The sequence below is a fragment of the Astatotilapia calliptera genome, chromosome 8, assembly GCF_964374335.1.
Source record: "Astatotilapia calliptera chromosome 8, fAstCal68.1, whole genome shotgun sequence".
NCBI classification, from domain to species: domain Eukaryota; kingdom Metazoa; phylum Chordata; class Actinopteri; order Cichliformes; family Cichlidae; genus Astatotilapia; species Astatotilapia calliptera.
Window position 1 is genome coordinate 10,025,546 of NC_137429.1, and position 58,699 is coordinate 10,084,244.

The following is a 58,699-nucleotide window of genomic DNA, read 5'->3' on the forward strand; positions in this document are numbered from 1 at the left end:
AAATCCTTTTCCTTTAAGCCCATGTAATTCTCTGACCACTATGCTTAGAGTGGGGCGGCAATTGCAGGTCATTGTCTGGCTTGCCTGGCACTGAAGTTTCTGCTCACAGCAAGGACTTAGACTATAATGCAGAAGCCCTTTCAGTTCTCTGGTCTAGTTACTGTTGGAGAAATGGGGCAATTGCTGCAACACCACCTCGCTTTTGTTAAGCTGCCTGATTGCATAAAGTGCCCTGTTTCTCATCCTGCCTCAATCTTATTAAAGGTCTTCTTGTTGCTTTCAGTACTACCTTCTGGCGATAGCCCCTGTAGCCTTCAATCAGTTTTTTTGAGACCATAGTGGATGCCCTCTTTAAAACTATTTTCTCCCCATAAACACAGTGTAAGACTAACAGAGTCAGGACTTTGAGACAGATCCCAGAACAGAGTGTGCCTTCCGCACAGCATATCACTCCAAGCGTGTCACGCTAGACTCTGCCAAGTAATCTCACCCAACTCTACCTTTTTCTATCCCCTCAGATCTTATTACTTTTGGGCTTTTTCTGACTCCCAGAGCAGTGACAGCACCTGCTTTCACTGTCTCCGTCACTGAACCACTTCCAGGAAGAAACATGGTCTCTGTTCTTATTTGTTCTCCGCTGTGATGTTTCTAGGTATCTGGAAATAGAAAATTTGTTGGGATTTTGTGAGAGTGTGTTTGTATGGGCACAGGCGCATGCATGTGTGCACACACATCTGTGAGATTCATTAGTCCACAAGTGGAGTGTACAGATGGAAAATGTGATTCGGGATGATGATGCCTTTTTGACTCAGCAGGGAGAAGACCAAACAGAGAGAGATCCCAGCCGAAGTAGATGTTTTTGTATTCCATCAGTTTTCTCGTAGCTCACAATCTTCTGCACACAGCACTTCCAAAAGCACACACATGCAAACACACACGCATCGAGCCTCTAATTTTTGCAAAGGATTTATGGTAATGCCAGTTTTCTCGCTGCTAAAATATTGGAAAATTTGTGCAGCCAGTAACAGTGTGTGTTTGTGCCTGTGTGCCTGTTTCGGTGTGTGAGTGTGTGCATTCGTGCATGCAAGTCTCATTTTGGAGAGTGAAGAGTGTAAATGATGTGTCTGGGAAACCTGCATCGAGACGTCAACACACACACAGACACAGTTCCTTCCATCCAGCTGGGTTCCTCGCTGGGAGATATGCAGCCTAGTTCATCGCCAGACACACGGGTAAAATATGGCCCCTGCTCCTGCCACACATACACACACATACACAGACACACACACTCTCAAACAAATAACACTGTTTGAGATTTCTCCCGAACTAACAAAGCTGTCTGCATGTTTCTTACTCAGATTACTCTCTTACCAAACCCATCCCTTTTTTCTTTTCTTTGGATGATTCAGTGACAAATTACTGAGTGAACTGTGCTGGTGATCTTCACTCTGGATACCAAGGTGAGAAGATAATAAAGGAGGGAAGCAATCAAGGAAGAGGAAAAGGAGACATTCCACTACAGCCCCTGCGGAGCTGCAGCAGGGACGAGCCTACTGGCTGTGATTTCTAGTCAGGAAAGGCAGAGGAGCAAGGAGAACGCAGGTATGCATGGTTATTTCTCTCTTTTTGTCCTTCTTTTTCTTTTATTTCCTATGCCTGAGATCTGCTTGGATTCTTTAAAGGAGGTTACTTTCTATATTTCAAGGTGACTGCATGTGTTATTTATGTGTAAGCAGGAATGGGTTATCTGAGGGGTCTCCTTCAGCTTTTGATATTCCTCTATGCAGCAGGAGAGTGTGCAGGTACCACACATATGCATCAGTACAGTTGCTCCGCCTGTTTCTTTATCATTAAAGCAGAATCATATCTAAATCTTGAAAAGCCCACACATACTCGTGCCTCCTCCACAGGTGTGGATGGCGCAAAGGTCAGCAACTTGTCATCGCAAATCTGTCTTCATCCGTGTGAGGACCTGTTTGGCTTGCTCACTGAGATCCATGGCCTACGTGTTGTGACCAACAACCTGCTCGAAGACTTGGATAGAGTAGTAAGATGCATAAAAGCATGCACATTTATCATGGTATTTGTTAAAATTGTGTTTCTTATTGCCTGATGGTACATTATTTTATAGCAGCATGAGCAAGAATTTAAATATTTTTTAGCAAACAGGTTAAAATGTTGTGTCATTTTTAAGGTAAAAGTAACTTTAAACATGAACATTTTTAAATCTTTTTTTTTTAGATTATTTTTAGATTATTTAAACCAGTAATAGTCCATTTTCAATAACTATGTGTTTACCAAGGTTGTAATACACTTTTTATTCTGTGTCATCACAGAAAAGTTGACTGAATTTAAATTCTGAGAGTAATTCTTTTTCCAGTGCAAATGGCACAAATAAAGGATTTTCTGTCAGGAAGTACTGTGGTCTGTGGCAAATGCCTCTGGGGGAAAAAAAAAAAAAAAACCAAGAGGAAATCTCCCCACAGATATGGCCCACAGTAGTTTGGCTGGTCTCATTCAATATAAATACACAATAATACTTTCTTATTTGAAAAATGTATTTAGCTAATTTTAGTATTTTCAGTCCAAAGAAAATGAAGAGATACGGATATCTTTGGATGAACTCAGTAACAGACATGGCAGTGGTACCAGCAGTGGCAAAGGGAAAGGCCATGGGAGAGGCAATGGGAACGGCAACAGCAGCAGCAGCAGCAGCCATGGCCATGGCCACAGCAACGGCAATGGCAGGGGCAATGACAATGGGAACGGCAACGGCAGCAGCAGCAGCAGCCACGGCCGTGGCCACAGCAACGGCAGTGGCAGAGGATATGGCAACAGCAACGGGAACGGCAACAGCAGCAGCAACAGCCACGGCCGTGACCGCAGCAATGGCAGTGGCAACAGCAGCGGCAGTGGCAATGGTAATGGCAACGGCAGTGGCATCAGCAGCAGCATCAGAAGCAGCCGCAGAGGTGGTGATGGTGACAGCAGTGACAATGATCTTGACAGAGACAGTGAGGCGTGGTGCGTGCAGGATGGACGAGTGTACGAGCAGGGGGAGGACTGGGAGGTTGACAGCTGCACCTCCTGTACTTGCCAGGTTTGTGCTGAACAAATCTATTAACTACAATAACACACTGGCAGAATTTCCTGGGGAAATACCATGCAAGCATTTAACTGAATTAAGGATATATAAGAGATAGAGAGCAGATATTAATATCATCATCTACACCAGCAAAGTAAAATGGAAAATTATAAGTGACAACCATTAGCATTAAATTAATCTTCAAGGTAGCTTACCAATGTTTTTATACACAAGGACTTTGGATGACGACTTGACTGCTGCAACTTATTATTGCTTCGCTTCACTCTAATACTTAATAAAAAGCAAATATGCAGCATTTTAAAAATGTCCAACTGTTCCTTTAAACGATGTTTACCAATTGGGGAAGTTTCACTTGTATGCAATGTGGTTTCATTTATTACCAGAAGTTCTATATTTTATGCATGCTTCATCCTCATCCCTACGTCTGTTTCTTTTTATAAGAACCATTATTTTTGTTGAGGATGGGATGAAGGATTAGCCTGACTTGTTATGACTCATGAAAACATACCATTCCTTGCAAGAACTGGCATTCAGCAAAACATCTGGATTCAATAATGTGATATTGTTAGAAAATCTAAATGTATCAACACTGGACTGTCTTGCCAGGATGGAAAGGTGGTTTGTCAACAGGTGTCATGTGCTCCTGTGTCCTGCATCAATCCGTCTTTTGTCGATGGAAGTTGCTGTCCTGTCTGTCTTAGTGAGTATCATTTTTCTGCAGCTGGGATTTTGTCTTTACATGGATGCCAAGATTAATAAATATAATAAAAACACAACAACAACAACAACAACACGTCTGTTGTCTGTATGTAATAAAGATGATGAAGACGGCTGGTCCCCATGGTCTGAGTGGACCCACTGCTCCGCCACCTGTGGACGTGGAGGGCAGCAAAGGGGTCGATCCTGCAATGGCATCATGCCGTCCTGCTCTGGCCCGTCAGTCCAAACCCGCAGCTGCATGATGATGAAGTGTGACCGCAAGGGTAAGGCATCACTCTGCACATCGGATCTGTCACCTGTTTCAGCTTAATGCTCTTTTAGTGACTGACTGACTGAGCCAAGTCCTATTCAAAACAGTGAACTGGCAATTCCCAGACGGCGAAAATATGAAACCTCAGACAAATGGAGATCGTAGAGATTCTAATCGTAATTGGAAACATGTTTTGTTCTCTGTACGCTGCTGAGCTGTAGCGGTGGTCTGACTTTCTTTTGTTTTTATTTGTCTAGTGCGTGCTGACGGGAACTGGGGCCTTTGGTCTCCTTGGTCTGCGTGCACAACCACATGTGGAGAAGGAAACATTACACGGGTCCGTCTGTGCAACAATCCTCCACCACAGAAGGGGGGCAAGGGGTGCACAGGTAGCGCCATGGAGACACAACCTTGCAACAACACGCTCTGCCCGAGTAAGTAGGAGCGCACAGCTGCACATTTGAAAGCACTCATACGCATTAAAAGTGGCTCAAAGGTAAATGATGCATTTCGGTGTAGTTGCTGGAGGCTGGACGGCCTGGACTGAATGGTCAGTCTGTTCAGAGACATGTAACGGGGGCCTCATGAGTCGCCAGCGAGAGTGTGTGAACCCCGCCCCTCAGAACGGCGGGAAGCCTTGTGCTGGAGATGCTGTGGACTATGAAGGATGTAACAAACAACCATGTCCTTTAGGTAAACCTTAACCTTGTGCAGCTGTACCAACTAATGTTATTCTACATGCAGGCTAAGCCTCACATACATAGAGAACCTTAATCCCATTTTATTGGAGAGAACATGTTTTCAAACAATTGAGGATTAAGAAATAATATCCTTCACTGTTTGCTCTGCTTTATTCAATTACAGAGGCTTAGGATAGAAAAGAGAAATGATTCGAATATGAATTCCTTCAGAATCATTATGGTGCAATTGACCCACACTTGAACAATTTGCTTTGTGACTAAGTGTAAAAGACTTTTATGTGTAAATTTTTATGCATTTCAGATATGTGCTTGCTTTCTAATCCTTGTTTTCCTGGGGTTAAATGCACAACGCATCGCGATGGATCATGGGAATGTGGACGCTGCCCGTTGGGTTTCAGTGGTAACGGCACTCATTGTGAAGATGAGAATGAGGTAATGAGATTAGACACAGGATCACACTACACAATATGAGCGCAACAATGGCCTAACATCGCTGATGCATGGCGTAGGAAAGGTCCTCCTCAAAATTCCTTAGCATAATGCTGCATTTCATTGATTTTCAGGGAGTTATCTTTATTTCCTTGCAGTGAATTGTGGCCCAACTTGACAAGGTCAGCAGGGCCGTTTCCAGTGATGATAATGCCTGCCTGTCAGTTGGTTGCATATGTTAAAGTGTCTCTATAACTATGGAATGAATTATTGGGAATTTTTTAGACCTTATGGCTCCCAGATGATGCATCCGAATAACATTGGTGACCCAGATTTTTCCTCTAATACCACATTTATGGTTTTGATTTAAGTGACAAGACAGCTAGATGAACTACCAAGAATTTTGGTACAGATATTCATATTCCTCCAGAGATTAAGAACTTTCATCAGTCATTAACTTTTTGCCTGATGGAATCGTTTTGTCAAAACTTTAATTTTTCCGATACTTATCTGAAGCGCTAATGACATTTCCAGAAGTCAGTGGACTCATTTTTAACTTCTCTGACTTAGTAACCATTGAAATATTCTGTAGTCTGATCCTGACAAAGAGATTTTCTTTCAACACGCGTAACACCTTTGTACAGTTCATGTTTGATATGCTGAACATGGATAATCTCTCAACCTCCATCTCTTCAGTGTGAAGTGGAGGGAGTGTGTGTTACACTGTGCATAAACACAGACCCTGGATTCTACTGCCTGCCCTGTCCGCCGCGCCATAAAGGCACTCAACCGTATGGCCTCGGTCTGGATGAAGCCCTGAAAACCAGGCAGGCAGGTGTTTTTCTCTTTGCTTTGACCTGCAGTCATTAACCGTAGAGACTTTTGGATTCTCAAAGAGCTGCTCTGTTTGTAGGTGTGTGAACCGTATAACCCTTGCAAAGACAACACACACACTTGCCACAAGTATGCTGAGTGTATATACCTTGGCCTGTCGTCTGAGGTCTTGTACAAGTGTGTGTGTGCGGTGGGGTTTGCTGGCGATGGCTCCCTGTGTGGTGAGGACTCTGATCTGGATGGCTGGCCCAATAATAGATTACCCTGCAAGCAGAATGCCACCTATCACTGTGAAAAGGTAAGATATCTACTTCAGCGTGAGCTAAAATCATTCAGACTTGTTGAGAGATACCCGAGCTGCATTCTGGTTGGATACCATTAATCTTTGTTGTGACTGGCTGCAGGATAATTGCCCCATGCTGCCAAACTCTGGACAGGAAGACCTGGATGCGGACGGACAGGGCGATGCCTGTGACCCTGATGATGACAATGATGGCATCACAGATGAAAGGGTGAGACAAAACCACTTTAAAGTCGCCATGATTGAAAACAGGCGTGTCTTGCCGTATGCAAACATCCATGTGAATGTGTGTTTTTTTGACACAGGACAATTGCCCGCTGATGTACAACCCTCGGCAGTTTGATTCTGACAGGGACGGGGTTGGGGACAGCTGCGACAACTGTCCATTTGAAAGCAACCCTATGCAGACAGACACTGATAACAATGGAGAGGGAGACGCCTGCAGCATCGACATAGATGGAGACGGTAAGAACAACTCATTGTACCAGGCCTTGAATGTGCAGCTAGTCTACTTGGAATCAGGATCAATTGGTGGTAATAAAGTGACAGTGCTGGCAATATAATAACTCAAAAAAAGTAGATATGAACTTGAAAATATAGATGAAATTGAATTTACCGAAACATAGCCTTGATGTATATTATTTGTCTGGTTATGTTCACAAAAAATTTTTTTTTTTTTAAATCAGTCTAAAGGCTGTGTATGTGTGTGTGTTTCTATCTATTCTTTCAGAGGTTCTGAATGACCGGGACAACTGTCCTCTAGTCTACAACACCGACCAGAGGGACACAGACCTGGATGGTGTCGGAGACCAGTGTGACAACTGCCCACTTCTACATAACCCAGACCAGGTTCTTGAAAAAATCAAGTTTTCAAACATTTTTTTCTTCTGACTTACCCCCAAAACCCTGTCAGATGAATCTACTAATCTGTTTATGAACATACCTTTTATATTTAAATAAGTGCATTTGAGCTCATTTTAAAGTTAGATTCGGACTGCCTCCAGTTTATTTTAAACTCTTTGTGATTATATGTTGCTTACAATTCATTAGTTACAGTAAGAAAACTCCGTCACCCATTAATCAACTACTTTTAGTCACTATTATATTTAAAAACTCTTCATTAAATGCTGCTGCCACAGGTTAGCTAATGTTTAGAAAGCTATTTTGTTTATTGATGCTTTGAGCTAGCAGTTCCAACTGTGAGACATGTTTTAGTTAATTATTTCCAACTTTTGATTTCAGAGAAATATTTACTTATTATGTTTAATTAATAATTTTAACTGATAATTCATACAATTAGCTAACGCTTGTAACTGGTCGCCATATTTTTAGCTTATCATTTCCAGCTTTTGGTTGGATGGATGATGATGATTTGGGCTTGTTTTGCCCAAATCATAGGGTCTGGTCACTTTATTGAGTCAACCATGAACAAATATGCATAACATAACAAAGTATTCTATCAAATGTAAGCCTATCTCTCCAACAGTTAAAGCCTGGCTGGAACTGGGCCATGCAACAGTATAATGATCCCAAGCACAGCAGTAAATCTACAACAGAAAAAGAAAGTATCTAGGTAGTGCTATAGTCCCAAAACTCAACTTGATTGAAATGCTGAGGTAGGACCTTAAGAGAAACCGTAAGATTTAATTTCATTTAATTGTGACCTCTTTTTTATTTATTTATATATTTTAGCTAATTTCTCATCTAATCCGAGCCCCCAGGCTAATACAGAAGTATTCCCTGCACTAAATAAATAATGCTGTTTGTAGTGACCCAAAACATATTATACACTACATCCACATGTGTTGGCAGCTTGACTCTGACAGTGACCTGGTGGGAGACATGTGCGACGACAATGAGGACATCGATGAGGACGGCCACCAAAACACTCTAGACAACTGCCCCTATATTGCCAACAGCAATCAGGCTGACCACGACAAAGATGGAAAGGGAGATGCTTGTGACCATGACGACGACAATGACGGTATCCCTGATGACCGTGACAACTGCAGACTGGTACCCAACAGGGACCAGGTAGACTCTGATGGTCAGTGTTGTTACAGCTGAGCTATCCTATCCTAGTCTACCCAAGGAGGCAAAATAGAAAGTAAACAGGGATGTTTCAAATCAATAAAAAAAAGTGAGCAATTTGATTTCATTTAAAAATAAAATAAGACCTGATTCCCATTCTAGCCAGTCATAGGTGTGTCAGGCTTTACATAGCTAATATCAAAATACAGACATGAACAAATAGTTTGCTGTCACACAGGGAAAATAACTTGTACAATTTATGATTAATGGATTTTGCAGTCATGAAATAAAAGTTTGTGACTATCAGTCCAGTTTCCATTGCTTTAGGTCATATTGATCTTGGACATCAACATAAACACTTAATGGCTCTCTGTAGTGTAATTAATAATACTTAAAAGGTTGATCTATCCACCATCATACATGGTTTTCTTAGTACATTTTCATGTTATCTTGTCCAGTTCTTTTCCCCCATCTTGGCAAAAAATAATAAGGAAAAGTCAAGTTACACTTGTTCTCTTTTTTCTTTATTCTTTCAGGTGATGGCAGTGGAGACGCATGCTTTGATGACTTTGACAATGACAGTATTCCAGATGCGTTGGATCCCTGTCCCCTGAACCAGGATATTGGGTCTACAGATTTCCGGAAGTTTCAGGTTGTTTTGTTGGACCCTAAAGGCACCACGCAGTCTGACCCCCTCTGGGTCATCCGCAGCCAGGGTACAGAGCTGCTGCAGATTGCCAACTCTGACCCCGGGATCGCTTTAGGTGAGATTAACCATAAAAAACACTAAACATATAAGACATATAATGAAAGTGATTAGTCAACATGAATAATATTCCTGTGTCTGAACAGGATACGACAAGTTCAGCGCCGTGGACTTCAGTGTCACATTTTATGTAAATACTAACCGAGATGACGACTACGCAGGGATTGTGTTTGCCTATCAGTCCAGTCAACGCTTCTACGTTGTCATGTGGAAACAGGTGCGAGCTGAACGCTGACTCTTAATTCTCACAAGCAATAAACTTAAAATACATAATAGAGAACATGTAACCATTTCTCTCCACCACATTGATTTTTTTTCTGTAAGCGCAGGTGTCTCAGGCCTACTGGGAGAAAAAGCCAACCAAAGCTTTCGGCACTGCTGGAGTCTCAATCAAACTGGTCAACTCAAACACAGGACCAGGGGAGTATCTGCGCAATGCTCTGTGGCACACAGGAAACACTAGACACCAGGTTAGAATGAGTAAACTCATAAATCTGCCACCTTTTTATTGTGCTTTCAGTATCATAAAAAATACAAAGAAAATCTTATCTTAAAAGATAACACTTTCTGAATATTAAATTGTTTGGCGCAGTAAACATTAGATACTCTGGTAAATATGATTGTCCTCCGTGGCGCCTGAATATGTTTCAGGTCAGAACTTTGTGGCACGACCCCAATAAAATTGCCTGGAAGGACTACACACCCTACCGCATGCACCTTATCCACCGACCCAAGACTGGGTTTATCAGGTACAAACCATAATGTAAAGTGTCACCACAACTGTGGTTTGATTTATTATGGATTATTGATTCTTGAAAGAAGCAGTGACCCCAGAATATGCAGCATATATTCATTTCTGACAGAAGATATTGCTCTGTGAAGTAGTTATACTTCTGGGTTTTTCCATGAAAGATCAGTGAATCCTCCCACCTGACCCACTCAGAATCAACTTAAAATATGATTAAATACAGCTAGAAGATTAGCCTCGTATCAAAATGTAGGAAAAAGAGACTTTTCATATGCTATCCCGTAACTTGTTTTGACCAGCAACCTATCCCACATGATGATTTAAGTATTAAAAGTTTATCCCAAATGCACTTTTTGAAGTTTTCTCTGACACATGTTTCTCTTACTCTACATCATCAACATTTAATTGGGCCAATGTTGCTTTGAAACTATGATATATCCCATGAGATTGATGCTCAAAGTTGGTTACAGAGAAAATCATGCTGACAAAAAATGAGATTTGGGCTTTAGCTTGTGACACATGGAGTGGGTGTAAAATGAATTTTGCTGTTGCTTTTAACAGAGCTTAGATGTCAGGCCTGAAAATTTCTTGTGGCTAGCCCCTGTAGTCAGGAAGTCATGAGGGTTTAGATATGCTAGAGCAAAATAATATGATTAAAAAGTGCGTCCTTATCTCCGACAGTCATGTGAAAAAGAACGTTTTTCACAGGACTCTTTGCATTCCTTCTTTAGCAACAATAACTTGATGTTATCATTTTCTGTTTGACGTGATCAGTCTCTCACGTCCTTGTGGAGGATTATGGCCCGATCTTCTTTACAGTGGTGAATCGGCTCATTGAGGTCTCCGAGCATTTGTTTATGCACAGCTCTCTTAAGGTCTCGCCACAGCATATCAATCAGGTTGACGTCTGGACTTTTATTGGGCCATTGCATCACCTTGATTCTTTTCTTTTTCAGCCATTCTCCTATAGATTTGCTAGCCAAGCTGTAGGTGTCATATAGATGGTGTCAAGTTTGACTCTAGAATACTTTGGTATACAGGGAAGCTCATGGCTAACTCAGTGGCTGTGCGGTGCCCAGGTCTTGTGGCCGCAAAACATATACAAATCATCACACCTCCACTACTGTGCTTGACAGCTAGGTTGAGGTAAAGTCTTTTGCATTACTTAAGTCCTATGGAAGCATTAAGGGTGTACTTAGTTTGTCACAGGACTCATGGCAAAGTTTTCAAGTTTTATCATGACTGCATGACTTTTGATTGCCTGTAATGGGTTTTTTCATAGTATTAAGGCAAATTTTTTACATGCTTTCATTAGATACACTTACACAATAACCTAAGTTTAAAAAAAACCCCAGATATACTGAGATGAAACATTTGTCGCTCGGCTGGTTTTTTGTATTTGGAACCTGGATTTAATTTATATTTTTGGGGTTGAGCTGTCATAAACAGCTGTCACAGCTGGATTATGATCTTGGAATCCACCAAACTTTTAGAATTAGATTGGCAGGTTTCCTCAGGAGAACTCGAGCTCTTTTCTAGTGGAAACAACTGAACATTTACAGCTGAACATTCAGGTATTATTGGCTTGGCTTTTATAGGACCATACCAGTATTTTTTAACCCAATTACTACCCACGGAATACATTATTGCCTATTATTTCCAAAGAAACTTCTTAATTTTAAGTCAAAATCCAACTTGCAGGCAGGAATTTTAGACATTTGTGATAGCGCTGAACATGCCTGTGTATATTTGCATGTATGGCAAACTATTAAAATTAATGTTTGTAACGGTGGACCCAAGAAATACCAGCCGGAGCGACTTTTGACAGTGCAGAACTTTTTATTAAGCTCGGGTTGTAGTGGACACATATACTCCGCGCTCTCTTTCTCTGCTGTCACGTTCCTTCTCCGTCTGTCACTGCCAACACATAAAGAGACACAATCACTGTCAGATCCCAGCACACCTGTTCACCCCGCCCCTGCGCCGCCCCGGGAGCTCACTGCGTCACGCCTCCTCTGCAGCTGGCCAAGGACCACACCCACGCCACAATGTTATTATAGGTAAAAAATAGAAAAATCTGGGCATGTTCTTTGAAATAAAATTTTTGTGGCCCAGTTCAGTTCATGTAGGTTTTAGTGCAACAACAATCTGCAGAATGACTTCTTCAATCTGTGGAAATCACATTTGTGTCAGCCTGAAATGTTCTTACACTCGAGGACATCATCAATCTCTAAGAGTTATTTTATGATAACAGTGTAATTCACTTTCCAAGTCCAACCCACTTCTCCTCAACCTGCCACATCTACTTCTGTTTAGTTGTATTTCTCACTAATAGCCTGGATAAAAAAAAAAAAACAACAACAAAATAAAAACAACCCCAGGCTACGAGTTCTCTGTGCTCTGTGCTGTTTATGTGCAGATGGGGAAAACAACAGCATTGCCATAGTGAGATTTCCAATCTGGAAAAAACAGAAGTCAGAGAAAAAAGCTGTTATGTGACAGATTTGAAAAAATACTCTTTTTTGATACATGCTGTGGCAGTGCTGCATTCCTGTTACTGAATGACTGTACTGGAGAATGAATGTACAACTGTACACTAAGTGAATGTGAGGCTGAAAAGAAGCTCCTGCTCTTTGACTGTGAAGGACGGACATGTATTGATATTTTGGATACTTGCTCCAAAGCTCCATTGTAACTGCTATGAATATATCTCCAACTGACATCACGTCCTCTGTGATGTCCGTGAAAAAAAAGTTAAGTATGCAACGTCAAGAAAAACGTAAAGTGTGAATTTATAGTAACTTTGCGAAGGACAAGCAGAAAAAGAAGAAGAATAGAAAAGATACCTCAAAAATGTCCTTGATGATACTATTTGAAATTGAAATGCCTTTAGTTACTTTCTGCCGGTTATCTTGCATTTTACTTATGATTTTAACTTAAATTTAATGTGAACATAGTAGTGTTGTACTACGGCTGATTTGCACTGGGTTGGCTATACTGTGCTTCCTTTGCAGGGTGGTGGTGTACGAGGGCAGGGACATTTTGTCCGACTCGGGGGCCGTGTATGACCACACCCTGGCTGGAGGCAGACTGGGACTGTTTGTGTTCTCTCAGGAACATGTTATCTTCTCAGACCTCAGATATGAGTGTAGAGGTAAGACATCCTGCTAACACTTTATATTAAGTGAAACAAAAATGTGCCTTTTTAGTAAAGTGCAAGTGAGGAATGGATCAGCAATGGCCTGATAGTAAACGCTCATTGTTAGTTCCCTAATAAATCCAGCTCTTGGCATTCCATGTGAAAAATATTATTTACTAAAGAATCAACTGGGAGATCCTGTGTTAGTGAATCATTAGGTACCGGTGAGTTCATAATTATCCTTGCCTTAACAACTTGCCACTGTCCTCATAACTCAATACAGTAATTACTTACACTGATTACTTGTTGCTCTTTTTATGTGGCATCAAGGACCAAAGCATACTTCAGTGGTTTCTCATTATTTCAGGTTTACCTTACCATTAATTACCCCCTGCCTCCTGTGATTATGCACAGATTATTAACATGTTATTATATGACTGGCATGGTGAAGGCAAATTTTAGTGTAAGAAACGTAAATAAGTTGTTCCTCTAGTAGTTTCTACATTACATTTTTATGGTGTTTGCCTTTATTATGTTACAAAGAATTAAGTTATTCATATAAGTGCGTTTGAATGTTGAATACTGAGATACTTTTTGAGGACCCTGCTCTTTTTAAAATTTATTAAGTAATTATGGACTACAGGCAATGGAGGAGTCATGCTGAAAAAATCTGTAACTACTAAGTAACTACTTTGTATGAGGTTTTGCAGCAGTACGTATACAGATAACTGCACTAACTGGTCAGTTCATTAGGTACAATTTGCTTGTACTGGTTTGGACCATCTTTTCTCTTCAGAATTGCCCTAATTCTTCATGCCACAGATTCAACAATGCGCTGGAAACATTCCTAAGAGATTTTGACATGAACATGAGACGCAGTTGCTGCAGTTTTATTCACTGTACATCTACAACGTGAATCTCCCGTTCCATCACTTCACAAACATGGTCTATTGGATAGAGACCCTGTGTCTGTGGAGGTCATTTAAGTACAGTGAACTCGTGTTCGGGAAACACTGTGGTCATAAAGGAATGGACATGGTCAGCAACAATACTCAGGTCAGATGTGATGATTAAATGATACTCAGTTGGTACTAAGAGGCCCGAAGTTTGCCAAGAAAATATCGCCTACGCCATCACACCAACAACAACGTGAACTGTAATTGTAAGGCATGATGGATTCATGTTCTCATGTTGTTCACACCAAATTCTTATTATACCATCCAAGTGTCAGAGCAGAAATTGGGACACATTTCATCTTACGTTGTTTAATTGCGGTGAGCCCATGCAAACTGTAGCCTCAGTTACCACAGGAGGGACACCAAGTGTGGTCTTCTGCTGCCGTAGCCCATCTGCTTCAAGGTTCAATGTGTTGCTCCTCTAGATACCTCGGTTTTAACGAGTGGTTATTTGATTTACTGTTGCCTTTTTATCAGCTCAGAGCAGTCTGCCATTCTCCTGTGACCTCTGGCATCGACAAGCCATTTTTCTCCAAGAGAACTGCTGCTAACTGGATATTTTCTCCTTTTTTGGACCATTCTCTGTAAACCCTACAGATGGTTGTGTGGAAAATCCCAGTAGATCAGTCGTTTCTGAAATACTCAGACTAGCCCATCTGGCACTAACAGCCATGCCACATTCAAATGCGCTTAAATCACCTTTCTTCTCCATTCTGATGCTCGGTTTGAACTTCAGCGTGTCCTCGTGACCATATCTACATGCCTGAATCCATTCAGTTGCTGCCATGAAATTGGCTGATTAGCTATTTGCATTAGCAAGCAATTGACCAGGTGTGTCTAACAAAGCAGTGAGTGTATGAAGTAATTATTACTTAATAAATTATTAATATAATACATCCTAGCTTGTTCTTTATTTACTATAAAGTCCTAGACCAGGAGTTATTAGGTAGGTACTGATGAATTTTTCATTAGCTATAAGGTCATTCCTGAAGCATTCCTCACTCATTCTTTAGTAACTAAGCAAGCTTTTGAGTCAGTTAATTTTGCCCTCTGCTGCTGTGGGTGATGTATAAAACTTGTAAGGTGTATTGTACACCTTAAAGGTGGTACAATACACCACCTTTAAGGTAAAACCTAGAGTAGTTTCCTATCTGACGATCAGGCACCTCTTAAAGATCACAAGATTAGTATAGGAGAGAAAAGGGGGGTGGAGTCCAGCAGCACAAATCTGTGGCCATTTTTTTTTACACTTTTCGAAATAATTGTACCTTTTGTGCTTTAAACACTTTATTAAATTAATTTATCTACTTTTTTTTATAGTGGAACCATCTGAAATGTATTGTCATATCAGCAACTGTACAACTGTCAAAAAGTGCAATGTTTTCTGTGTTGAACTTACCTTACCTACTATCACTGCTTCAGATCATGTCTCCACACAGCAGTTCCTAAAAGTGGCTATTTTTCTTTTTGATTCTTAGATAACTGAATTATTGTCTCGGGATAATTTGGGAATTCCACAAATATCCACCAGAGAGAGAGAGAGGATACACCAGACTCAGGCGTTAATCCAGCCAAGACTATCAATTAATGACCATCCTCTATCTGTCAGCTTTGTATGCAGCAGTATTGATTTCAGGCTGTCTCATTCACTGTATATTACTGCTCTGACAGCATCTCTAATGACTGTAACTTCTTGTTGCTTTTCATTTTGTGCTTCCCTAATGGCTGTAAATAATTATTTATTGCTAGATGCCAGACATGAGAGGGAAAGATGCAAAGATAAATTGATGATGGAGTAAGTGGAGCACATGTCTGGCGGTTACTTATCAATAAAATGTTTTTTTTTAATCAACTGTTCCTTTTTTCTTTTCTGATGACGCCAGTAGCTCACAGTATGCACACACACACACTCGCACACACACGACTGTAGAAACATGGTCTCTAGCGTCTTCTAGTGGTAAAGGTGTTAATTACAAACAACGAGGATTTTCAACGCTCTGATAAAACTGTCCACGGGGATATGGAGGAGTAAAAGTGTAAGAAAATGGAAGCACACAAAGTTTAGATAACACATAAGTTTATTCAAAAACAGTGTTTGAATTTTTTTTTTTTAGAATAATAAAGAAGAAAATGGGCTTGGAAAGTATAGGGTGTATCCTAACCCCTATAAAAGATGGTCTTTTGGTTTAAAATGATGTTCTGCTGTTTTAATAATGCAAAATGTATGTTTGGTCGCAGTAAATCTGGGTCACCGAAGAAAGCTGACCTTGCTCATGATTTATTAATTAATTTCCATTGACTCAAAACAGAAAACCCGTTCGACCGGCTTGAGAGGGAAGTGCAGTTAAAGACGCACTCCACCTGGTAAGGTGAATAAGTGACGTCACCACTGCCCTACCACTGAGGAATGAAGAATGAGGAAGACGAGTCCATTCACCGAGTACAGCATAGAAGTCTCTACCAAAATATTCCAGGATTTCTATTTATTTAAATTAAACTGAGTACTTTTTTTTTTTTTAATAAACAAACTTTAAGCAAGTGGGATGGTACGCGGGTGCACAAGAGGCGCGTGCCGTCGGTTTATAGACAGACACCAGTCAGCGTTGAATTTCGGCCTGCTGGTTGTCGCTTACATCCTTTACCTCATCGTCGGCGCCGGGATCTTCTCCGCCATCGAGCTGCCGTACGAAGACGCGCTCCGGCAGAAGCTCAAAGCGGATCTACGGGACTTCCTGAGGAACAACTCCTGTGTGTCTGACGCTCGCCTAGAGGAGCTCCTGGCCCGCGCTCTCGAGGCCAGTAACTATGGAGTGTCCATCCTGGGTAACGACACCCAGCGTAGCTGGGACTTTGTGTCCTCCCTGTTCTTCACCAGCACCGTGCTGACCACAACAGGTGAGTCCAACGGATACAGGTGTTCAGACTTTAAAAGCCTTTGCTTCGAGAGTCGAAAATGTGAGTGGCCCATTTAGCTGAATAAATGTAAATTTGTGGCACGCTTTATAAACAGGTTTCCTCGCTGTAACCAGGGCCGTGCAGAGAGGTTTAAAGGGGCGGGTGCTCAAAGTTAAAAAGGGGCACATTGAACCATGCTGAATAACAACAACACACATTCATCAAGAATCTAATATGGGAAGGGCAGGGCTGTGTTGATCTGAGACTGTAGACATTAAAAAGTCCACAGGAGAGATGGTAGCTGATTAAACAAGTATCATGAGATAATAACAAAATGCAAAGATTGGTGACAGCACTTGGAACCATAAGGCAACAAAAAACTGTGACATAAACTCGGCTCTGCCTGTGAATCACTCTTTGCTTCTCTTCTTCCTTCCATCGCATCATTTCATATATCACTCTCCACTTGCTGTCTATCTGAGAACAAGGCACAACTTGCTATTGCAATAAACTATAATCTAATTATCCACACCTAACAACTCTTGCACTTAATCTATAATAAAATGATGACAGCAAAATGTTATAGCCCTGCCTTTAGTAGCCTCACACAGCTCCTACTGTTTCCTCCTCATGTCCTTACCAGCCATGTCTGCACAATGTTATATCATGAGTAATAATTTAAAATAATCCATCTAAATAAAACACACACATGCACACACAGTGACATTTTAGACCTTCTTCAGAATACTGTATATACTATGGGCATCTCGGTGCTGATCCAGAATCCTTACATTATTATTTATTACTAGAGCTACAATAATAAAGCAATGAGGAGGGGGAAGTAATAAATATGAAATAATGTATTTATGATGATTCCATTTGTTTCACTATCCACTCTGTGCAGGGGCAAAGCTTATTACACTTTTAAACTGTAGAGATACAATCATTTTACTGCTGTAAAATCCAAATTTTGTCTTATTTAAAATATAAATCTATTATAATCTGCTTCTTAATGTATGTTCTTTAAAATACAGCGTGTGTTTTTTAATATATTATAATTATAATAATGCACAATTATGTGGACATGCATATTAGATCGTTTTTAGTGAAATATAATCCCTCCAGAAAGGCAGGAAATGCCCAGAAACTTACTTTAAAACTAAATATGTTCCCTAAAACGGTGACAGAGCTACAGACCCATGACAGCCTTACACAGGTAGCCAGCAGCTGTGACCAGCACTACTTGTGCAGTTAATAAAAGGACAAGTAATGTTTGTCACGCTGTTGCACACACAGCACGCTCGTTTGTTTCAGTTCGTCAAATTGCCACAAGACAGCTTACCAACGTGTACGTAATAAGCTAATACTCCTGGGTGCTACACACTACAGTGTGCGCTGTACACCTACTTACTGGGTTTGTCGCATCAGTCTGTGTCTCTGAGTTAACTTGTGTTTCTCCTACAGCTCCGGAACGCTAAAAATGCGCGTGCTCTTTGTGAGCTCGTTCCCGGCTCGTAACCAGCGCGTTCTGCCGTCGAGGGCGATCATTGGTTAAATGTGATCATGTGACTGATGCAAGCCAGATCCTTTTATTTAGCAAAACTGTGATTAATAGTTAAATATTATTGTTGAGGGGCACAGACAGGACTCCGCACGCACACACACATAAAAAATAAATAAATAAATAAAAAAAATTTAAAAGTTGCCTCAACAAAAGGGCACTTTGGGCACTCATCAGGAAAGGGGCGGGTGCTCAAGCCCCTCTAGCCCCCCCTCTGCACGTCCCTGGCTGTAACTAATAAGTCTATGGTTAAAGATCCCCTGTAGCCACTTTTAACACATTGGAAAATAATGTGGTTTGAATAATAAATGTTTAGGATGTTCATTTTTTTCTTTCCAAAGGAGAAAAAATATAGTAGTTAAGGGAATGAATTATTAACTGCATTGGACTTTAAATAACCTTCAAGTTCAGACAAGTATGTAGAATTACAATAGACTAGCTTTAAATTTCAGTTTATCCAGTTTATCGCATGTCACTGAGCAGTCCTTACCTTTAAATATAACCTGTCTCCTTCCTCTCCTGTCCTGTGTTTCTTACATCATTCTCCATCTCTCAGTGAAGTTATCTCAAACTCTTTTCTCTCCCTGGGAAATACAGCAGCCGTACCTTTTGCTAGTAGACACTGTGTGACAAACTGCACACAAGCAGTTTGTGTTTTTACTGATCTTTGTTGAACTTACAGAAACATTGCATTTGAAATGACCTGCCACTTACAAAGGATACTTCCTTTCTGTTCGCTCTAGTGATGGATACACAAATAGGAATATCTTTTCTGTTTTACCGTTCCCTCCATTTATCCTCAAATCGATTTGATGTTTTAAGGCACGCAGTGAAGTGAAACAAAAACTTCCCTCAAACGTGTTAAGCCTAAAGTAACAAACCTGTTTTAAAACTGCAACGAGAAGAAAGTACTCATAAAAGTAAAAATGAATAATCAAATAAAGCACAGATGCTGGAAATGTTTACTAAAGACAGTAATGAATTTGTTACTTTGTTACTGATATACTTTTCTGTTACCTCAGTTTAATGTGAGCAAAGAGAAATGACATAAAAATAGCTCCCTTGGTCATTTGGACATGTACGGTAAGTGAACTAACAGTAAGCAAGCCGTGTTAAATGGTGGAGAAATTCAATATATCATGTAATAATGTTTTGTGTATTTAAGTCAAGATTAACCAAGATGAGAAAAATCCCTCTGCCTAATTTTATTGATCAAGGTCTAGCTTAAATGTCCTTTTATAAATAGTGTGTGTTTCAAGGTGTCTCTATTACATGTATTGTTATTGTATTGTATGAATTTTGGTCCAGATTCTATAAATAATCCATGAAAGCAGTATTTGTCCTGCCTTTCAGGGCCTTTGTATAAGTAATACACTCAGGAAAGTAGTATTTTTATCAGACATATCAGTAAATGCGTCTCTAGAAGAATAAATCCTTATCTCAACTCATTTGTTTTTTTAAGATAAATAAAAAAAACGATAAGTTTTTGTGCAAACCTTCAGCATTTGTCGCCAACACTTCTTGAGGGTGAGACTTTTATGTTTATATGAATGCATGAATTTATTTATTTTTCAGTTTTCTGGAGGTCTAGGAGGGCCTTTGAGATATAAGTTTATAATGGCTATATTAGCATTTTAACAGAGTAGTTGTTGCATCACATACGACATGGCACAAGTGGTAGCTTATATTAACCAAAAGGAAACTAATAGGCAGCATGAAATCATGCAAAGTTTACAGAGGATATCCTAAAAAATGTTAAAAATAAATAAATAATTTCTTTATTTCTATAGCCTGCTTCATTTTAAGACTTGACGAGTCTTGTTTGACGCTAACTACAGTTAGTTTTCACAAATCCCGGGTGAATCCTGGAGGAGAATTCCTCCTTTTATTACTGTAACTCTGTAATTTACATAGTGCTGCATGTTTTGTTGTGTCTTCAGGTTATGGCCACACTGTTCCTCTCTCTGATGGGGGGAAGGCTTTCTGTATCTTCTACTCCCTCCTTGGCATCCCTGTTACCCTCTTCTTCCTCTCTGCTGCGGTTCAATGGATCATGTCCGTGGTCACACGTCGTCCACTGTCCTACTTCCATCGACGATGGGCTATGTCTAAGGCACACCTGGGAGTCATCCATGCTGCCTTCCTTGCCTTCATCACGACCCTTATCTTTGTAATTATCCCTGCATGGATCTTTGTCGCTCTCGAGGAAGACTGGAACTTCCTAGAGGCTCTGTATTTCTGCTTCATCTCTCTGACAACTATTGGCCTTGGAGATTATGTACCAGGAGAAACTCCCAGTAAAGACGTAAATCCACACCCACACCTCTACCGGCTGGCCATTACAGGTGAGTAGAATTTAAAAAGGCAGTCACATTTTTTAAATCTAATATATCATGAAATAGATCATTTATGTTGTAAAAAGAAACAATTAAATATCAAAATCTGGAATATTTTTTGGGCTTTCTCTTGCCTATAAGATAGTTTTTAGTGAAAACAGAGAAGACGCACAGTAAAGGCCTTCATGTCTCCTGCTCAACCTCTGAGCTAAACCGACACCTAGAAATTCCTGACTTTTAATAAAATATCTATATAAATACACCCTTTGTTCCAAAGACACAATGTGTAAAATGCCATCTATCATGCTACAAGGTTATTGGATCATTAGAAAATAAAAAGAAGCAATTCAAATATAATTATGTTTTCACAACTAAAAGCTGTTCTATTGATTTAAAAAGTCAATAAACACATGGAGAATCAGGCTCAGTGACTCTGAAAATAAGGTAAACGTCTTCTGATATTCATCAGAGTTTTTCTAAGAATTGAGCCACCCATTCATGATCTTCCCCTTTGCTAAAGTCAGTCAGCAGGCTAGGCAGGATATTCTAGACATCCTTCTCCCCAGTTCCTCCTGCCAGATTACGAGGATTTCCCATGCCAGATGAGATATATAGTGTGTTTTGAGTCTATCCCAGGGTCTTCTCCCAATGGGACCTGCCCAGAAAATCTCCAAACACCTAGTAGGCATTGTAAGAAAATGCCTGAACCATCTCATCCGGGTCTTTTTAGCATGGGGTAGCAGTGCTTTCACTCCCAATTCCCACCAGCCATTACTCTCTGTTTGGACATTATAGAGAACCTGAACAACTTATACACAGGTGTGCACTACTTTCTTCATACAACAGTGCAAAGTGGCTTTAACAGGAGTACAAAGGGGGGTGGAGTGCGCAACTAAGCAAGTAAACAAGAACATCACAGTTTCTGTTTCTAGAGTTAGGAAGCTCCCTAAATGATAACTGTAAGAGCCAGATGCTTTAGTTAGTAATACGTAGTGTTTTAATAAACCTTTAGCTTTTTGGCAATTTTCTTTAAAGAACAGCCTTCATTTCTTATAACAAAAATACTCTGATGAGTTTTAAAAGAGAATGACTTAATCAAATCCATAAAGGTGAATGCTTCATATTTTCTTCATCATGTGCATTGGATTTTAAAGATTTTCATGAGGTTTAATGCTAATGTCAGCATGCTAACATAATCACACTGACAATACTAACATGCCAGTGTTCACCAGGTGTGATATTTACTTTGCTTGCCAGTGTGGGATAGTATGTTTGCATCCCTCCATAACTTATATGGAGGGATGGGCAGTTGTATTTTTGGGCATCTGGCAAATGTAGATCCAGCATCAGCTCGTTAGTTCTGTTATCAACTCTGAAGGCAATAAGTGCATAATGACTTTGCTGTGGGTGTTCATTTTGGGGATGTGTTTTAAAGCTTGTAGGCTGAAAATGATTGCCTGCTGCGTCCAAGAATGAACAAAGGGAACTGTTTGCGTTGAGGGCCTGACAGATAATTACTGAGGCGAAACATGCTATTAATCTCGTTAAGCCAAGGGGTTCTTCAGAGTCAGGTTATAATTTTCCGTCGGCTCCATGTTGCAGCGGCTCCTTTCACCGTGACACCTTTTTTTTCAGTTTTGTTTGTTGGTATAAAAAATTCTAGGTGTTCCTGTAACAGTAGTAATGTTACAAATTCATCAAACAAAGCAGTCCCTGTTATTTTATCTGCACCTTTTATTTACTGACCAATAAAATTGCTCTTCCAGTCTACTTGCTGCTGGGCTTGGTGTGTGTCCTGGTTGTGCTGGAGACATGTTGGGAGCTTCCCCAAATGAAACGCCTTAGACATCGATTTTATGAAGAAAACCTTCGGGAACTGGACTCAGAGACCACCAACATCATCGACCGTGATCAATTGAGCGACCAGCTGGCCGATACTGCAGATCATGTGATAGATCACCCAGCAACCATCTCTTCTGTGTCAGAACAGGCTGCATCCATACGACAGAACGGGAAGTCAGCGCCTTACACCCTGGCATCAGGAAGTGCTCTTAACGGAAAACCGAGATGACAGATTGTGTTGGCTTCCAGGGTATTTTAGTACAAACTGTTCTTAAGGGGCTGTGTAATATTCTCCATGCATGGCTGCACAGGACGTACCGGCTTTGACCTCTTTCTATGTCTAGAGTTTATAAGGAGTCTGAACAAATTTATATATATATCACCATCTAAGCAAAGTTATTTAAAAAAGCGATTGCTCTTTTCCATTGCCAAGAATGAAGTGTTTATCAGCATGGCATTGTTTCCACCCTTACTGTGCAATTCCCTGCCGATAGAGATCTTGGCACAGAGGAAGGGCTGGGCCCCCCAAACAGAGGGAAACCCCCACAAGTTTCCATTTCCTGCCAAGTTTTGATGTTGAAATTCCAAAGCAGCTAAGTCTGCTCCAGAGGATTTAACATCCACTCTTGGCACGTTTCATAATCTATGGTGGTATTTGCATAGGAAATTTGCCTTCTTGAAAACAGTAAAGCAGTACCAGAAGAATCAGGCGTGTCGTCAGTGAGCCCTGTGTACATTATATACAGGAATTACAAGAAGATCAGGTGATAGCAAAGAATACAAATGTTTTTGTTCATGGTTCCTTACAAGTTATGATTAGCCTTCAGTTCTTGGTGGAATGTAGAAAATCAAGTGGTAAAAACCCTGCAATGTGTCGCTTCTTGACACTAGAGGGCAGCACTTTCATATTACAGTTGGATTTCCATGAAGCTTTTACTTGAAATTGCTATCTCATGCTGTTTAGGGATGTATTTCTTTAAAAGTGTAACCAAGGTGCAAAAATATGTCATTTTTAACACTGTGGGAGATGAAGGAATATGCCGAAAGACGTTTTAGTAGCAATAAAACAAATATACAATTAATGCTGGATGTTTTATGCCTGCAGTTATTTCTGTTTTTACTCACAAAGCAGCTTTAAAACAGACTCAAATCTTGACAATCAGAAATAATTGTTTTTTGGAGGGTTTTTGTTAAGGGATTCAATGAAAAGCAGAACTTTGAAATTGTTGGTTTGTTGTTGTTTTTAATCAAAAATCATTTGTTTTTTGGGATAAAATGTAAATGCATCATGAAACATTAAAGAGAATGAGTGATTATGTTTTTAACAAGTGTAAAAGTGCCAATCTGATTTTTTTTTATAAACTTTAGTTATTTTATTTATACAGTAGTATCTTCACATTCACATGTTCATTATTTAAGACACTTACATGCAGACTGACGTGGGTACAAGCACACTTTCAGGTGTCACACATTCAAACTCAGACATGCACACACACACACACACACACACACACACACACACACACACACACACACACACACACACACACACACACACACACACACACACACACACACTCTTATACAGGAAATGTCCTTCAAGCAGGGATGCACAACTTACTCCTTTGTGGGAGACACTGTTATCCTTCAATCCGTATGACCTTTAACCTCCCCACTACCTAGTAAAACAGTCAACACAAACACAAACATTTGCAAATGTCCTCTATCTCATTTGCCACTCACACATACTCACAGTGCAGTGCAAAAGTCTTAAGCCACCCTTCATGTCTTTATTTCTTGCTTGGAAAATGGGGGATGGGGTAGTGATTTAATAAAACATACAAATATACATGGAAACACAATAAAACACAAGCAAAAAAACGGTTTTTACAAATGCAACAAATCAGAAGGTTGAACTACTTTTATTCTTTAACCCAGCCTTTTCTCTCTTGGGCAAGATTTCTTGTAATTTTTGAGTAGAAAGTAGTTGTCAAAACTTCTTGAAGGACATTCAAAGCTCTTCTTTGGCTGTTGGCTGCCTTTTGTCCTGTTCTCTTACAAGATGATCTCACACTGCTTCAGTAATGTTGAAATCTGGGCTCTGGGGAGGTGAATCCATGACTGATAGTGTTCCATTGTGTATTTTTCCATCTAGGTATGCTTTTACTGTAAGCAGTATGTTTTGGATCATTATCACGCTAAAAGTTTGTTCCAGACGATGTTGCATGGTGGATAAAATTCTGACAGAATCAGAGCCAGATGCATTTCTCCAATTATCTGTCAAGTCTTTGCTGGATTCTTTCCTATTGCTTAAGGAAATCACTTAAAGATACCTTTCATCTCCTGTAGATAGTTTTTCAGGCCTGCCAGTTCTTCCTTGTCCAGTTTCCTCAATTTATTTAAGGACACATTGCACATGATGCTGAGATATTAAGTTTAAAAAATAATAGCTCTTTGTTGGTGAAAAATACATTTTGTGTCTGTTAAACTGTGTTATCGTTGGCATTTTTCACGAATTCAATGAAAGAAATGTGAACACATGATACATTTTTGCAACAGCTGTTAATAACAGAGTGCTTAAAGATACTATTTAAAATGAGTTCATTGCTAAGTTGTCTGTTTTGTGCTGACAGAACACTAGTTCATCCCTTGAGCTAGGTGTCTTCTTTTATACTTGAATGACTCATAGGTCAGCGTTAAGTGGCTTAAGAAAAAAAAATCCTCTTAAATGGCGAGGTACAAAGACTGAACTGAAAATAAGCGAAAAAGCAGCCAATGTCTAAAGAAGAATTGTGAAAGACCTTCAGGAAGTCTAGAGAACTATTGCTCAAGAGAGGTTAAAAATAATAGTTTGTGTAGGTTCTCAGTCATCAAGGTTATGGTTGTCTATGGAACTTGGAAAGACAAGAGCCTGGACTCCTTTAAGTTTCTTGAAGACGGTTCACCTCTCGCTGCTTAGACTACAAGTACATGTGGCTCCTTGAAAGGAAAATATAAATAGATGAGGAGTGACTCGAGATTTTTGCACATAACTGTACATGCATACATACGCTTCAGAGTGTTTATACAATTTGTGTTTTCTTGGAGCAACGGGGCCAGAATATGCGGAGGGCGAGAAGTAAGAGGAGGCCAATGAGTAGTATTGTCATGATGGTTACTATGGAGACGTAGCCAGCGTGGGGGAGAGGGGGTGAGTCAGGAGCCTCAGCTGGGATCATGTTGGTGAGATTCAACATGTAACCCAGAGTCCAGCCTGCATCACTGCCTTTTATCTGGAAACAAAGAAGAAGGGAAGCGATCGCCATAAACATAAACTGTTGACAAATTCAAATAAAAAGCGTTTAAATTCAGTTGTCTTAAAAAGCCTTGCTACTACTAGAAGATCTTCAGTATGCCAAAGCACTGATTAATGTGCCAGTCCAAACTCTCCTTTAAGTGTTCAACCCACACAAGTAGGGATCAAGAGTTCAGGTTTTTCCTTTAATTTGTCACCAGTCAGTATAGTGAGGTTAACCTGATGTAGCGGCTTATAGTGAAATGCCTTCCTTAGGGTATTATGGGTAATTTCACTCGCACAGCATATGCTTGCTAATTGTAAAAAAAGAAATTCAAAAAGTAAACATTGAAATTCTTACACGAGATGTTAATTAGAACTGTGACTGCACAGTCTGAAACAGCTGCTGGTCTACCCTTCGCTAACTGGGTCCCCCATCTAGCTACAGTATCATCCAGTACCTGTAATAGGCCCCACATTGAGGGGTTCAAAGAACACCAGCAGTTCCAATCAGCATTATTGTGAATCAACGTTTGATGTTAATCCTTTGTTTTTCAAGTACTCAGCTGTGTTATTTATTCATTTTTTAAATAAATGATTATGATATTTGATTACACAGAATCCAATTTGTGTGCATGTCTGTGTATAATTATAGCAGAGTAATAATTGTCAGAGTTTACAACAAGGAAGCAGACTGGCTGCTTTCTTGTTTTTTTGTTTTTTGCCACCTAGTCTTTCTGGAGTAATACGAAGTAACACCCAAACTAATCCTGTTGTATTGCATGTAGGTTGAACTGGTTTGAGTTTTTCTTGTTATGGTGTGATTTATGTCCCTTTTATCACTGCATTTTAAGTCACTAGAACAGAGCAATGAATTCCTTATCTGCTCACTGCTTTTTTCTAATCAAGGCTTCTTGGAAAGAGTTAAACATTCTTGTGTGTAATATAATTTAACTTTTAAAGGGGCAATTGTGGTTTAAGAGTTGGGAGTTAGTCTTGTAATCGGAAGGTTGCTGGTTCGAGCCCTGGCTCGGACAGTCTCGGTCGTTGTGTCCTTGGGCAAGACATTTCACCCGTTGCCTACTGGTGGTGGTCAGAGGGCCCGGTGGCGCCAGTGTCCGGCAGCCTTGCCTCTGTCAGTGCGCCCCACCCATTCACATACACAATGGTGTGTGTGAATGGGTGGATGACTGAATGTGTAAAGCGCCTTAGGGACTAGTAAAGCACTATACAAATACAGGCCATTTACCATTTTACTCAGAGGATGTAACCACTGATAATGTTAAAATCTTACCAACTTGGCTGTGAGAGAAGGAGGGTGAGTGGCTTACATCTAGATCTACACCCATTAGCAACATACCTGACTAAATAAATCATGATTTCATTTATTTATGGAAAAAAAGCCATCTAAACCTATCCTTGCAAACCCCCCAAAAAAGTAATTGCCCCTTAAACCTGCTGTAAGAACTGGTTTTGCTGCCCTTTGCAGCAAAAACTGTAATCAAGCATTTCCTAACTGTGACAAATATGCAAAAAAACAAAAACAAGAAGTTGTTGTTTACTGCCTGCTTTTTCACAGCACTGCGCGGTAGAAGAAGTAGGTGTGAATTAATGCAAAGTTTAGTCCTCTAGATTGTATACTATATTACAGCATCTTTTAACATGGCGTGAAATCCTGATCCCTGATCCTGATCATTGTTTGTATGGCTTTCTTGATGACAGCATGTGTGTGTGTGCAGCTGGCTGAGGAGGTGGTTGCTGAATATTCCTCTGAAGTGTAAAATCTTTGCCGTGTTTCATATGAAAAAGGAATTGCAATCTATTTTCTGGCTGCTTGATTAGGTTACGTGCAATATTCTGCGTAGTCTATTTCCCTTGTGTGTTCTGTGAGGAGATAACCGAGAGTCTCGTTTTAATCTGAAACCTAAACTGAAGGCTGACTTTGCACTTTACCTCAGATGAGAAGAGCTTTGCTGCTGTATAATTCACGGGCTGTTGCTACCTACTTTTTGAATCACTTTTAAGGTGGTGGTAGAGAGTGGTTCTGTTGTTTTGAGGGGTTTTATGTCCTCTGTGCTTTGCTTTTTACTTTCTTGTTTGAACAGCAGAGCTTTTTGTTTCTGCAAACTGCAAGCATATTAGATGTAGCTGGAATAGATTAGTGTTGTCTGATAAGGGTGCTATGAAATTCTTAAATAACTCAGAGCTTAGTTAGCTCTTTGCATAAAACTTGTGCCCGGTATTTATACCAATGCTTGTTAAAGCTGGCCTCCTAAAGGACAGCTGAATGCCCAAACTGGCAGAGAGGATTACAGTTAGTCCAAGTTAAATGTAATCCTAAATTTTTAAACCACCTTTTACACAGTTGAGGTTTTTCCACACCTGTCACTTTCCAACAGAGACTTAAATGTGTCCAGAAAGATGGATGTTACAGTAGGTATTTGTTTATATATGCACTCACACACACAAGTACAAGGTCAGGTCAGTATGACCTATCAGGTGTGGATGTCTCTCTTTAAGAGACAGGAAAAAGCTGGACAGTGATCTACTGACCTTCTTGATGAATTTTATGTTTGAGTAAGTCACTGCAGTGAAATCATATCCTTCTGTCAACAGGGTGAGGATGTAGGTGCCCGAGAAGCAGTATTCAGCCAGATACTTTACGTTTACTGTAGGATGCTGAATCTTTATCTGTGCAGGAAGTTCAAACGCAAGGATGCAATCAGTGTACATTACAGGCAGGCTGAAGGACATAGATAAGACACAGAAGGGGGTGACTATGACAGAACATTTTTTATGTATATAACCAATGTATACATTTTCTCTGACCTTATCCCAAGAGGTAGCACAGTACTGGCTTAGCTTTTCCTTCACAGTTTCAAGGGGCATGGATGTATCCGTCAAATTGAGGAAGTTCATCACAAAGTAGTAAGCAGAGAACGCCTAAAATGAAAGATGAAAAGAGAAAGCGATGAGACAGGAGGAAATCAGGATATCTCTAGAAAGTGAAGTAATCAATTTATAAATACTACGGAAATTTATCGGACATTTATTGAAATCATTATATCATAATCATAACAATTGCCACTTAAACCACTAAAACGTTTTCCCCCTAAATATTTTAGAATAAGGTATCGGCTAAGTACCCCCTTCATTACAACTGCAAGGGGATGATTTTTTTTTTAAATAAATTAAAATTTTGTTGTTTTGATTGTTGGGGGTGTGGCTTATTACTGAGAGGTGGATCCTAACACCGGTGGCAGTAGCCAATAGCTGTGTGCCAGGTTTCAACATGGCAGGTTTACCACATGTACTGCACTGTCTGGGCATCTTAACCATGTTGCTGGGGTCTGTTGCAGTTATACTATAAGAAATATGGCTAGCTGTGTGATTAAGGTGGCAACAACCGTCAAATTAGTCTTTGCTAATTAAAAGAAATAGTCTGTGGTAGATACAATATTCAGTAGTATTGCAATGATTTCGTTTATTTTTTCGGGGGGTTTTTAGAAGGGAAACATGCACGTTTTCTATTCTATCACTACAACCTAAGTATACTGTCTCTTCAGACTGATTATTGTATCAGTTAATGTTACAAAGGTTTATTTTCTTATTCAGATCAGGAAGATGAGGAAACACAAGCGCTTTTTGCTGAGGCGTTCCACAATTAATGTCAGTCATGTTAAAAACAGAAGTAACTCAATAAACTGGTACTTCGAGGATTGCAGAATTGATTATACTGTATGTTCTGTAACCCCTGTGCACGCCCAAACGGCACGAGTGCTCTGTGCTTCCCACAGATAGATTCTGACTCAATAATTCCAGTTGATCCTCTACTTTGTGATACAGGGAGTGCACACTTCTCACAGAATCGGAATCAGATGGGGTTGCTCAAGGGGTGGGGTAGAAAACAGCATAAAGAGGGAACTTCGAATCAGCATCTGTTGGGTGTATTCAGGTCATAATTTTTCTGATTAATTTTCATTCAGGCTTTATAACATTACTGAAATATTTCCATTTGTTTTCTTACTGGTCTTCTGTTTTGTTTTCTATAAAATTTGCACACACAGTGAATAAAAGCAAATTAGGAAGCCATGTACAGTTATAGATAGTCCACATGATATAACTGCATTATTTTTGTATGAAATTTCTTCCATATTGGATGCAAAATGAGTGCCCAAAATGTGTGCACTTGTGTGCATACATGTGGCTGTTCACGAACAAGTCTCATGCTATGGATGAACTCCAACCCCATGATCATAGCCTGCATCTGCTGATAGTAGTCTGTTTTGTTGTGCAGCCTTGTAATCTGCGAGTTGTGGTTAGAGTGGTTAGAGCTCACAGGGGATCTTCAGAGCAGACATGAGCAGTATAAAAGATGGACATAACTTCTCGGACCGAAAAATTAAGCAAATGAAAAAGTGCCCTAAAGCTCTATTCTGTCTGAAGGCAATAGACTTTAGGCACCGTAGGATTCTTTCTGTCTTGACTTAAATAAATACTCTCTTGATGAGTTTATGTCCTCAGTCGCTCCTTTTGGGTCAATAAAAGTGAGGATAGTCGGGCAGTAAATTAAACTTGAATGGGGTCATTCTCACAGATGTGGCAAAAAATGAATGAATAAATGCATGAATGCTAAATGCTAAAATGAGTCACCAGATATACTTGGATGACTGTTTATAAACCAGGTTAAATCTACACATGGAGAAACACTCACTTACCCCGAATGGCCCCTGCAAAAGAGGCTGGAAGACCCCATTGAAAGAGCATCGGCTGTATTTGCAGGAAGTAAAGTTAAATACACTTTTGACAACTTCTTGGCATTCTTGGAAGTTTCCTTTCCCAATGTGATCAAATTTTTCTGGAACTTCCTGAGGTTTCCTGCCTGACACACAGGGGCTGTCATAAAGGACGGAGTAGTTCTTTGTCTCATTGTAGCCTGAGTGGAAACAAGGATCCAATACTGTTGTTGCACCTGACTAGGAGAGAGAGTGAGATAGTGAGGTGCAACAGATGGAGAACAATGAAGCCTAAGTACTTTTGCACATTTAAGAACATTATGGCTCTCTCAGATAAGATCCCATATTTGATTAGTTTGAACAGTTCATTCACAAAACACAGGAACCAAGGTCAGAAGTTTACCTGAGTGTGATTTGCCACCACCATTTTTAACGCTTGGTCTTTTCCGTAGCACAGGAAGCTGTGAGTATACAGGTTATAATCATTTCCATAGAGTCGGAAGTTGACAGAGTTGATGGGTGACTCTGAGCCGTCAAAATCATCGGATATAAAGCTAATTTGAGTAGACGCCCCGCCAAGGTCAAGAGCGCCTGTTGTTTTCAAGCCCTGCAGAAGAGGTAAAATAACACTCGGTCAGTGCAGAACCAGGAGTACTGGCACACACAAAGTACGTCTCAGTGTGGACAAATGTGCACGGACCTGTATGTTGATGTGCACAAACTGACCTGTTTGAGACGATCATCCAAGTAGTTGACTGTGACCCACCCGAAGGCACCCTCTTCCTGCCCACTGAGGATTCTTGCTCCCTGATAGGAGAAGGGGGAGCTCCGCAAGGCGTTCTCCACAGCCTGAAATACGTTCTTTGATGCTGAGCTATTCACAATACTGCAGGCACACATGGCACAAATGTATGTGTGAGTCACGTCCACAAGTCAGATCAATACAGCAGCCCATAAATAATATATACATTGTATTGTGCATAATGGCTTTGACAGTAACCTATTCACTGTCCTGGCAGTTCTTGTGGAGATAAATGTGCAAATACGAACGGTTACAAAAAAATAGCAATATTTGCACTGCCAATGCAAACACAGTTTCAGCTTTTAGACAGGAGATAAGCTAAACAGTGTCAGCATGAAAAGCTGTTCACTGTGGGTGTTTTTAAAAAACATTCTTTTCTAGGTTTTATCATGAAAATGTCTAAGCTTGTGCAACATACTCCAGCAGCCTCATTCCTGCTGTGGCTCCCAGATAGAGTGGGGTCTCGTGAGCTCTTTCTTTGGGGACAGTCTCCTCAGCCTCCCCCATGCACTCTTTCAGAGACTCTCCTGCTTTCCATGGTTCAGACGCATAGCTGGAAATACCTTTACCTGTTAAAACAAAAAGTCAGGAGGGTTACTGGGCAGAAATTTAGTAACAATAAAGCACAGTGACAGCCTTGTCTTTACAGCGACCCTTCTTAAAAATTCACTCATCTGTAAAATTTCAGGAACTGTTCTGTATTTCAGAAGGGACGGGCCAGGTAAAGATGTTATTGAGGTTAAATTAACTTATAGAATAAATTGCCTAATACTAGGCAAAGATGCAGCCAGGAGTGCCTTACTAGTTTCAGTTCAAAATATAACACAGTTATGGGTATTTACATGTATATCATGTATGTAATTAATAGCGTTATTGGTAATAAATGACTTTTTTGTAAATGACAACAGTTTAATTAAATTATATATACCATGCTTAAATTTTTAATTATTCTGTGTTTATTTGGTACGATACAGTATCTATATTTGACTTAAAGTCGGGAAGCTGTAGGGAAACACCCAGTTTGGCTGTCTCTAAATGCACTTTTAAGGCTTACCAATAAACATACAATAGCTCCTTTGTTTAGTCCACATAAAAACAAAAATGCCATTCTGCAGTTTTGCAGGTGCCAGACATGCCTTTTTTGCCTGTGCATTGAATTCCTACAGTCTTGTCATCACCATGAGATTGTGTTGGTAATAAGCTATTGTTTTTCATTTGTCTGTCATTGCTTTTACAAAATAATCACGTCTAGATTCTCTGGAACCAAAACAAAAACACAGATAAAGATTTTTCAGAAAACAGAGAGTACAGTTACTAATCGGATGTGAAGGGATTTGGAATACATGTGTAATTGTTTTTATTCTGTTAAAATGATTAATTGGCTTACTGAATACATAGCTACCACAATATTATCAACATACAACAAAACATTAAGCCAAAAACACATCTAGCTCTGTGTATAGTAGTATATTCTTTTGCTCTAGCATAACTTGCTATTTTAAGCTTTCACAAAACAGGCATAGCATTAGTTCAGACAGGCACCAAAGTTAAGTTCAACTGATCTTCATGCCAACCCACTTCAACTAATACCCTCCTACACAGCTACAGTGGCTTGCAAAAGTATTCGGCCCCCTTGAACTTTCCCACATTTTGTCACATTACAGCAACAACCATGAATCAATTTTATTGGAATTCCACGTGAAAGACCAATACAAAGTGGTGTAAACGTGAGAAGTGGAACGAAAATCATACATGATTCCAAACATTGTTTACAAATAAATAACTGCAAAGTGGGGTGTGCATAATTATTCAGCCCCCTTTGGTCTGAGTGCAGTCAGTTGCCCATAAACATTGCCTGATGAGCGCTAATGACTAAATAGAGTGCACCTGTGTGTAATCTAATGTCAGTACAAATACAGCAGCTCTGTGATGGCCTCAGAGGTTGTCTAAGAGAATATTGGGAGCAACAACACCATGAAGTCCAAAAGAACACACCAGACAGGTCAGGGATAAAGTTATTGAGAAATTTAAAGCAGGCTTAGGCTACAAAAAGATTTCCCAAGCCTTGAACATCCCACGGGGCACTGTTCAAGCAATCATTCAGAAATGGAAGGAGTATGGGATAACTGTAAACCTACCAAGACAAGGCTGTCCACCTAAAGGCTCAACAAGGGGAGCGCTGATCGGAAATGCAGCCAAGAGGCCCATGGTGACTCTGGACGAGCTGCAGAGATCTACAGCTCAGGTGGGGGAATCTGTCCATAGGACAACTATTAGTCGTGCACTGCACAAAGTTGGCCTTTACGGAAGAGTGGCCAGAAGAAAGCCATTGTTAACAGAAAATCACAAGAAGTCCTGTTTGCAGTTTGCCACAAGCCATGTGGGGGACACAGCAAACATGTGGAAGAAGGTGGTCTTGTCAGATGAGACCAAAATGGAACTTTTTGGCCAAAATGCAAAACGGTATGTGTGGCAGGAAACTAACACTGCACGTCACTCTGGACACACCATCCCCACTGTCAAATATGGTGGTGGCAGCATCATGCTCTGGGGGTGCTTCTCTTCAGCAGGGACAGGGAAGCTGGTCAGAGTTGATGGGAAGATGGATGGAGCCAAATACAGGGCAATCTTTGAAGAAAACCTCTTGGAGTCTGCAAAAGACTTGAGACTGGGGCGGAGGTTCACCTTCCAGCAGGACAACGACCCTAAACATAAAGCCAGGGCAACAATGGAATGATTTAAAACAAAACATATCCATGTGTTAGAACGGCCCAGTCAAAGTCCAGATCTAAATCCAATCGAGAATCTTTGGCAAGATCTGAAAACTGCTGTTCACAAACGCTGTCCATCTAATCTGACTGAGCTGGAGCTGTTTTGCAAAGAAGAATGGGCAAGGATTTCAGTCTCTAGATGTGCAAAGCTGGTAGAGACAAACCCTAAAAGACAGGCAGCTGTAATTGCAGCAAAAGGTGGTTTTACAAAGTATTGACTCAGGGGGCTGAATAATTACGCACACCCCACTTTGCAGTTATTTATTTGTGACAAAATGTGGGAAAGTTCAAGGGGGCCGAATACTTTTGCAAGCCACTGTATGTGACAAATCATAAATCATAAACGGTGTGCCATTCAGGTTGCTTAATCTGCCTACAATTGGTGTGTATCTCCAAGCCACTTTGCAACCCACCTACACTCCAGCTTCTCATTTTCAGGCAGTGTCTGAATTGATTAGTGTGTTATCTGTTGTCATTTTTTTTTTCTATAGTGGTCCTGGGAAGTTGAACAAAATCCATTTAAGATAAGATAAGATAGAACTTTATTAATCCCTCGGGTGGGTTCCTCTGGGAAATTCGATTATATAGACTTAACACAACATTTGAAACAATGGCTGACTCGGTAAGGTGTTCCCCAGTGCCATTTGTCATTTAATATGAAATTTAATGTGGAGGCTTTTTAACGAACCATCAGATGTGTACCCAATAATGCTAATGAATAATTAGTAAGTGGCTATGCTAATCCACCAAGTCTCTAGATGTAAATTTTGATCAGTCTTTGGCTTCAGATGCCCTGCAGTTCGCTTTAAAAGAGCATAAGATTTCAAACTGAATGAAGAGAAAATGAATCACCTTGGACTTAAGGAAAATAGTACAATACAATTATACTTAATTGTAGCTTTTTAGAAGGAATCATTGTTAAACAGGAATGTATCATTTATGACCAAATTTAAACACGCACATACACAAACACTAATAGCTATATCAGTAAATATGCAGATTCATATGCAATTTCCTACATATTAATGCATATATGTAAGTTTGCACTGTCATATGAGAGTATTTGTGCAACATATACTGTACCTTTGACTTTGCAGGAGTGTGTCTGTTCAACTCTGCCAGTGTTGTTATCCTTCTCTGCTGGCCACTGATAAATATAAAGAGCTGTGTGGGAAGATCCAGCATCCAGCACAATCCCATACTGGAGGAGGAGCAGAAAAATAACAAATTCTAGTTAATTAGTTACATGCAAACATTTAACATCAGGGTAATGATTGTATAAACTACATGTTGCCAAAACTGTGGCACCAATCCATGTGAATTAGGAGTACAGTACTTTATAAAAACTAGACCATGCTTTCAGCTGTGAGACTCAAACCTGGATCTGCAACTGTAACTAAAGAGATGATTTAATGTTATTGTTGATATCCGCTGGCCATATTCGGTGGTGGATTTGTAAAGCCGGTTGTACAAGCTGAGGTCATATACTGACAAGATGCCTTATTTGGTTTGTGGACTTTGGCTTGAGATTCCTGTGTAACACATTTGACTCCCACACAGGGAACAGGTCACAACATTTGAGTACTTTACCTTGTACTTTTGGGGGACAGGTTTGTTCTGCAAAACCGCCACCGTCACCAGGGCAACAATCGCTATGACACCAATCACAATGATGATGATGGTCACAGGCGTAGGCCAGGGGTTCTTCTCTTTCATCTCTGAGAGCGTGGGTGGAGAGACAGACAGAGACAGGAAGGAGAGGAGAGGCGAGAGGGTAAAAAGGGGAAGATGGAGACACACTGTTAAGTAGGTATGTGTTTAGCCACTCTTGGTTCCAGATGTGGCATATGTCACAGAATGTGTGTGCTTGGATGTTGGAGAGAAACTGTGTTGGAAAGAGCGTTTAATTGTTTTGTTGTGTTTTGTAACCAAGGGCTTTCTGATTTGGGGTGTGTAAATTGTTGCCAGACTGTTCATTGATTTTAGGGGGAGTTGTTATTTCAGCCACAGCACATTAGAGAGGGTATCTCACTGGTGTATTTAACATGGGCTGAAAGATCAGATATCCACTATGAAAAGCACTTAAAGAGAACTATTATTGTGGAAATACTTGAACTGTTTATACAACACAGGAGGACAATTGGATATAATCAAAAAGACAACTCTACCAAAGAAAGGCTGACCTATTAATTCAATAGCTATACTCCCACAAGAGTGTATGAAAACAGTGATTAAAGATTTCAACATGTGCTAGTTATTATTTTGATATCAAATATTACTTTTTGGGTTCTCATTCCTCTTGAAGTACTCTGAAGTATAGAGCTATCACAATTGCTCTAATGGGATAAAGTCAAGATGCTATAGCAGATAATATGCACTTTTAAGTGCACAGTTTCAAAAACAGACAAAAAAAAGGGTATAAAAGGCTGTCTGTAGTCACAAAGCTACTGTGATGGAAAATCGATGAATAAGATACCAGTATGAAAGCAAGCCCACATATACAAGCACACGCATGGTTGTTTGATTATTGCCAGGGCAAACGAACTGACAGATACTGTCGAGGCGCGCACAACAGCTGGCAAAGCAGAAACTGACCTACCGGCAGAGTACAGGACAAAACAGTTTTTCTGCCTACTTCACTAACAGTACCTGCAGCACCGATAGTTAAGCTCACCTCAGTCTACTGTGAGAAAACGCACTGAAAGACTGAAAGTTAAAGCACATTAAACCCAGAGGCGCACAGCGAGCGAGAGCACTTACCTCTGTTGTGTACTTCAGACGGGGAAGGGATAGAGACAGATAGTGAAAGGGAGAAAAAAGAGAGGGGGAGGGTATGTGAGAGAGGGAGAGAGGGTGGAAGTTGAAGGAAAAGAAAATATGGGCTGGACAGGGAGAGGAGAGAAGTGACAGAGGAAGGTAGCCTGGTGATAAGATGAGGAGAGGTTTTTCCGTCGTGGCCGGACACGGATTAGAACAGAGCTGTATGTGTGTGCGTGTGTGTGTGTTTGCGTTGTAGCAGCTTTAAAGCACTCAGTTTCCTCCCCAAGCTGGGACAGCAGAGCTGGTCGCTATGGAGATGCAACTAAAGCGTGTTTGTGCGTATGTCGGCGCGTTCCCGTGTGTGCATGTGAATCCCTTAAAAGGGACTCTCTCTCTGGGAGCTAATGAGAGTCACTCTGCCCAGCACTACTCTTTCTACCCTCTGTTCATTCTGTGGGATGTGTATGAGGGAGGAGGGAAGTGGGGACTCCCTTGTTCGACTGTTTCTTATTATTGGAGACTGTGATGTCATCTCAGTGACGGATCGGAATTCCCTTCTTTTCTGTAAGGCTGTGTGTGTGTGTGTGTGTGTGTGTGTGTGTGTGTGTGTGTGTGTGTGTGTGTGTGTGTGTGTGTGTGTGTGTGTGTGTCTACGTGTGGGGTGTGTGTAGAAGAATGGAGGTTGTTGAAAAGTTTGTGTGTGTGTGTGTGTGTGTGTGTGTGTGTGTGTGTGTGTGTGTGTGTGTGTGTGTGTGTGTGTGTGTGTGTGCCCCTGAACATGACCTGCCTGCAGATTTGTTGATCCATTCACAGATGGTTTCTGTCATTTGTTTTCCTCTCTTGCAACACACATGCACATACATAATCAAACATACACTAGAGAATGATTGCCAACCTTCCTAACTTCAGAGAGCTGTATAATTCAAGCCTTCCCACAATAATACATTACGTACACACTCCTGTAATAAATATCCTGCAATTGGTTCAACATCACTTCCAAGAAATGGCGTTTAAAAGCATTGCCTGTACACCCATTGAAGCAGACTATCCAATTCTAACATTTGACACAGGTGATTTTAAGAAATCCAACTTTTAGAGTTACTTAAATACTGTAACAGAGTATAAAAATACATTTGTCCTGTGGGTCTCCCAAATATGCTGGCTCCCTAAATCATCGCTTGATTGTCAAAACTTGAAGCATCCTTGCTCTGGAATAATGGTAACAATAAAACAAATTAAACGCCCACTAAATTAAAATAAGCAACTTAGATGCTTGAAAAATAAATGTCCAAATGGAGATATTTCAAAGCTTGCAAGTTCCTTGTATTTTCACTCTCAGCTCTGTACATAGTACAACCCAGCACATGACAGTAGCTGTAGACTTGTAAAAGTACATTATGTTAAAACAGTGATAACACATTACCACAACAGACTGACGAAAGGTCAGCTGGGATAGGCTCTAGGAGCCTGAATTTGGAGAAGTGGAAGTGTACAGATGAATGCATAAGTATTGTTTTAAAGCCTATTTCCTATAGCTTTTAATACAGCTTGATGGATATTTCCTCTCTAACAAAGGCTACATGGTAGGAGTCGGAAGAGCAAGAACTTTTTTAAGCCTGTACTTTTAAAAAAGTTCCACATAATTACACTATTTTAATATCCATCCATCCATCCATCGTCATCCGCTTTGTCCGGGGTCGGGTCGCGGGGGCAGCAGCCTAAGCAAAGAGGCCCAGACCTCCCTCTCCCCAGCCACCTCCTCCAGCTTGTCCGGGGGAATACCAAGGCGTTCCCAGGCCAGCCGAGAGATATAATCTCTCCAGCGTGTCCTGGGTCTGCCCCGGGGCCTCCTCCCGGTGGGACATGCTTGGAACACCTCACCCAGGAGGCGCCCAGGGGGCATCCTTGTCAGATGCCCGAACCACCTCAGCTGGCTCCTTTCGATGTGGATTTTAATATATACATCTCAATTTAGTTTTGAACTCTTGCTTTTAAGGAAGTTTGTGAGTTTGTGATTAACAAAGGGTAGATCTGAATCAGAAACTGAGGACACTGCTAGCTCATATGTTAGGGACTTGTCTATCAAAAGTCATCCCATAAAGCAAACCAAGCTTTATTGTCTGTTTGACACTAACGGGGGACCATGATTTACAAAATGTATAACATCCTGTAGTAAAGAAGAGTTATGGCTAGTGGTCGTAACCATAAACTAATAAGGAAAATGTTTACTGAGCCAATGAATCAAGTGAGAACTAGGGAATCAGACATTCCTTTGTATCCCGAGGAGTCTTCCTTGATCAGTGTGAGGATAATCCAGAAAAAAAACTTCAGAATATTCAGCATTCATTTTGAATTAGATGTAGGTGACTATTTTTAATATGAAACAATAAAATGTTTATTATCTGTTGCTACAAGGTCCCACCAACAACAGTGTTATAGTCAGTGTTGGGGAATAACGGCATATATACGTATTTAAAATACAAAATATGAGTAACTTTATTTCATTACAATTACCATTTAAATGATGTGATGAAGTTATAATTAGAATATAGTTATTTTGTTGAAATAAATGGATTACAAGGCAGTCATTTCCTGTTTCATATGTTAGGCTATCCCCTCCCTAATTTTGGTAATTAAATGCATTGCCAGAAACCCAAACAAAACACGCAATAAGAGGCTCTAATGTAAGCATTGGTGGCGTCAGTTACACAATGGACCCATTAGGATGCTCCTCTACAGTAAATATATTGTCTATTCAGGGAGATTTGGGCTTAACAGCCAATTGGTGGAGAAAAACAAGAATTTGCAGGATGTGATTGCTACATTCATGTAGTTGTAAAAAGCATGACAATATATTAAGTAATCCAAAGTATTCAGAATATGTTACTAACATTGAGTAACTTAACAGAATACATTACAAACTACATTTTGGGACATGTATTCTGTAATCTGTAGTAAAAGTAACTTTCCCAACACTGGTTATAGTGAAATAATAGCGACACAGCAATGTATACAGCGGTTCATAGCATTTTATGGGCAGCAAACCACATCTGGCCATTTGGTTTAAATAAACTACTTACATTTGAATCCTAAACATTATACAGTTTTGCCCATTTTGGTCACCAGACACTCTTTAATAAATTACCTATCAGAGAACAGCTTACTGTTTTTGTTTTTCGTGTGTGTGTGTTTTTTGTAGGACTGCTAAAATAGCCCCAGAATTTTTTTTCTTTTATTTACTTACGTGTGTGCAAGCATATGCACATGAAATTCAAGATGTTGACTGATGCAGAGCTGCAACAGACATCTGAACCTTTGGCAGCAAAGCTGCAAAAGCAACAACGATCTTTTTTTTTTATTTTTTTTTTTTTTTACCAAGCTTTACACAGGGATCGAGTAGTCAAGACCAGCTTTGGATTTCCCACAAAATCGCAAAAAACAGTGAGCCATGATCTTTTCAGGATTTTTATGAACAAGTGCTTGGTGGACTCTGCCGTGCTAATGTGCCTTGAGGGGTAAAAATAAAAAAGAATTTGACAACGTGCCACCATCAAGCGACCCTCAACAAGATGGATTGAAGACACTCCAAAGAATCTGGAGCTTTGGTTGAAAAACAAAGCAAACATTTCGACTTTTTCTTCTTGGCACTGGACAACAGCTGTGACATTTGTGAGTCAAGTTATTCAATCATTCCCAGGTATTGCACATGGGAAAATGAAAGAATTTGAGATTACAAAAGAATTGATAACAGTACGCTCAATGAAAGGGAACACACCAAGAAGTGATTTGCTCACAGAGGTAAATGCATGACTGACCCTCGAACTGAAATGGGTCAAAATGACAAGTGTTGCAACTGATGACCAAATCTGACATAGAAAAATTACGGACTTTTGAAGTAGGTGCGAGATAAAGTGCCTGAAATTAACCCAGAACTGAAATTGGAATTTTTGCATTTTATTTATGGGAAAATATCTAGTAACACAGCATAAGTCAGACGTAAGTACAAAAATAGCCTAGGTAGAGTTCTCCTTTAAAATTGTAAGTAAATGTATAGCATAACTGCTTAATGTCTTAGTTTAAAAATAAATAAAGTAACATATCTTTGTTCCTCTTTAGAGAACCTGCACTATATTCTCTCGTAATAAAACTGAAATTGAAAAAATATTTTCTACCTGGGATGTTGCCACCAGATGCTTTCCATTCACCATTGTGCTTCCTCTCATTTGGAGTTAGTGGGAACTCCAGCAGTTTTCAGTGGAATCATCAACTGCTAGTATCTCCGCCTTTGTAGCCTTGATGGCGCGTGTTTTGCCTTAAATCATGAAACAAATTTATTTCCACCTTTATCGGGGGTAGTTCATTTTGGTTTTCATTTTTCTGCGTATTTAAAGCAGTGTGCTTTGCCACGGGTTCCCAAAATTGCTCCATGACACGGTTCTCACTGTTGGACATGTTGGGCCTTGTCTTGTTTGTGTATGCTAGAAAGGATATGACACTTTTATATCATACGAAAGTTTTGACCTGTATTATTGTAGATGATATGGCAGAACCCTTCTTAAAATTTTCACACTGAAGAAGGAAAAAAAGACAGCATCGATACTGAAGTTTCCACATTAGTTAAGCTCATCAAAAGCTTATATAATGCCACTAACTCAGCATTCCTGTCTGAACTACATCATTTGAGGCTATTCACTTGCTTCAGAAGAAATATGGACTTAATCAAACTTTTTCTTGAGGGCATGCAGCTGCAGAGGTGCAAGAATGAAGCCACATGTTGATGTAGTAAACATTTTTAGAATTGGATCTTGTTCATCTCTAGTAAATATAGGGTCTCATCCTCCTTGCAGTGATGGGAAAAATTGGTGGTTGCCTGGGTATTTCTCTGAATTGTCTGGCATTTTGTAACCAGTAAGAGCTGACTGACTTCCCGACTGAGTGTGTAATGTCTTTTACCTCTGGGTAACCACTTTCGATCACAAGGCGATCGCACAGGTCAACTTGTAGCAAACCTCTGTCCAAGTAACAGTGGTCCAATTCAGACATACTGTTGACAGATTATTGAATGTATGCAAATAATAAGCAGACAGACTGACCCAGTTCCCATTTTCACAGCAACCACTTGAAAGGCAAATGGATCATAATTTCATTCCAAATGTCACAATAACTGTGCTTTTGCTGCAGTCTCCAACAACTGCTTTAACTATTCTGACTGTGACATAAATAAAAGAACAAAACTTGGCATCAGTGACTCACTCCGTTAATTACAAGAGACTCCTACTTATTATCGTACAATATCGAAGTCTAGAAGTGACGTGTAACCAAAGAGTTATAAAGGTGGCAGACAGAACTGAACCTTACCCTGTCTTAAAGTTACTGTCAAGTCTGAGTGTGCAGCAGCTTGGAGCAATTTGTCTCAAAGTCCTCCTTTCATTTGCTTTGAGATTAAAGTGGGGGAAGACTGCGACTTTATATGTAACCACGTAAGAATGATATAGCTGTCGGCTAAAAGGATACCGAAACATGCTGAGACAGAAAATGGGGGTTTACCTGAGCAGAAAATTTGGCAAATGACATCAGAGGAATTCTCTTGCAACATCAACAGGTTTTTACATACGGAATAAGGTTTGCTTTTCTGTGTTGTGAGGAACTTTAATGGCACTGTGCCTTCTCGAATCATTAGAAATATAAGCATAGTCTAATCCTTAGTCTAAAACCAAATATTATTTCCAAACATTCCTGTGAACAAACAAAACTCCCCTCATTACACACAACTGTCTGCCAGATACACACACACACACACAGTCTCCTGTTCCCAAGCATACAGATTTGGCAAGCATTTCCCACACGCCGCCAGTGTTTTCATTTCCGATCCCTTGTAAGCACAATTGTATTGCTGAGGTGGATTGTTCGAACCTCGAAGTCATGACAGAGTGGTGGGAAAAAGATGCCACAAGGGGCCACTGCAAAAGCATAGCATCTGCTATCATTTAGTTGATATGCAGAATTTATTTATTTTTTGTTAACATTAAAGCCTTTTTTTTTTTTTTTATCATGCCCTGAATTTGCTTGAACTTTCACCTTTCAGGATGCAGGCAGTTGAAAGAACAGGGTTTAAAATAACATTTACAGGAACCCCTGCTGCCTAAAGTATGCATGAGTGCTGTTCACATAGACAACATGTGGAGCTTTTATCTATAGAAACAATGTTCAGTAACTGAGGCACATAGAATAACATTAACAACACAAATCCATCCGTACACTCATCTTTCTGTCTCATAGTGATCACTCCCTGCACTTTATGTAGTCCTAAATGTACTTGTGTAAGACTTTAAGAATTTAAACATCATACAAAAAACAGATACAGATTTGACTTAAATTCACAAAAAAAGCAAAAAAACCCCCACTGAAATACCTCTTTACTGTCAGTATGTTAAAGAGCACTGAGGTTTGTTTGTTTTCTGAATGGCGTGACACAAAAAAAGTCTCCACCCCTGCTGATGGGAAAATTTGGACTCATGAAACGCCTGTCATAAAGATATGGAGAGGAAGAGAAAGAACGATAGAGGCACATGATTGAGGTTGTTTTGCATCAGCAGATGCTGAGAGGGCTGTTGCTTTACATTTAGTGATGAGTCAATGGGTGACACAGCTAGAGATTTGCTCATGTGGTTTTATAATGACGGGAAGACGAGACAACAACCTGCCTTCGAGGCAGGTCTTAAAATTGTTGTGCTGCTCTGGTGGTTTGGCTTTAATTACTCATAAACATATGTGGACACACGCAGACTGTCTGAACGTACATCTGTGTGTGTTGCATAAAGACAGACTCAGCAGAACATGCCTTAGAGCATAGTAATCTAAGTGTTTGTATCCTCTATTTAACAAAAAATAAATAAATAGATCTGTGGTGGGAAAGTCGTCCAGTTTAAAATGTCTGAAAATTTGAATTAGCATGATTGGTCAGTTTAAAAAGAACAGCCATAAAAGGAAGTCATCAAATGAGGAAGGTGTATATAAACACTAACTGTCAGATGGAATAATTCAAACTAAAGATTACTACAGGTTCATGATACTAGATATCTGCAGTGGAACAGCTGGAATGTTTTGTTTTCAGGTGTTGTGGAGGAAGCATTTAAAACCATTTAAACCAGTTCAGTACCAGTAAATTGTACCGAGCTGCTTGTAAGTGCAACCTGATCCTTGCAACCTGATGAAAACAATGTTTTTTAATATTAAACTTTTAGAATAATGGATTATGTTAATGTTGTACAGGAGCAAACAGAACTTGTATAGATTCTCAGTCGTCTAGGTTGGGGTAATGGAAAAAATTACGTTTTTGAAGATATTTCCGCTGTCATTTAAGAGGCTTCTTCACTTCTAAAAAACACAGTTTGGGTGGAGGTTGTCCTCTTTTTGCAGGTGGTAATGAGGTTGACACATTATTGATTGTTAATGAGAAAAGGCATTAGTCATTACAGTCAGTGGAGGTTAAGGTTGAAACCACTGTGGGAATTTGCCCAGGCCTGTTATTTGGCCCAGTGAGATCTTGTCAACTACAAATTCATGTATTTGCACTCCCTGTTTGGTCATACACCACTACTGTATTTAATCAGTGGTAATTATTAAATCCAGGTTCTTTTTCCCATAGTTTGTTTTTGTCCTCGCTCTGTCTTCTTCTCTCTCCCCTCACTCCCAACCAGCTACAACAGATGGCTGCCTTCCCTGAGATTTCTTTCTTCCTTCCCACTGTCACCATGGGGTTCTCTCTGTTATTGCATGATCTTTACAAAATAAAGCACCTTGAGGCAACTGTTGTGAATTTGCACTATATAAATAAAATTAAATTGATTTCAATAGAGTGCCTCTCCTCCTCACGGACAGGCACATGGCGAAGAGTTTCTCACGCGCATCACAAGCAGCTACGCCAGGGGTGTCGAACTCCAGGCCTCGAGGGCCGGTGTCCTGCAGGTTTTAGATATCACCGTGGGTCAACACACCCGAATGAAATGATTAGTTCATTGCCAGGCTTCTGGAGAACTTCAAGACATGTTGAGGAGGTAATTTAGCCATTTAAATCAGCTGTGTTGGATCAAGGACACATCTAAAACCTGCAGGATACCGGCCCTCGAGGCCTGGAGTTCGACACCTGTGAGCTACGCCTTGCCAAACAACATCCTTGACTTATTCTATGAATTTTTGTTTCTACATGTTGTGTCCTCATTTGTTGTTTATGTTAAGAGGGAGGCAACATCGCCTGCTTGGCATATCTATAAATATATTTTAGACTTGTGAATTGTGAAACAGCTGCTTCCTGTAAAGGGGAACCTCTGGCAACATCATATGATGAGAAATGTGAGGAACCATCCCTGCTTGCCATGGGGAAGTGATCTGTCCTTAGTGCTTAGTCCAGTCTGACCTTGCAGGACAGACTGGTGCTGACCTCGAGCTCAACTGGACCAACATGAACTTAAGCAGTAAAAATAACTATTGCTGTTTCAGTCCAAAACAACCCAATGAGTAACCAGTAACACAATGGTGTTTTCATGATTGCTCTGTTGCTTTGTCTTTACACTTTAAGATAAGCTACGTGTCACCAAACATGCACATATGTGACATTTGTACACATTTGTGGTAATGACTACACATTCCTGATACACAAGCAGCCCGACACTAACCCTGGTACGCTGTAAGGACTTTGAAGAGACAAGTCGTCCAAATTAGGAATAAACTAATTTTCTTCCTTACATCTAGTAATATTAAGCTTTTCAGATTGTTTTTATTTTTAACTGCATATAAAAGTGACTCATTTGTAGTATTCAGAAACACTGACAGTGCATGAACCAATTTCCTGAGAATCTGAGGAAGGTGGAAGGCATTTGACACCAACACTGACTTAACTGGATTTTTCAAACATTTTAAAATTCAATTATTGCAATAGTAACTTGTTTTTTGTTTTTTTTTAAAGAGGACTAGGCTATCCCAAATACTAAAAATGAAAAACTCACCACCACAAATGTAGTTGTACTTCTTTAAATTTGCAGTGCTCACATCATTGAAAATGATCTCTAAATGACTAAAGAGGAGAATAGAAACCGGAAGATAAGCTGAAAAATGTTCTCTAATTCAGAGACAGCTTAAACTAAACTCATTGATTACTTTTGACTCAGCTGTACCCTTACCCTCCTTCACAGTGATAGAATAATCAGGCAGATATCAGTACAAATACCCATAATAGTTTAACAGTCAAACTGATTAGATATGATTAGCTGGATTCAGTTAATATGATAAAAAATAGGGCTAATAAAAAAGGACTTTGTCTGATAAACTGTGATTAACCTTTCTTAATCATGGGAGTAACTCTGTGTACGTGTGCCACTGTGTTTGTCATCAGCTACACATGGCCCATCAGTATCCCACTGACTCACATATGTTGAACGCACATGAGACATCTGGTTATGCCGTCTGTACGCACGGTCTAACACATGCTGTGGAAAAGTGATCGACCTGCCTCCATGCACTGCTACACAGCTGCTACATTTAGTAAGACAAGTCACACAGTTGGAAGACAACATGCACTCACTTGACGTTTAACGTCTATTGAAAAGACTGCTGCAACATCCTACTGCTGGATACACTGGCAAGGATTTCCTACTTTTGTGCGTGCATTTGTGTGTGTGTACCAGTCAAAGCAGTACACCTACCTCTTTGTGCAGACATGGGTTCTTTCTCAGCAGCCACACAATGCTCTTTCTATTCTTTGCCCCTCTCTTTCCTCTCTGTCTCCCCCTTCCTCTCACTCTTTCTCTCTAACCCTCTGTCTTCCACACACTGTTTCCCCCTCTCTCTCTCTCTCTCTCTCTCTCTCTCTCGCTCACTCGCTCTCTCTCTCTCTCTCTCTGTGGTAGCACAGCTCTCAGCTCAGTCTGTTTTCAGCACCTCCTTTCACATACACTCCCTTTATTAGGAGAAGCAGAGCTTCTCTCCTCCCTCTTAACCCACTCCCCTCCTTCACAGGCGCCTTCAGCTTGCCTTCTGTTTGTCCCCTTTCTTTTACTGTCTTCCTCTCCATCGATGTTATTGTCTTTGTCATTTTCCCTCAGTGTGTGTGTGTGTGTGTGTGGTTACTTATATTCTGCCTCTCTTTTTTAATCTCTTCCACTTCTCTAGCGCTCTTGCTCTCTTACCCTTGTGCCTTTTTAAAATCATTTTCCTTCTCCCTCTAATTCTTTGTCATTGTCTCTGTCTTGTAGAAGTGGGTCAAACATGAAAGCAATGTTAGATCTTGAGTTGGAACCAGAGCTGGAACCAAACCTGGAGGGATGTTCGAGAGAAGTGCGGAAAAGCAGGAAAAAAGTCAATTTCCTGCTTTAATCGTTGATACCAGCAACCCCCTCCCTTTTCTTTCCTTTTTCTTTTTTAAAGATGCAATCTTAACTTGGGACTTGGGGAAAAAAAAGCAAACCAAAAAAAAAAAGCATCTTAATACTTCTACTGAAATCTCAGATACAGACCCTTTTAAAGATAAAGCGGCTTGGTCATCCAGCACAGGATGATGATTAAACTCCCAGGGTCTTGACATGGACACCACTGCCTGCAAGCTGTGTTTGCTTTTTCCACACTTTTAACAAGGTTACAAAACAAACACTTGGGTGATTTTGTGTCCCAGCTATTTGCACACCAGGGTACACTTTAAGTGCAGCAGTTCAACACCACAGTGCTGCTGCTTGTGTGAGAAAAAAACCTGCTCCCATCAACAGAAAACGGAAAATGTATGAGTGTAATATGCATGCATACTAATGTATGCTTTGTGCAATCAGTACAAGTGGCAATGAGGAAATGGTTTGTTTTCTTTATGGTGGAACCGCAGACGTATTATTTTGCTTCGAGCTCTTCCAGTATTTTGTGCAGTGATCAAAGAAAAACATGCATTATTACAGCAATAGTAATTCTCACTTAATTGTATCCTAAATGACAAGCTGAACATTTCCTTCAAGATGGCGGTATGGTCCTATTGTTCAGCTTGAATTTGTGAACGCTCCATCAGTCTGTCACTAAATATGAAAATCATCATTAACAGTAAGTATCTATCTATCCAGTGATGTGCGCAGTGAGAGAGAGCAGGGGGTAACTGTTTGTACTTATGCTCCAAGTGCCTCAGCCCAAGACTAATGTCTATAAACAGATTCTGGATAAGAAAAAAAAACACGAAATCTTTAAGCAAAGGACAAGATTTTTGGTACTTTATGGTTTCCATTTGTAGTTTTTGTAGTTCCATTTGCCAGTTAAATTTGAACATGCTCTGATTGCATTCATGTAATCATTCAAGTTTATAGCAAAACAAGGACCGTGTTTGCCAGAATGCTATTTCAAATCTTTCAGCTAATATAGACCAGCAGATGAAACTGAGGCATTTACCATGTACCAGGACTGGGGATTTAGGAAGGTAACTTACGACTTCATCCTGCATTTTTTACAGCTGGTGGTTCAAAACTCACCAGGGTACCTTGCTATAGTAACTTATCTAAGCTCCTCCAGGGCATGTTGTGTTGGAGAATATGTGCACAAATGAATATGCTACTGAGCAGTTCTCCAAAAAAGAGAACCCCATGGTCTTCATGCATGGGTAACAGGACTGAACTTTTACCTATAAGAAATCCAGATTTTAAGAAGGACATAATTAAGTTAATTCCTAGCTTCTTTCATGTTGACTGCAAGCAATGGGATGCAACTGGGCAAATACATTTATATGCTGACCCTCTAAGAAAATAAGCTGTCTTAGCTAGCTTAGTTTTTAAGATCTGCAGCAAAAGGATCAGACCATCTTGTTTCTTAATGTTAGAGCTGTGATAGTGATTGATAGGTATATTAACTTGCACAGGCTGCATTTTTATTGGCTTTCCCTCCTGGTTTCAAGGCATTTATGTATATAAGGCTTTTACAGTCTTACTGCCTGGCACGATAAGCATTTTCCTATCACACACTGCTCCTTTGGCTGCAGTACTACTGTGACTTTGAGGATGTATTTAGGTTAGGGAAGAAACGATATTCTATGTGTGTTGAATTTGTGTCACAGGACCCAGATTCACTGACTGACTGATTGTGTACCCCACTTGTTTGTCCTCTGCTCAGTCCAGCTACATGTCTGTTTAGTGCAATTGTGTTGGACTGCTGATCTTTTTGGCGAGAATTCAAAAATTCTATAAGTTATTACAGTTCAAATACTACAATATTCCACATTTCATTAATGGCTGTATGTCAAATTATGGTTGAATTTCAACACCAGCCACCAGCTAGTTATCTTAACATAATGAAAAGTTATATTGAAAACATCGGCAAAACCACACCAGGTTTAAATTTGAGTAGCATAGCTTTGGCAGAGCTGCACTGTGTCCAGTCTTTATTTTGTTTAGATTCCTCCCAAAATGTTTTCTCTGACCACTTGCAGCTGTGCTCTGTAATGATTTGATTCCAACATGTACGTCAAGCTTGTGCAGAGTACACACATTGACTTGTATCAGAATGACCACACCTTCATGTTCACCTTCTAATTTCAGGAGTCTCATGGTTTGAGAATGTGTAGCTTCCCTGCTTAAAGTGAAACCAGCTGGAAGTGAATGATCACTGCTGTTTGAAGTATTCCATTCAACGTGGGAGCAATAAATATATATTTTTTATCTCATATTCCATAATCTTCAACAGCATGAAAACTAAAAGAAAAGGGAATACGTTTCCTGAGATACTGTCAACTTGTTGACCCGTACACGCAAAGTAGTAAGGTCTTTCACAATACATTGTTTACCAATTTTACAAATTGCTTGAAAGTTTAGAACAATAATTCAGAGACAGACCACAGGATGAGATGGGAAATAGGAGCTTAAAATATTTGTTAGTCCACACATTAGTTTAGCAGTCACCGAAACATGACAATCAATAAATAGACTCCCACTTTTGTAATTTTTCCGTCAATGAAGCAGCACAGTAATAAAACAGAATATATTGCATTCATTAAGAGTTGACATGTAATGAGGGTCCCAATCTAAGAGCAGCTCCTATAATTACTTTGGTCTAAAAAGCTAAAGTGAAGTCTGGTCTGTTCTGTCTGTTATGCCCCAAAAAAATTCAGTTTCTGATTTTCTCTACTGGCTGAGTGAGGCCAAAAGATAGTTTACTCAAAACTGTGGAAGTGGAGTCATGCTAAGTCAGGAGTCAGGAGATCAGGTAGACGGGGGCCAGACGTTAGAGCCTGAAGGTTAAAGGTCACAAGGAGGAAATGCCAGCTATTAAATAGCCCGAGCAGGGGCAAGTTAACGACACCCAATGTCTGTTGTGGACAAAATTTATTGAATAACCTAGGTCTGAAGTTGTGGGATTTGTTATCTCATTTGGTTTCATTCTGTTTAAGTTCTCACTTTATTCTTTTCCCCCCTTATCAGAGAACTCTAGGTCATTTGTTACTTTAATGAACTGCCTAATCTTGAATCTGTCTAAACCTACTGAACTGGCTCCAACTAGGAAACCAGTAAGGATCTGTGATTTGCTAAAGAATGTTTCTCTCTCTCTCCCCGTGTGTGTGTTTCAGTTCTTTCTACTCTGGATGGCAGGTGCCTGCTTAGGCTCCTCAAAAGCTGCAGTGTCTTCCTCTGACCTTTTACTTTCTGCTCTGATGTCTGACCTTCCTCCACCTCATCCCTTGCTAGCAGTAAGACTGACCCCCGTTCCACACTGAGTAAAATTCTTTCTACCTCATCCTGCCATCTGCTTTATGGAGTATAGACACTGGTTGAAAATGTGAGGTAGGAAGTGCTGCTGTCCAGGAAACAAAGGACACCGAGTAGAAGTTTTGTTTTGGAAGTTTTTGGTAACATTACTGTGCATTTTTGAAACTGTACTAAATCAAAGTCAAGACTCTCAGATTGAAGAAACAATTTGAGTTTAATTGAATGACTTTATAAATATAGCATCCTGGTTGTAATTACCTGGTTTTAAACAAGTCCTTATTTTAAAACTACCAGCAAAAACAGTTAAAATTACAATTTTGGCTTCAGTATTTTACTGTGGGGGAAGTTGAACCAAGCTGTCCTTGTCTGCAGTTAATGTTCTACACACAATAGGAGTCTGTAATGTTTTAGTTCATGAATCATTTTGTTGGGGATTTTGGAGGTTAATGGGGCACATTAACCATTTTTGTTTACAAAAAAGTTTTTTTTTTTTAAAAAATGGTTAAAGTGCCCCACTTCAATAAAACCATCAAAGATGACTCCTAGCACTTCTAGTGATGTCAGCTTTAAATCAAGATATATCGTCTGTCCTGTTTGATACAACAAAACTGCAGTCAATATTATAATACAACAGGAAATGAGCTATTCTCTTTGTGGCTGGTTTGCATTTTTTATTACAGTGGCAGTCTAAATTCACTGATATAAAACAGTTGTGGTTTCTTAGCATCAGATTCAACATACTTGATCATACTTATTTTAAAAGGACATCTGTAGCAGTTAAAGGTCTTAACTTGGTTATTCTAAGTCATTTTACTTCAGTGAGGCAAGAGCTGGAATGAATTTCCCATAAAACATCGTGCCCTCCCTTTGACACATCTTAATATCAAGGTCCTCTGATTTCAGAGTGTCACACCTATTCCTCATTATGTGTTAAATTGAACCCAGATATAAGCACTCTCTGGGAATGCCAGTAAGTCCACTCCTTTATGTCCTCTGACACTGGGTGTATAAAGTAATTTAACATAGTGTTAGCTAGGCGAAGAGGGTGGGGGACAGTAACAGTTTGATCCGGGTTGAAATGAAAAGAACGCCAGGAAGAGGTATTTAACACAAAATATATTTTTATTATAATCAATTAACTCAATATTCATATAAACAGTAACAACAAAAAGAGACAGCAACGCTGCTTTAATGATAAATCAGACAGGCCAACCCAAAGAGATGGTGACCACTTCAACAAAGAAAAATATAAGGCTTCAACAGAAAAAGACAGCAACGCCGCTATTAGCAATAACTAGGCAGGCCAAACAAAATAATGGAGGCCACAGACACTTAGGGAAAACCACTGCTCAGTTAAGAGCTACTCACAAAGAGCCACACATGGTGGGACTGGTCACACGCAGCAGGCCTTTTCCACACCTAGACCAGTATCACACACTGACCAGCACAGAGGAAAACCACCAGAAACCTCTCCCCACTGCTCCTACCACTCCACACTGTAGGCAGGCCACTCACACACCTGGCACTCAACACAGCAACACCAGAGAACACCACCCTCCCACATCCAGCCCATCCCCAGCTTATATAACCTCAGAGAGGTGATTGCTGACTGGGCCCAGGTGGTAAATGAGGCTGATGAGCAGCAGCTGTGCCCTGGGGAGAGAAAAGAGCAAGAGAGAGACAGAGGGGTGGAGCAAGAGAAGAGGCGAAGAAAAACACCACGCCCACACAAGGGCAGTATCAGGAGGCCCAGCTACACTGAGAAAAATAAAGGTGCCAACTGGAACCAAAAGTGGTTCTTTAGACTGATGCCATAGAGCACAGGTGTCAAACTCTGGCCCGCGGGCCAAATTTGGCCCGCAGCCTAATTATATTTGGCCGCGAAGCCATACCAAATTATTATTAGAGCTGGCCTACTGGTATTATACAGCTAATATATATATTGTTTAGTATTAAGCTTTGCTTGTTCCATATTCAGTTTTTCAGCAAAACTTGTTTGAGTCCATAAGAAAAGATTCATTCTTATATCTGGAGGAAGATTTTTTTTTTTTAATAAATATTAACGTTAGCCCGCGACTTTGTTCCAGTTTTGAATTTTGGCCCACTGTGTATTTGAGTTTGACACCCCTGCCATAGAGGAACCTTTTTTGGTGCCACAAAGAACCTTTCAAACAATGGTTCTTTGAAGAACCTTTCAAACAATGGTTCTTTGAAGAACCATTTCTTTCAGTGGTTCATTGAAGAACCATTAAAGGTGCCCCAAAGAACCAACAAGAAATGGTTCTTTGGGGCACCTTTAATGGTTTTTCAAAGGACCTTTTTAAAAATGGTTCTTTAAAGAACCTTTTTTGAGTGGTTCTTTAAAAAACCATTTTAAATCTTTCAAAATAAAATGCATCATAAATTGAATTTGAGCAGGGTAAAATAAATACGAGCACAGCATAGACATATATTAATGGTTTGTCATTTTGTAGTTACCAAAAGACAAAAAGGCATTTTAACCCTCAGCACAACATCACTACTAATACATGTCACATATTAGTGTTTTAAACAGTAATAATTAAATATATTTGCTATACTATAAATAAATATAAATACTATAGCTACAGATAACACAACAATACATGTATTGTTTAATTAATAAAACATCAGAAAGTGATAAAACACATTAGAAATAGCAATATGTAGCACTTACGTGGAGTTACATAAAGTACCAATGGATAATTACCAAAGTAATAAGCAATTTGGGCTAGTGTCAGAAGACTGAGAACGACTCTTAGAGCTCTGGTACACGAATGGCAGAGAAACCAGACAAACACAGTTATGTGGCTTTAAAAGTACTTTAGTGATGTTAAGCCTTGTAAAAGAAATTTGTAAACAACACAGTATTACAACAGGTTTTAACAGAATGTCAAGTATAAAAATTTCCCCCAAAGTAGCAAAAAAAAAATAGAATTAAATAAAATTGTGCACAAGTAAAAGAATTAGTCTTTTTTAAGTCCAAATGGTACCGGTGGGGCCCATAGAATTCGTCTGACAAGGAGTGTGTGTGTGATTGTCTGTCCTACCGTACTACTTGTACAGTAGAGGATTGTAGTCCATCAATGTGCAAATGATTGTGCGTGTATATGTATATCGCCTCCTAGGATCTTGGGTTGGCTCACCATCCAGTGAACACTGGAACACTCTGGGTTCTGGAATCGCTGACCTGGTCTTTGGATTCGTCCCATATAAAAACCTGACCTATAAACAATGGCCAAATATATGTCACGTGCCCTTTAAGGATAACTCTCACAAATTAAACTAAAGTAGTGTCACAGTGCAGTAACTACTATTCAGATCAGCTATCATCAATTCAATCATCATCAGTTCAGTCATGTTGTACAACATTAAAATATCAAGTTTCAAAGGTCAAAGTATCAATATCCAAAATTTCACAGTATCAAGGTTCAATTATTTGTAACCTGCAGTAACATTAAAGATTATCTACAAGGTTTTAAACATTCAGGAATTATAGTCACCATATAATTCACTTTCATTGTAAACATTAATTACATCGATCAAAATAAACTCACTGTACATATATATCTAATCACAAATAAATAAGTATATTACCCCTTTTAAGAAATGGAATAATATGCAAATGCTTATCAGAAATTGAACAAAGTGCAAATAATCAATTTCAATAACACGTAAACACAAGGACTCAGTCCACAAATAGGAGTATTAAAATAGACGTGCTTAATCCCGCTTGTACCATAGGCCTACCAGTACAAGTGGAAATACACTAAAAATTACCTCCAAGTGTTCAATACTGAGTATTGTAAAACAACTGATTGACATCAAAATTTAAACAGGAAGCAGGATAAAGTCTGATTACAATTATCTCTCATAAAGTTATTTTTAGCTGCTTTAACCATTTACAGCTTTTCACATGTTAATGACTTAGTTAACGATCTAACTAGCATAACAACAGCGTTTCAGAGACATGCAACAACTGTACCCACACACTCCGCACATCACGTGTCTGATTAGCCACATTTAGCTTACCGCCGTCGAGTGGATGCTCAGCATTTACATGGAGCCACAGCTCAGTAAATCCTCCGGTTTCGCTCTGCCCTTGACAACAACAAGTGCAAATACATAATTTGTGAAAAATATCAGTTTAGATGGTATTTCTTTTAACTCGTTAGAGGTTAATTTCTCCAGCTTACCGATAACAAAAGTTTTAGTCCGTCTGCTCTGTTCGGCTGTAGAAGCAAGAGACTGAAAACTTGGGAGCTGGTACTAAAGAGGGACAAGAGCTGCCTAGAGCTTCACCGATTGGCTGACATGTGAGGAGTGGAGTAAAACAATAGGCTCTCATCAGAGCTCATCAACCCTCTGAGAAACTTAACCCTTGTTTGACCAGAGCATATCATATATAATCTGCATCCCTTCTATGTTTAAATAATTATTTTGATCTCATTTCACTTTCATTAACCGGGACAGTAAGAACAGAACAATGAACATTAAATGTTTTAATTTTTCTTCTCTTTCTGTTTGAGATGATTTTAGGAACTGGGTTACAAATAGCTTCATAACAGACCAATAAATCAACACATTTTCATCAGCAGATGTTTGCATGTTCAGTAAAAACATTTCAACAAGTTTATGATTAAAATGATCAATGAACTTCAGCCTTACGCTATGTAATGGACGTTTCATGTTGTACTCATTGTCCTTTGTTAGTCCAGTTTAGGACAATGTCTCTGATGTATGTATCATATCAAATATATGTCATATCAAAACAAGCCCACACCTGCAGTTGTTTCAGTTTTTCACTGGTGTTTCCTGTCAGCTGGTCAACCTCACATCCATATCAGCCAACCAAACGACAAGTTCCTCCCTTTGTGCTTCAAACCCCTCCCACTCTGAGACAAGGAGCTGAAAGAGGGAGCTGAAAGAGAGAGAAAAGAGTCAATTATAAAGAAGAGAGAAAAGTGAAACCCTCAGAAGGTCTGACTCGCATACCTGCAGTTGACCTGTGATGGACTCCAGTTTGGCGTTCACGTCATCCTTCGTCGATGCCAACAGCCGAGTCTGCAGGGTGCCCTGAAAGAGCTGAGTTAATGTTCGACTCCTCCTGGTCAGGCTCTCCAGCTGGATGAGCAGAGGTCTCCCCTCTCGCCGCCGCCTCTGAACACAGAAACACAAATTGCATCTGAAGCAGGAGGAGCAGATTTTTTTTGCTATTCTTTTCTAAATCCAGGCTTGATCACGTGGAGGTATTTGGAAAACTTTTTTGGCCAGTGGACGACTGTTGTCTTGCAGAAAGTCAAATCAAACATATGCGATACACAATCAATTCACAAGAACACATTATAAAAAATAAATCCAGTTCTTGCCTGATTTCAAGTGAAATCTGCATCAAATCAGGGTGACAGAAGTAAAACAAGTGCACAAAGCCTCACTTTGTACAAGCCTGCTATTACAGTTCTCCTCTATGCAGACGACTTTCCTGTTTTCAAGGCACAACTTGGATCTGCTGTACGAATCTTATGGATACACACTAAATGAAACAATAGTGTGCATGACTCCAGATTCTGATCCCTCATCCTAATATGGTCCCAACATAGCAACAGCAATAAAGCAAATGTTGAGGCTTCAAAATACAAAGTCCATAAACCAATGGCTGACATGGGTTTTATCATAAGGGTGATAAATATACAGATTTCAGTCTGTCTTAGAGATTTGATGTTCATTTACCTGCAGATGCACTATACGTGCCTGCTCCATGGTTTTTCACAACATTTTGCACATCACTATTTAATACAGGAAGTAGGTGAACTAAAACAAGTCATCTTTCTTTGTGAGAGGACCATATTAATGAAACAAACCTCAATGACATCATAGGGATCCCTAAAGATGCTCCTGCTGCTTCTCTTCCTCCTCATCCTAAGCTTCCTTCTCCTTGTCCTCGCCTTCCATCCAATTGTAATTCAACCTAATTGTGTTTCTCCTCTTCCTCATTTTGTTGGAGCTGTGAACACAATGTGAATCTGGATTAATTTGTGCAAACAAGAAAAATCTACAGCTTTTTGGTCAGAGGTGCTCTTGTGTCACATTTCTATTCATTTCTATATAATTCGATTAGACAATAAAGAGTTATCTAATCTAATTATTCATTCAAAACTCTTATGCATAGCAGTATTTTATACAGCTCATACAGAATTCAAAGTACAGGTTCATGTGAGTATTTAGTGTACGGCTCAGATCTACAGAATTTCAGAGTTTCTAGAGCAGACACAGAGCTCACGCCACAACAGGCTTCAGGCGCCATTTTAGTGACTTTAACAATATATTAAATTTTAATTTCGGTCTAGCTGACATTAAGTTATGTACGCAGCACGCAATTGAACCACATATTTTAGAAGCCAAAGGTTCAAATTAGCTGGGAGCACCTTCACTTAATTATAACAGTGGTTTTGTTAGGAAAACAGTTTCTGTATACCAGATACTAAATTGCGCTGACCTCAACGGCTAACTTATCTAGCTAATCGCTACTGTTAGCACAACATTAACAGCAAGCTACAATGACGAGTAACAAAAACAAAACAGTAATAAGGTTTTAATGAAAATGTTTTACCTTTTCTAACAGTCCCAGAATCCACAGCTTCAAAGTCCAGCAGGTACTGAAGACTGTTATCCGTTTCGCTGTCACCGTCCGTGAGTTTTTTTCCCCCAAAAGGTCAAGGCCCGCCGCTCGCACACTCTGTCTGCGCATGCGCATCCCAACGACTGACCCCCTCCGTCCGCTCCCGGGAGGTTATAGTATGACGTGTTCTGACGTCACTCTCCCTGTCATTTATTTGGCTCGAAACACATATTAACAAATTGCTCAGTGATGAACAACTACTCAGATCATTTACCTAAGCTGTGCTTTGTCAAAACGAAGTGTGTGTTCATTACACTGACATTCTGTTCTGCAATTGTTATTTACTTGTATTTTATAATTTGACTTTACATACTGCTGGGTGGTTTGTAAAGTTTACAATAACTAGTATTATCATTATGCTATATTTTCAAAAATATATAATAATCTCAAAAATAATGCCTTGGAGTAGAAAATAGTAATGCTTTATTAAAATTTAAAACTAAAGTACAGTATTTGAATGTGTGTATTGTGTCTACTGTTTGTTAACTCACCATATTTATAATGTGTTTGTGGGGTTAGGGGTGTGTGTGTGTGTGTGGGGGGGGGGGGGGGGTGTTAGGGTCTTTAGGCTTTGGCCCCCACCCCTGCCACCAGTATATTTTTAAGCAAATATTTCTAACTTTTATTTGAATATTCAGTTTCCTACCATCTTCTCTTAAAGGGTAATTGCCAGGTAATCCGCCCTCCCCCTTCCCACACACATGCACGCAAAGAAAACACACAGTATAATTCACAGCCTCGTTATAGTGAGTAAATATTTATGCCATTTACACCATCAAACTTAGATTGCTAAGGATGAAGAACCTTTTGTTCTTTAAAGAACCATTTGTAATAGCTGAAGAACCATCCACAAAATAAAATGGTTCTTCAGATGTCTTCATGGTTCTTTAAAGAACCATGAAGACATCTGAAGAACCATTTAAGAACCATAATTTTTCTGAGTGTAGGGTCGTAACACATAGTTTACTTTAGTTACGTTTTTCAAACAATTTTAAAGTTTTAACACAAATGATGACGATGTGATTGATCACAGGGTTTTACAGAAATTTAGAATAAACATTTTAGAGATTGTAGCTGTTTTTTTATACATGATCTTCCATTTTCAGAGACTCAAAAGTAATTTGACAAATTACTCGCCTCACCTGATTGACAACTCCCCTCATTATTTAGTGATAAATAAAGTGTTAAAGTTTGAATGTATGGTAGCTGTTCACTGGAACTGTCAATATGTCCAAAGACACGCAAGTTTTGATGAAAGTGAAGAAAGTGATAGCAATCTGGTGACAGCAACAGAAATCTGGTTCCTTATGTTACATTGAAAAGAAG

General features: G+C 39.8%; 4 protein-coding genes across 9 annotated transcripts; 2 read left to right on the top strand and 2 right to left on the bottom strand.

The window, feature by feature from the left end:
• Window positions 1-877: 877 nt before the first annotated feature.
• On the top strand, window positions 878-15,829 carry LOC113028271 (thrombospondin-2-like). Of its 2 annotated transcripts, XM_026178407.2 has the most exons (22): window positions 949-1,232; window positions 1,410-1,602; window positions 1,737-1,802; window positions 1,911-2,047; window positions 2,585-3,100; window positions 3,713-3,806; window positions 3,925-4,089; window positions 4,334-4,510; window positions 4,596-4,769; window positions 5,079-5,209; window positions 5,903-6,037; window positions 6,120-6,338; window positions 6,445-6,552; window positions 6,647-6,806; window positions 7,072-7,190; window positions 8,154-8,388; window positions 8,909-9,136; window positions 9,225-9,355; window positions 9,468-9,608; window positions 9,790-9,887; window positions 12,901-13,040; window positions 15,460-15,829. In XM_026178407.2, exons 3-22 carry the CDS (start codon window positions 1,739-1,741, stop codon window positions 15,465-15,467), a joined length of 3,180 nt encoding a protein of 1,059 aa, XP_026034192.2. In that variant the 5' UTR covers window positions 949-1,232; window positions 1,410-1,602; window positions 1,737-1,738; the 3' UTR covers window positions 15,468-15,829. The 2 variants fall into 2 exon arrangements, with proteins under 2 accessions (XP_026034191.2, XP_026034192.2); XM_026178406.2 differs by lacking the exon at window positions 15,460-15,829 and having other exon boundaries at window positions 878-1,232; window positions 12,901-13,057.
• A 137-nt stretch (window positions 15,830-15,966) lies between these two features.
• Window positions 15,967-23,951, top strand: LOC113028272 (potassium channel subfamily K member 1-like). Its single transcript, XM_026178408.2, has 3 exons — window positions 15,967-16,876; window positions 20,378-20,782; window positions 22,540-23,951. Exons 1-3 carry the CDS (start codon window positions 16,525-16,527, stop codon window positions 22,842-22,844), a joined length of 1,062 nt encoding a protein of 353 aa, XP_026034193.1. The 5' UTR covers window positions 15,967-16,524; the 3' UTR covers window positions 22,845-23,951.
• Window positions 23,952-24,385: 434 nt separating this feature from the next.
• Window positions 24,386-46,960, bottom strand: entpd1 (ectonucleoside triphosphate diphosphohydrolase 1). 2 transcript variants are annotated; one of them, XM_026178409.2, is made up of 10 exons: window positions 46,660-46,960; window positions 35,789-35,916; window positions 35,282-35,399; window positions 31,846-31,996; window positions 31,352-31,511; window positions 31,029-31,232; window positions 30,608-30,865; window positions 28,719-28,832; window positions 28,443-28,580; window positions 24,386-25,887 (listed from the first exon to the last, which is right to left on the bottom strand). In XM_026178409.2, exons 1-10 carry the CDS (start codon window positions 46,673-46,675, stop codon window positions 25,678-25,680), a joined length of 1,497 nt encoding a protein of 498 aa, XP_026034194.1. In that variant the 5' UTR covers window positions 46,676-46,960; the 3' UTR covers window positions 24,386-25,677. The 2 variants fall into 2 exon arrangements, with proteins under 2 accessions (XP_026034194.1, XP_026034195.1); XM_026178410.2 differs by lacking the exon at window positions 46,660-46,960 and adding an exon at window positions 36,959-37,239.
• Window positions 46,961-51,747: 4,787 nt separating this feature from the next.
• Window positions 51,748-57,693, bottom strand: LOC113028393 (uncharacterized). 4 transcript variants are annotated; one of them, XM_080305423.1, is made up of 5 exons: window positions 57,305-57,693; window positions 56,556-56,698; window positions 55,690-55,854; window positions 54,727-55,602; window positions 51,748-53,919 (listed from the first exon to the last, which is right to left on the bottom strand). In XM_080305423.1, the coding sequence occupies exons 2-4, from the start codon at window positions 56,610-56,612 to the stop codon at window positions 55,513-55,515; spliced, it is 312 nt and encodes a 103-aa protein (XP_080161549.1). In that variant the 5' UTR covers window positions 56,613-56,698; window positions 57,305-57,693; the 3' UTR covers window positions 51,748-53,919; window positions 54,727-55,512. The 4 variants fall into 4 exon arrangements, with proteins under 4 accessions (XP_080161549.1, XP_080161551.1, XP_080161550.1 ...); XM_080305425.1 differs by having other exon boundaries at window positions 54,727-55,615; XM_080305424.1 differs by having other exon boundaries at window positions 51,749-53,919; window positions 55,478-55,602.
• Between the last annotated feature and the right edge of the window lie 1,006 nt (window positions 57,694-58,699).

Bases quoted from the DNA above. Each gene is read 5' to 3' on its own strand.
- entpd1 (XM_026178409.2), bottom strand. The intron at 31,233-31,351 runs GTCAGTTTGTGC...CCTCTTCTGCAG, and splicing joins TGGATGATCGTCTCAAACAG to GGCTTGAAAACAACAGGCGC. The intron at 25,888-28,442 runs GTCAGTAGATCA...CTTTGTTTCCAG, and splicing joins ACATAAAATTCATCAAGAAG to ATAAAAGGCAGTGATGCAGG.
- LOC113028272 (XM_026178408.2), top strand. From the start codon at position 16,525: ATGGTACGCGGGTGCACAAGAGGCGCGTGCCGTCGGTTTATAGACAGA. The intron at 16,877-20,377 runs GTGAGTCCAACG...TTGTGTCTTCAG, and splicing joins CACCGTGCTGACCACAACAG to GTTATGGCCACACTGTTCCT. The intron at 20,783-22,539 runs GTGAGTAGAATT...TTGCTCTTCCAG, and splicing joins CTACCGGCTGGCCATTACAG to TCTACTTGCTGCTGGGCTTG.
- LOC113028271 (XM_026178406.2), top strand. From the start codon at position 1,739: ATGGGTTATCTGAGGGGTCTCCTTCAGCTTTTGATATTCCTCTATGCA. The intron at 3,101-3,712 runs GTTTGTGCTGAA...CTGTCTTGCCAG, and splicing joins GCACCTCCTGTACTTGCCAG to GATGGAAAGGTGGTTTGTCA. The intron at 6,038-6,119 runs GCAGGTGTTTTT...CTCTGTTTGTAG, and splicing joins AAGCCCTGAAAACCAGGCAG to GTGTGTGAACCGTATAACCC.
- LOC113028393 (XM_080305423.1), bottom strand. From the start codon at position 56,612: ATGAGGAGGAAGAGAAGCAGCAGGAGCATCTTTAGGGATCCCTATGAT. The intron at 55,855-56,555 runs GTTTGTTTCATT...TTCTGTGTTCAG, and splicing joins ATCCCTATGATGTCATTGAG to AGGCGGCGGCGAGAGGGGAG. The intron at 55,603-55,689 runs GTATGCGAGTCA...TCCCTCTTTCAG, and splicing joins CCATCACAGGTCAACTGCAG to CTCCTTGTCTCAGAGTGGGA.